General features: G+C 45.9%; 1 long non-coding RNA gene across 1 annotated transcript; it reads left to right on the forward strand.

The window, feature by feature from the left end:
- The first annotated feature begins 9,757 nt into the window (after nucleotides 1-9,757).
- LOC143768330 (uncharacterized) lies at nucleotides 9,758-30,667 on the forward strand. The gene is made up of 3 exons (XR_013213810.1): nucleotides 9,758-9,909; nucleotides 28,098-28,135; nucleotides 30,324-30,667. It is a non-coding gene; the product is annotated as an uncharacterized LOC143768330 (long non-coding RNA).
- Nucleotides 30,668-72,089: the final 41,422 nt, after the last annotated feature.

Genomic DNA, 72,089 nt, shown 5'->3' on the forward strand with positions numbered 1-72,089 from the left:
TACCAGTGTGCCAATGACATGTTGCGAGAAATGAAGGAGGCTGGGGTGGTGAGAGACAGTTGTAGCCCCTGGGCAGCTCCATTAGTCCTTGTTAAAAAGAAAGATGGCACCATGAGGATGTGCGTTGATTACAGGCAGTTGAATCGCATTACACATAAGGATGCATACCCACTGCCCAGGATAGAGGAGTCTCTGGCTGCTTTAAAATCCGCTAACTACTTCTCTACCTTAGATCTCACCAGTGGGTACTGGCAGGTTCCCGTGGCAGAGGCGGACAAAGAAAAGACGGCCTTCACGACGCTGATGGGGCTCTGCGAGTTCAACTACATGCCTTTCGGATTGTGTAATGCCCCGGGGACGTTGCAAAGGATGATGGAATGCTGTCTGGGGCACAAGAACTTTGAGACCGTACTGCTGTATTTGGATGATGTCATTGTCTTCTCTAAGACCTACGAAGACCATCTGAAGCACCTGGCTGAGGTGTTTGAAGCCCTGTCCAACTTTGGCTTAAAGGTGAAACCGTCCAAATGTCATCTGCTGAAACCCAAAGTGCAGTACCTGGGCCATGTGGTGAGCGCCGAAGGAGTGGCCCCAGATCCCGACAAGGTCACGGTGATCCAAGACTGGCCGAAGCCCAGCAACCTCCACGAAGTCCGGCAGTTCCTCGGACTGGTAGGCTACTACCGAAGGTTCATCAAGGACTTCACCAAGAAGGCCGCACCCTTGCAAGACCTGTTGGTGGGCCAATCAAAGAAGGCCAAGGGGAAGAACGCCCCATTTGACTGGAATGAGGGGCTGGAAGGATCCTTCACGTGTTTGAAGTCGGCACTGACGGGAGAAGAGGTACTGGCCTATCCTGAATACGACCAACCATTTGTGCTGTACACGGATGCCAGCAATGTGGGATTGGGAGCCGTGCTGTCCCAGGTCCAGAAAGGCAAGGAGAGGGTGATCGCTTACGCCAGCAGGAAGCTTCGTCCCACGGAAAGGAACCCTGACAACTATAGTTCCTTTAAACTGGAGTTCCTTGCCATCGTCTGGGCAGTGACAGAGAGGTTCAAACACTACCTGGCCTCAGCGAAATTCACCGTCTTCACGGATAACAATCCGCTAACGCATCTGGATACAGCCAAGCTCGGGGCCTTGGAGCAGCGGTGGATGGCCCGGCTGTCCAACTACAACTTCACCATCAAGTACCGGGCAGGACACAAGAATGCGAATGCCGATGCCTTGTCTCGGATGCCCAATTTGCCAGAAGCAGAGGAAGACCCGGAGGCACTTGAAGAGGTGGAGCTGCCCGCATTCCATCGCCCAAAAGCCACTCAGAATTCCAATCATGTGAGGAACAGGCATAAGAACCAACCAGATGCTACGCTGAACCCCCTGCCCCATCACGGGAGGGCAGAAACCCAGGATGGTGACCCCGCGGTCTGTTGGGTGAAAGAGCTCTTGACGCAGGAAGGGTTACATCCCGGCCCAGATGACCCACAGGAAATCCAACAGCTGTGGAAGGGGAGAAGCAAACTGTTTATCCATGATGGCAAGCTGTGCAGGAGAAGCATCGATCCACGTACTCATGAATTGGTGTGGCAGATAGTGGTGCCAAGGCGAGATGCGCCCATGGTTCTGGGAGCCTACCACGATGGAGCCGGACACTTCGGATGGAGGAAGCTAGAGAGGCTACTCCGAGGGAGGTTCTATTGGATTGGCATGAAGAGAGCCATTGAGAAGTGGTGTCGGGAGTGCGGTCCATGTAGCCTACGCAGGAAGGACCGTGGCAGCCAACGAGCTCCCCTGCGGCCTATCATCACCAAACGGCCGCTCGAACTGGTTGCACTGGATCATGTGAAGCTGACACCTAGCCGGTCAGGCTATATCTACGCTCTTACCATCGTAGACCACTACTCCAGATTTTTGGTGGTTGTGCCTGTCAAGGATCTAACGGCCAGGACTGCCGCCAAGGCCTTCCAGCAGTACTTTTGTAGGCCCCATGGCTACCCGGAGAAGGTACTGACCGATCAGGGACCAGCATTCGAAGCAGAAGTGTTCCAAGAATTCTGTCAACTGTACGGGTGTAAGAAGATCAGAAACACCCCGTACCATCCCCAAGCCAATGGGATGTGCGAAAAGATGAACCAAGTGGTGATCGACTTATTGAAGACCTTGCCCGTGGAGGAACGGAACCTGTGGCCGACAAAGTTGCCTGACTTGGTGGATATATACAACCACATCCCAGTAAATTCCACCAATTGCACTCCAGCGTACCTGATGCGAGGAAGGTCTAGCCAGTTACCCGTTGATCTAGACATGGGGGTCCTAGTCCCCGAAGATACCTCACCGGACGCAGAATGGGATACAGAAAGGCAGCGAAGGTACCGCCAAGTACAGGAGTGCGTGGAGAGAAGTCTCGCCCAGGCTAGGCAAAAACAAGAAAGGGACTACAACCAGCACGCTCCTGCGATTCCCCTGTCACCTGGTGAGCAAGTACTCAAACGAAAGAGGAGACTACACAAGCTCGATGACCAATGGGAAGCGGAACCGTATACCATCCTGCCATCTGATTTCGACAACACAAAGGTCTGTCTCATCAGCAAGGACGGAGGGGAGACCTCAGCAGCGATATCCAGGGATCACCTTAAGATCTGCCCTGATAAATTGAGAGAGAGGGAAACGGCTCCAGGAATCTCCCCGCCTGTGGAAGAGGAGAAGATGATCCATACTGTCCTTGGTGACTTTCCCCAGTCCTGGACTCAGATAAATTACGCCATCGTGGTACCTGTTCTAACATTCCAACAGCCGGACCCACCAGAAACAATGGTAGTACCAGACCATCCGGCCCTGCAACCTCAACAAGCCCTACCTGAAGATGCTGTGCCGATCGCTGATCTGGCAAATCCTCCCTCTGCTATCGGTGAGCCTGCCGTACCCACTGTTGCTAGCAACAGCCCTGAGAGCTCTAGCCTGCCAGTGCTACCCAGACTCACTAGAAGTGTAGCCCGAAGACAGTGCACTACACCAGCGGTAGCAAGCATAGCGGGTCCTGTTAGGTCAGTAGCGACCCCTGCGCTGCGAAGGTCCACACGCAGCACTCAGAATCAAACTCCCCTCCGTTACAAAACTTGGAGGTATTAATGAGGGCTGCTATTTAGTTGAAAAGTGTTTGTGTGCATATCTTCTGTTACAGGTTTTAAAAATGGACAACGGAGTAATGGACAGTGAATTGCTCCAAAAACTTCTAAAAGGGGACCCCTTTGTTTACACGGGGTCCCCGTTGTTTCAATCACTGAACTGAGAGTCATAAACTGTGCATGACCTAACTTTCACAACGTTCAAGAAGTCCTCACCTCCCATAAAGGGAAGCACTGTTATGTTTAATTGTTTATGATATTTCAAATTGTTGTGTGTTTCCTGTTAACATGTATTGTTGTTCTTGTTTTTTCCCAGTCCGGGAGTACTGGATTTAACCGGGGGGGAGTGCAGCGCCCCAGAGTCCTGGTCGTTGCAGTAATGTCGCTCTGCCGCTAAGGGGAGTGATGTTACGTCTGACTGCACTAAAGGAGTTCACCTGATCAGGTAACACTCACACTACACTTCACACTCCGGCCACCAGGGGGAGTGGTTCTATCTAGTAGGCCACTCCTCACACTCTGGTAAAACTGGGGGTTGGACAGGAAGACAGTGAGAAGTAACTGGGAAGAGCTAGTGAGAGGACCTGTCAGGGATGGGATCCTGGCAGACTTCTAAGAATAGCACAAACCAGTGAGCAACAGGGATACAGCAAAGAAGTGATAGAACCAGAAGGAGTCGTGCTGTAAGATCGAGGCAACATCCTTCTGAGGGGCAACAGTCGGTGGCCGGAACGCCGAGCAAGTAAGAGACTACAAGCATTACTTCAAACCACGGCCGGACAGCCAATTATAGGTTGGCTGTCTCACTAAAACACCTAAGCAGACAACGGAGGCAGCTGTGGGAGAGGGGCGACTCTAGAGTCCCGGAAGAACTCCAGGCCTACCCCGTCATACGGGTGCGTCCTAGCCATATCATCTGGGGGACGGAGAGAACGAGCATCAGAGACAGACAGAAGCAGTTGTGAGGACTATCCCGGGGTGCTCAGCAGGGAAGGACTACAACACATAGGCGCTAGAAGGTAGACGCTCATTCCCACCTGTGAAGGGGACTCCTGATGTGCCTTCGGACCGGCCGGTCTCAGACAGCCCTGTTAACAGTGCCCTGGATTGGACACCTGAAGCCTTCAGTAAAGAGGTAAAGAGACTGCAACCTGGTGTCCTCGTTATTAACTGCGACCGGCATTACACCGCACCACTACCACCATCCACATCTATTACTGTACGCCCCTCAGCAGGGTCACGGACCGGGTCTAGCCACCGTGACAACCCCAGAGCAGAGACTCAGAGGCCCGGTACTGGGTACCCCTCGGCCCTGCGGCAGTGGGGGCGCTACACATGTATCTAATGGAAGATGAGAAAATTGTTGAATATGGTCGCCATCATGTCTCGGATGACTTTTTCCAAAAACATTGATTCCAGGCGAACTGATTTCCTATAGTTTGCAAGTACTCTGATTGCTCTAAAAGAAGTGTATGACTCTGAGGTCTCCTAGGACTGTATCCAACTCATTTCATGTGCTTGAAAGCAAACTCTGCCTTAGTAATGTCAAAATGACCTTGACATATATGGCTATGGATAAGCGGACGGTATCTGTTCTTCACTGCTGCACTGTCACACACTATCTGTAATGTTTATTCAGTCTTTATGGTTTTCTCTCCCCATCTGTGTGGTTAAGCTCTGAGCTGTGACGTATTCTCACTATCCAGATTCACCACAAAATACCTGCTGCATTCCCTGCCTCTGCTTTTATACAGGCTAAGATATACCATGTGATCTGATATCTGCAAGACATTATGGGGAACTCCACCTGACCACGCTCGAGATCTGGTGTAAAATAATGACAGGCATGTTCTAATTCCTAAAAATTCATCATGAACACGATTTGCATTGCTCGGATTGTCTCATCTCTAGTAAATTTACCATTCATTGCCACTTACAATGTAACGCTGATGTTTTCTTATATGGCTCCAGGAGGACCCAGATGCAACCGATACCTCTGCACTCCCTATGCTACAGTCCTTCATTAATTGAAACCACCCATCATTAATGTATAGAGTTCACTGATGTTCCCTTGGGTTGTCACCTTCCTGAAATGCAGCGCCCTCTGGTCACACAATACATTTTAAGCTGTAGATATATCTGAACTTTACCAGTTGTTTTCTTACTTGCACGAGAGTATGAGTTTCATTATAAACTTCTGAGGTAGCCCAGAGATGTACTAGCTCAATAGAAAGACTATGAGTCTGTACACTGCTGTGTGCATGCTGGTACTGCTGATTTAAAGCTATAGCATTCTTTGATCTTACCATGAATGTGTTAGGAGTTCTGAGGACCACACTGGTTCCCCCGAAGACGAAGAAGCCAGCTGCTGCCTGGCAATTTAATGGAGGAGGACATCATCTTCAGCATGGGCATGAGACCTGAAGATGGAGGTGGAGCCAGCAATCATGTAATGGGGCCAATACACCCGGCACAGGGCGTCCTGACGATGCAGTGGAGGGGCCGTGTCTACCAGGCCAGTCGGATTTATTAGCAGTAGGCCTCTAACGAGCACCATGCCTCCTTGTTTGCCAGGCACAGTGGCCTGTAGTGGAGCTCAAATAATCTCCGAGCTGCAGCACTGGGAGCAACCATAAGGCCATGCATCACCTGCTATCAGTTTGATGGCCGGTCTCAAAGACCCCTTTAAGGACCCCCATTCTCCTGGGCTGGGTGAGAGATGCCGTATACTCTGCTCTTTGCTCAGGTTGAATTTTTGACTTCTTAAAGAATAAGAAAGTGATTGTTTAAGCCCAGACCCGGGGGACGGCGGAGGGCGGTATTCACAATCAATACAACACTTAAGATGTTGACAATACATTAATAATTGAAGAAAAGAGCAATAAAACCGCATGCACTCCGGGTCCGGACTTAATATATTAATGGTGAGCAGCCCAGAACACCACGGGAGAGTTATATCCTCCGAGCTGCAGAGACATCGAGAGTAATTTATAGACCAGAGGAGTCCATTACAGGCTGAAGAGAAAATCCGAAAATCTGCAAATCCATCTCAACGAGATCCCTGTGTAACGGATCAAACTGTGCTAAATGCAGTGTCCTCCAAGTCACACGCCGAGAACCGATGGAAGGAAGAAAGGATGAACACAACCCGAAGAAATGATTGATGTGTAGGGTCCCACATTGGCCACTCTTTACAGTTGTGCGGTTGATCTCTATTGTCTCATACTAGCTGCTCTGTACCATTGTGTGGTTGATCTCTTTGGTCTTATATTGACTGCTCTGTACAGTTGATCTCTATGGTTTCATATTGGCTCCTCTGTACAGTTGTGCCATTGATCTCTATGGTCTTATATTGGCCACTCTGTACAGTTGTGTGGTTGATCTCTACGGTCCCATATTGGCCGCTCTGTACAGTTGTGTGATTGATCTCTATGATCTCATATTGGCTGCTCTGTCCAGTTGTGTGGTTGATCTTTATGGTCCCATATTTGCCCCTCTATATAGTTGTGTGATTCATTGCTATGGTGTCATATTGGCCCCTCTGAATACTTGCTCTCTATGGTCTCATATTGGCTGATCTGTACAGTTGGGTGGTTTGTCTCTATGGTCCCATATTTGCCCCTCTGTATAGTTGATCTCTATGATCTCATATTGGCCGCTCTGTACAGTTGTGTGATTGATCTCTATGATCTCATATTGGCCGCTCTGTACAGTTGTGTGATTCATCTCTATGATCTCATATTGGCGCCTCTGTACAGTTGTGTGGTTGATCTTTATGGTCCCATATTTGCCCCTCTGTATAGTTGATCTCTACGGTCCCATATTGGCCTCTCTGTACAGTTGTGTGATTCATCTCTATGATCTCATATTGGCTGCTCTGTCCAGTTGTGTGGTTGATCTTTATGGTCCCATATTTGCCCCTCTGTATAGTTGATCTCTATGATCTCATATTGGCCGCTCTGTACAGTTGTGCGATTGATCTCTATGATCTCATATTGGCCCCTCTGAATACTTGCTCTCTATGGTCTCATATTGGCTGATCTGTCCAGTTGTGTGGTTGATCTTTATGGTCCCATATTTGCCCCTCTGTATAGTTGATCTCTATGATCTCATATTGGCCGCTCTGTACAGTTGTGCGATTGATTGCTATGGTCTCATATTGGCCCCTCTGAATACTTGCTCTCTATAGTCTCATATTGGCTGATCTGTACAGTTGGGTGGTTTGTCTCTATGGTCCCATATTGGCCACTCTTTACAGTTGTCTGGTGGATCTCTACGGTCTCGTCTCATATTGGCCTCTCTGTACCGTTGTGCAGTTGATCTCTATGGTCCCATACTAGCTGCTCTGTACCATTGTGTGGTTGTTCTCTATGGTCGTGTACTGGCCGCTCTGTACCATTGTGTGGTTGTTCTCCATGTTCCCATACTAGCCACTCTGTACAATTGTGAAGTTGATGTCGATGGTTGTGTATTGGCCGCTCTGCACAGTTGTGCAGTTCATCTCTGTGGTTGGTTGTGGCGTGTTTCTTTGTGCTTCTTGGCTTTGCTGATGCAGATAATTCTGAGTTCTGTATCTTTGGCCTTTGTCCTTATCTCCTGGCATCTTTTTGCATCTTTGCAGCTCTGACTGAACAACCACGGACACATTTTTCCCATATTCTCACGTTTTATCTCTCGGCCATGTTTGCAGCGCTATTTTCGGTAATCCCCAATATAAGTTTTTTCGTTTTTGTTTTCTTAGAACCTTAATCTGAAATTTATGATTTCTTCTTTCCTGGAAGATGGAAAATATATTAAACTTCTGAGAATTGTTCCAGTTTTTTTTAACATTTTGCTTTTCTCAGATATTACTGAGTCCTTGTGGTGCGACGTGGCGTTCTAATAAACAACAGATAACAAGGTGGGCACCACCAAAGGCATAGACCGAGATCAGCCTAATGGAAATACAAAGCATAACAGTGAAAACAGTAATGCGAAAACAGGGATCTCTCAAAGTTAATAGAAAATGTATAAATCACATTCAAAGAAAGAAAAAACATTTAAAAATCCCCAAGGCCATATGGTGAATACCAACTACCCAAAATAGAGTTGCGGTAACTGTATTTTGGGTTGCTTGGTCATCACCATATGGCCTTGGGACTTTTTAAGTGTATTTGAGAGCCCGCCATACCTGTTCTGACAATGATAGCTTTGGTAAAGAATGCAAAAGTCTATTCCAAAGATTTTCCACCAGAAGGTACTGTAAGAGGATCCTACATAGAGCGTGCAGTAGAGCTGAATCTATGAATAGGGATGTCCTGTTGGACCCTATCTAAAATGAAAGTGAAAATCAACTGGTGAGATTTATTGGCCAATCTTGAGTGCAGACCCAGATTTGATGGATATTATGGGTACTTTTCTATTGGAGACCTACTGGAGAGGCATTCATTTATGGGAAAAATTACACCTAGTCATTTATACCCAAAAAGCACCACGAACAACCAAGTTGGGGTCACCAATAGGGGCTTCCTCCCCCTGCAGATATTGCACCTTCTTCTAATATTTACCGGATATGAAAGAATTTGTGAACCCCTTTGACTATCGAAAGTTCGTTATAAAGGATAAAATAAATTGTAAAACGAAGGTGGCTCATAAGCAGCCATGGCCTAAATTATATATAGGGAAGACTATTCAAGGACTAAGAAGAAGAACCTCAACACATCTGAGTACAATAAATACGGGAGTGAATTCCCCACTCTCAGGGCACATGACAACTCATCATTCCACGAATCCCTAAATCTCCGGGTTTGGGGTATACGACATTTGACATTGAGTCCAAGGAGAGAAGATTTCAAGAAGCTTCTTCTGCAAGAAGAATCGAGATGGCTCCTCAGACTATATTCCCGCAGTCCAACTGGTCTGAATTAGGGCTTTTCTTAGGCAACATTTGTATGTGCATACGAGAACATTATTTAGGAATAATAAGTGCAATGATTTTTGTACCTACAACCTTAAGGGACTTTTTGATTGATACTGATAGGGGACATCATGTTAGAGACATCACCAATAACCCCAAAGAAACATTAAAATAACATCTATTAGGAAGAAAATGTGTGTAGTGATAGCAGCATCAATGTGCTCTCTGACTCCACAGTGCGGCCCGTGTAATAGCGGTAGCACAATCCATCCATGTATGAATGTAGTTAGCGATATACGCAGAAGCACCAGATGTTGGCAGGTCCTGTTAGGCTACTTAGCAGGCACCCATGTCCTTTTGTAAATTATTTAGCTCAGAAGGTCCCATCGTGATGTCAGTATTGGTCACATGACCTCGGAAGGTGATGTCAGTTCCGGTCACATGACCTCGGAAGGTGATGTCAGTTCCGGTCACATGACCTCAGAAAGTGATGTCGGTTCCGGTCACATGATCTGGGAAGGTGATGTCAGTTCCGGTCACATGATATCGGAAGGTGATGTCAGTTCCGGTCACATGATCTGGGAAGGTGATGTCAGTTCCGGTCACATGATCTGGGAAGATCCTGGTGCGATATTCCTGTGTGCCTCATACAGGTTCTTTTTTGTTACCACCCTAACTAGTGCATGCATCACTTCCTGTCATGTGACCTCGCAGGTCCTGTTAGGACATAACACACGCTCCTTTCTCTCCTATAATTTAAAGAGTTTAATGATTATTTGGATCGTTCTTCAGAGTGATGTTAATTGTTGAGTTACTGGCAATTGGAGCTTGAGAAAAATATTAACACGAGGTCCAAATGGATGAACCAGAAGGAATTTATGATTGGTAAGTTCTAGCATTATAAGGGCCTTTATTGGATGTATGGGATAATATGCTGTGGACACTGGCACCTATAGGAGTCCATGTTGTGTAGAGACCTGTGGACACTGGCACCTATGGGAGTCCATGTTGTGTAGAGACCTGTGGACACTGGCACCTATGGGAGTCCATGTTGTGTAGAGACCTGTGGACACTGGCACCTATGGGAGTCCATGTTGTGTAGAGACCTGTGGACACTGGCACCTATGGGAGTCCATGTTGTGTAGAGACCTGTGGACACTGGCACCTATGGGAGTCCATGTTGTGTAGAGACCTGTGGACACTGGCACCTATGGGAGTCCATGTTGTGTAGAGACCTGTGGACACTGGCACCTATGGGAGTCCATGTTGTGTAGAGACCTGTGGACACTGGCACCTATGGGAGTCCATGTTGTGTAGAGACCTGTGGACACTGGCACCTATGGGAGTCCATGTTGTGTAGAGACCTGTGGACACTGGCACCTATGGGAGTCCATGTTGTGTAGAGACCTGTGGACACTGGCACCTATGGGAGTCCATGTTGTGTAGAGACCTGTGGACACTGGCACCTATGGGAGTCCATGTTGTGTAGAGACCTGTGGACACTGGCACCTATGGGAGTCCATGTTGTGTAGAGACCTGTGGACACTGGCACCTATGGGAGTCCATGTTGTGTAGAGACCTATCAGTGCCTTTGGCTCATCTGATAACAACCTGTAGGATTGGGAGTTGTATAACATGCAGTGATTGGATGATCTTAGTGACATCACCACCAACCTTTTATAAGGTCACGTCCCGCTGCTGCCTCAGATGAGCCGTGTGTGACTCGGATTAGTCAGTTATTATCGTCTAATAGAGGGAACAGCAGAGGATTAGTCAGGTAGCAGCGGACCTGAGTGTTAATTTAGATAATTCCTGGGTTTAATAGCCCCCTACCTCCATAGAATAAAATATATTATTTATAGGGTTAGCGGCTCCTGCTATGTAACATTACATTCAGCTATATAATAATAGGTCTTATGTAAAGCACCGCAGCTCTGAAATAACCGAGTGTTGTGTGGAGCATAGAGCCCGAGGACACATATATCTTACACACACTACACATATTACACATACTACACACATCACACACATCACACATACTACACACATCACACATACTACACACATCACACATATTACACACACTACACGTCACACATACTACACCCCTCACACATACTACACATACTACACACTACACATCACATATACTACACACATCACACATATCACACATACTACACCCATCACACATATCACACATACTACACACCTCACACATATTACACATACTACACACTACACATCACATATACTACACACATCACACATACTACACATATCACACATACTACACACATCACACACCTCACACATACTACACATCACACATATTACACATACATCACATACTACACACATACCACACACCTCACACATCACACATACCACAGACATCACACACATCACACATATTACACATACTACACATATCACACATATCACACATCTCAGGCATCTCCACATCTCACATATCACACATATTACACATACTGCACATACCTCACATATTACAGATATCACACATATTACACATATCACACATACTACACATATTGTGCACCTCACACATACTACACATATCTCACATACTACACATATTACACACATCACACACACTGTATCACACATACTACACATATCTCACATATCACACATACTACACATGTACTGGCTGCAGATGTAGCAGAGCTGTGCGGTCAGTGAGCTGTGCGGTCAGTGAGCTGTGCGGTCAGTGTGCTGTGCAGTCAGTGAGCTGTGCGGTCAGTGAGCTGTGCGGTCAGTGTGCTGTGCGGTCAGTGAGCTGTGCGGTCAGTGTGCTGTGCAGTCAGTGAGCTGTGCGGTCAGTGAGCTGTGCGGTCAGTGTGCTGTGCGGTCAGTGAGCTGTGCGGTCAGTGAGCTGTGCGGTCAGTGTGCTGTGCGGTCAGTGAGCTGTGCGGTCAGTGTGCTGTGCGGTCAGTGTGCTGTGCGGTCAGTGAGCTGTGCGGTCAGTGAGCTGTGCGGTCAGTGTGCTGTGCAGTCAGTGAGCTGTGCGGTCAGTGAGCTGTGCGGTCAGTGAGCTGTGCGGTCAGTGTGCTGTGCGGTCAGTGAGCTGTGCGGTCAGTGTGCTGTGCGGTCAGTGTGCTGTGCGGTCAGTGAGCTGTGCGGTCAGTGAGCTGTGCGGTCAGTGTGCTGTGTGCATCGCTGCAATAACATAGATACAGCTGCTTCATGGCTCCAGAAGGGGCCCACTGCCCAGGATGGGGGAAATTATGCTAAGAAGGTGCCCCGGATTATGGAATTATACTAGAAAGGGCCCAGGATTTGGGGAAATACTCTAGGAAGGGGCACAGTATGGGGGGGGGGCATTGTTATATGATGGGGGACATTACTGGAAGGTACAGGATGGGACAGTATTATTGGAAGTTGACCAAGATGGAGGACATTCTTACAGGAAAGGGCCCAGTATAGGGGATATTATTAAACAAAATAATCCAAAACAGGGGATATTATTACATGATGGGGAACCTTTCCCAGGAAGGGGCCTAGGATGGGGGAACATTCATTATAGCATGGTGCCCAGGACAGGGGTCATTATTACTGGAGGAGGCCAGGCTGAGGGAGATTATTACAGGACCAAGCCAGAGGGACATTAATACATGGGAGAATACGCGCATGTCTTTATAGGATCTAGAACGGAGCAAGGGCCCATAGATCTGACCAACATGCAGGTGGAGGCCCATGTCCAAATCTTACACTGGGGCCCTCAGGTCTCTGGTTGTTTGGAGGTGATTTCCTTCGCAGCTCACACAGAATGATCACAATGAACTGAACCTCCAGCAAAAGTTAGTTAGCAGGACAGTGAAGAAAATGCACAAAGGGGAGGAGCTTTAGTGAGTAGGAGGAGCCTGCAGAGCGACTGATAAATTGTATCATTTCCAATGGCAGCGCCGTCCTTTGTGATCATTCACTGCCTTTTAAGGAATATAATAATGGGAATTGCTCAGTAATAGCAGCGACTATTCCAACAGATGGGAATATAGATCCTCGCAGATTCTGCACAGGTTGATCGAGAACAAAGAAAACAGAAGATGTTATTAAAGAAACGCTTATCTCCCGCTCAGTTACCAGGCAACACTGCCGGCGCCAAAGTCCGTCCAGAGCCGACAAGAACAATCGCACACAAACTGGGAGCGATCCCAGAGGAGGACCCCCGACTTCTCACCGCGCCACAAAGTAACTCGTGTGATAACGGATACAATAATACAGACAAGTGCGACGAACACCCCGGGCGGCCAGAAACTCCAGGACAGGCCATGTGTATAGACAGTGGTGCAACTGGAGCCTGAGGGGCCCCGGAGCAAGATTTGGTCCTGATATATATATATATATATATATATATATATATATATATATATATATATATATATATATATATATATACACACTGTGTTCCAAATGATTCTGCACAAAGAGTTTAGGAGTGATGAGGTTAGAATTTTTTTGTTTGTCATTTAAGCTCAGTGATGGTGATGTGTGTCAGGGCTCTTTATATCACTGAAAGCAATTGCAGAGACCTGTGCACATTAGTTTGGCCGGTGTGTCCAAATAAAGGCAAGACTACGTAAGAAGGCTGTTCCACATTATTAAGCAGCCTACATTTTTGGCCAAAATGGGAAAGAAAAAGGATGTGTCGGCTGCTGAGAAGCAACAAATTGTGGAGTATTTAGGTCAAGGCATGACTACAATCAACATTGCCAAGACACTTCATCGTGATCATCGCACAATCAAGAAGTATGTAGCTGATTCCCAGCACACACGTGTGCGTGCTGATAAGGAAAAATTGAGGACTCTTTCCAACAGGCAATTGCGTAAGGTTAAAAGAGCAGCTGTAAAAATGCCTCGTCATTCATTCAAGTTTTTGAAGATGCTGGTGCCTCCAACGTCCCCAGAACAACAAGATGCAGGGTCCTTCAGAGGTTTGCAGCTGTGCGTAAGCCATCCTGTCGACCACCTCTATCCACTGCACACAAGCAGAAGCGGCTCCAGTGGGCCAAACGATACATGAAGACTGACTTCCAAACTGTTGTGTTCACCGATGAGTGCCGTGCAACGCTCGATGGTCCAGATGGATGGAGTGGAGGATGGCTGGTTGATGGACACCCCATGAAAACACGGCTAAGGCGCCAACAAGGAGGAGGTGGAGTAATGTTTTGTGCTGTAATCATGGGGAGAGAGATTGTCGGCCCCTTTATGATCCCTGAAGGGGTAAAGATGAACTCCATAATCTATGTGGCGTTTCTAAAACAACACTTCCTGCCATGGTTCAAGAGGAAGAACTGTGCTTTCCGCAGCAAGAGCATTTTCATGCATGATAATGCACCGTCTCATGCTGCAAAAAACACATCTGCATCTCTGGCTGCTATGGGCATAAAAGAGGACAAACTTATGGTGTGGCCACCATCTTCCCCTGACCTCAACCCCAGTGAGAACCTCTGGAGCATCATCAAAAGGAGTGTCTATGATGGCGGGAGGCAGTTCACATCTAAGCAACAGCTCTGGGAGGGGATTCTGTCCACATGCAAAACAATTGGAGCAGAAACCATCCAAAGACTGACAAATTCAATGGACGAGAGAGTTCAGAAGCTTCTTTCCAACAAGGGGTCCTATGTGCAAATGTAACATCACCGAGAATAAAGTTTTCACTTGAAAACTGTTTGATTTCATTTTGTGATAAGCTGATAATGCTATAACTTCACAATTGACCATTTGTTTGTTCAAAATAAAAAAAAGGTTGAAAACTCTGCTGTGCATAATAATTTGGAACATGCATTTTGAGTGTTTATTTTTTTTTTAAAAAGATTCTGTTTTCATAGGCAGTTTGTTCCAAAACATTGCAATTATACTAGAATAGTAGATGACTGGAAAATAACAATGACTGCAATTCAGATAGGTAACTTAGAGAAAATAGGAGGAAATATTATTTGCATAATAATTTGGAACACAGTGCATATATATATATATATATATATATATATATATATATATATATATATATATATATATATTGTGATATATGTGATGGTGTAGTGACCCCTGTGGCAGCTAGGGGGCGCTCTGGGCGCTCTGCGTGATATGCATGGAGGCGTATCTGTTGTGGTGATATTTGTGGTGAACCTGTAATCGGCACTGTTGTGAATGGCCGATATGTGTCGCAGAGGGAGTCTGCGTAGTAAGTCTGATGTTTTGTGTTTATGCTGGTGGAGCGCCCCCACACCGCCGCAGGGCCGAGGGGTACCCGGAGCCGGGCCTCTAGGTCTCAGTCCTGGGGTTGTCACGGTGGCTAGACCCGGTCCGTGGCCCTGTCTGTCAGTGGGGGACGTCCGGTGCAATAAGTGATGTAGTAACGGTGTAGCGGTGCAGTTGTGGGGTGCAGGTCGCGGTAAATAACGAGGACACCAGGTTGCAGTCTCTTTACCTCTTTACTGAAGCTCTCTGGGTCCTCAGTCCAGAATACGGTTCACCAGGCTGCGCAAGTCCGGCCGGTCCAATGGCACTTCCAGAGCTCTCCTTGCAGGTGGAAATCGGTGCCTTCCTTCTAGCGCTATGTGTTGCAGTCCTTCCCTGCTGTGCTTACGGAAAGTACCCCACAACTGTTGTGTCTGTTTCTCGTGTTCCCTCACAACAACTTAATTCGCAATGATCTTCCTCGTCCCTCCAGATACTATGGTAGGAACGCACCCGTATGACGGGGAGGCTCGGAGATCTTCCGGGACTCTATCTGCGCCCCTCTCCTGTTGGTACCCCCCTTTGCCTTCCTGGGTGATGCGTGAGACAGTCCGCCTAAAGCTAACTGCCCTGCCGTAGGTCTGAGGTATGGCTTGAAACTCTTTACCTCCTCGGCGTTCCGGCCACCGGTACTGCGCCTCAGTAAGGTGCTGCCTCTTTCAGCACAACCCTCACTGGTATCTCCTTTCGCTTGACTTCGTTTCTCACTCAGCACAATCTATCTCGCTTCTAGTCCTTTCTTGAGTCCCGCCGCTTCCAGGAGCCTGCGCGGACCCGTTACGTTCTTTCAATGCCAAGCCTCTGCCAGGATCCCACCCCTGGCAGAGACCCTACAGTCTCTCCCTTCACAACACCCCCTGCCACAGGGTGTTGCTCCGTTCAATCCCGTCAGCGTTCTCTCTAACTTCCTGCCTGACCCCCAGTTTACCCACTATGGTGGGGAGTGGCCTAATGAATAGCACCCTTAGCTCCCCCCGGAGGCCCAGCTGTGAAATGTATTGGTGACTGTGATACCTGCTCAGAGAACTCCTTCCGTGCCATCGAACGCAGCATGGCCCCCCTTAGTGGCTGAACCATGCTACTGCAACGACCAGGACTCTGGGGCGCTGCACTCCCCCCTGGTTAAACACAGTACTCCGGGACTGGGAAGAAAAACAACAATACAGGTTAGCAAAAAGACATACAATTTTGTTGAGTGCAAATAACAATAAGTATACTTAAGTAGGCTTCCCTTTATGGGAGGTGAGGACACTTGTAACGTTACAAACATAATCAACATTATAAATTACAGAGCATAAATAACTTCTGTTACCCAACCGGGTATTCTACTTAGTGCAATTTTTAGAACAATAACTTAACATTGCCTTTAAGAAACTCACACTCTTAGTCTATCAAAGGCCTTCCTATAATCACATTATAAGGCATTTCAACTTTACATTCTCCTTCTTGTGAACCTGCAGGACCGCCTGTCCCTACGGCACCAGGCCTACTGCCTCTCCTTTCTTTTACAGGACCGCCCTGTTCAGCCAGGGCCTTCTGCCTTTCGCTACTATACACAGTATAGACATAACATTCCTTTCATTTAAAGAACTCTGAGCCCGCTCTACTCGGCTCCTTTAAGGACTCACTCTCTAACCTCTACGGGTTCACTCTCTGTCCTTAGTAACAAAGTAACTTTTCAATGGGGACGCGGGGTTTACCTTCTATCCTCACCTTCATTATTACTTCTTTTACTTTCAACTATGCAGGCTTCTACATCTACCCCTACGGGCTCTCTGCATCTTTCCTTTCTACAAAACATTATTCAGATTTCACATTTCAACAACTTCAACACATATAACTCGGCATGTAAAACAGTTACATTTCTTTTCATGGCATCATTATGGCATTACTGTTCTGCAACAGTATCTCTCTCAAGTTCAGTTTCTCACATCCCCTTTAAGAGGAGACCAAGTCTTTCTAAGGTAGCTCGTCTTCTCAGCCTACCAGCCCATGCAAAGGTTCCGGCATGGTATCTTCACAAAGTGTCTTTCAAACAACTAGGGCAAATATCTTCGCAAAGTGTCTTTAACTCAAACAAATAAGGCAAATATCTTCGCAAAGTGTCTTTGGCTAAAACCAGTAGGGAGCACCTTTAAGAAGGTGCAAACTATTTACAAAGGAAGTTCGAATCATGCACAGTCCATGATTTCTGCAGTTCTTTAAACTTGTGCAAAAATTTTGAGAACAACAATAGTGGCCCCGGGTCAACAAAGGGGTCACCTTTAACCCTAGACGGGTTTAGTAGCAAACAGGAACAGTTAAAGGAATGAACAGTTAACTATTTACATTTTTCCATGGTATCGAGGTTTATTCTTTTTCTGGTGGCTTGGGCTCCTGCCCCCCAGCCACCGTGGTGCCAGCGTCCGCGGTTCGAACGTGAAGATGAACTCGACTGGCCAACTCGGTGGCCGCAACCAGGCGCACCGTTGCGATGGTGACAAGATCGGGTGCTCCTGGGACCAGGTCCGAGGCGGTAAGGGTCGCGGCGCCAGACATACACCGCCGAACATTCCGTGCATACCACCCGAGCGGGTTCTGGTGGCGGCTGTAGGTCACCGAATCCCCCTTTTTCAATGGTTCTCCACTTCGGCCACAGCAGGGAGCCCTCACGTTACAATGCGCAACAAAAACGTCAGTATCCAATCCTGGCTCGTGTATGAGGCCCCACCCTCTTCTTGCATGGTAGGCCAACACAGTGCCCCGCCTTGTCGCATCTCTGTCATCCCATGCCGGAGGGGGTTGTTGTACTTTCGATGGGCCCATCGACTCGGCCTCTTTCCGGCCTTTCCACTGTAGAATCAAGCACTGTCTATATTGTTCCCATGTAAGCACCGCAAGAGTGGATCCGTTCTCCCGGGATCCGTCTGCTCTAAACCAGGGGGTGTCCCACCGAAGAACTACTCCATCTAAGCTCACATCCACAGGCTCCCCCACTCCAGTCGACAGCGGTGGCACCATCCTTCCCAGGTCATCGGGGGATAGCACCATTAGCCCTGCCGAGATAAGTCGCTCCCTACTGCGATAGAGGTGGGTCATGGAAGCGGGCTCGTGAAGGGGAGCAGGGGCGTCGGCCATACCTGCGTCTAATGTGGTTCCATCGGTGTCGCTCCGGTCCGTTAACAAGGATGCTGGAATCGGCTGCAGCCCGGACCGGGGCCCCGCCAATGGGATGCTCGGATTCCGCTCCGCCTGCAGTGGTTCCTCCTCCTCTAACTCCAAGGTCGGGATTGGTGGACATAGCTCCGCTGTCGGATCCGCAGGCTTCCGGTCCATCTCCGGTGAAGAAGGGCAGGCCTGAACCACTTCTTCCTCGCTCAGGCACTCGCCGTTCATCATCGCTGCCTGATAGTCGGTGGCAGTGCATGCACCCGACTCCGCCATTTCTCTGAGGTCGGGCTTCTCCATCACCCGCTTCCCGCCGTTGCATCTCAAAGGGTGTTTCTCTTCTGTTTTGGGGCAGGTCATCTCTTTGCAGCCAGAAGTGCAGGGGGTGGTAGCCATTTCTCGCGCCACACTGGGAGTCTCCGCCCATAACACACCCTCCTTCTCCTGGGGTGTAGCAATGGCGGCGCCTTTTGGCGGCCAATGGCGCAGCACAATCTTGCAATAAAGTACAGTTCAAGCACAGTAAATCACAGTCTCTAGGCACACATGACCTGATTCTTCAGGCTTAAGTAGATCCTGTTCGTGACGCCAAGTTGGAGCGCCCCCACACCGCCGCAGGGCCGAGGGGTACCCGGAGCCGGGCCTCTAGGTCTCAGTCCTGGGGTTGTCACGGTGGCTAGACCCGGTCCGTGGCCCTGTCTGTCAGTGGGGGACGTCCGGTGCAATAAGTGATGTAGTAACGGTGTAGCGGTGCAGTTGTGGGGTGCAGGTCGCGGTAAATAACGAGGACACCAGGTTGCAGTCTCTTTACCTCTTTACTGAAGCTCTCTGGGTCCTCAGTCCAGAATACGGTTCACCAGGCTGCGCAAGTCCGGCCGGTCCAATGGCACTTCCAGAGCTCTCCTTGCAGGTGGAAATCGGTGCCTTCCTTCTAGCGCTATGTGTTGCAGTCCTTCCCTGCTGTGCTTACGGAAAGTACCCCACAACTGTTGTGTCTGTTTCTCGTGTTCCCTCACAACAACTTAATTCGCAATGATCTTCCTCGTCCCTCCAGATACTATGGTAGGAACGCACCCGTATGACGGGGAGGCTCGGAGATCTTCCGGGACTCTATCTGCGCCCCTCTCCTGTTGGTACCCCCCTTTGCCTTCCTGGGTGATGCGTGAGACAGTCCGCCTAAAGCTAACTGCCCTGCCGTAGGTCTGAGGTATGGCTTGAAACTCTTTACCTCCTCGGCGTTCCGGCCACCGGTAGTGCGCCTCAGTAAGGTGCTGCCTCTTTCAGCACAACCCTCACTGGTATCTCCTTTCGCTTGACTTCGTTTCTCACTCAGCACAATCTATCTCGCTTCTAGTCCTTTCTTGAGTCCCGCCGCTTCCAGGAGCCTGCGCGGACCCGTTACGTTCTTTCAATGCCAAGCCTCTGCCAGGATCCCACCCCTGGCAGAGACCCTACAGTCTCTCCCTTCACAACACCCCCTGCCACAGGGTGTTGCTCCGTTCAATCCCGTCAGCGTTCTCTCTAACTTCCTGCCTGACCCCCAGTTTACCCACTATGGTGGGGAGTGGCCTAATGAATAGCACCCTTAGCTCCCCCCGGAGGCCCAGCTGTGAAATGTATTGGTTACTGTGATACCTGCTCAGAGAACTCCTTCCGTGCCATCGAACGCAGCATGGCCCCCCTTAGTGGCTGAACCATGCTACTGCAACGACCAGGACTCTGGGGCGCTGCACTGGGACCTGTAGTCCCTCAAGAGTTTCTGTAATGTGTATAGTTAAGTTTGGGTGACTTACTAGGCTAGTCATGAGAGACGGGAGGGTCAGACTAGCCACACATCCACACACACATCCAGGGGTGTGGTTTCAGGTATATAATGTGACCAGGATGTGGGTCACATGGGAGGTGTGTCCGGCAGGTCCTGTGTGGTTCCTGTGTGGAACCTGTGTATGGACCTGACCGATGAAGTTGCTGGATCGTCCTGGGAATGACTAGGGTCCTGCAAGCACCTGGGAACGGTGCGGGATTGTCCTGGGAATGACTAGGGTCCCGAATGGTGCTGGATTGGCCTAGGAATGACTAGGGTCCGGAGAGCACCTAAGACCGTGAGACTTCGGGACTGTCCTAGGAATGACTAGGGTCCCGAATGGTGCTGGATTGGCCTAGGAATGACTAGGGTCCGGAGAGCACCTGAGAACGTGGACTAGGCCACTGGCGTGATCCTGGTAACCTGAGGTAACGGGTGGAGGACGGGGTCCAGGACCTAAGCTGATAGGTGGAGGACGGGGTCCAGGACCTAAGCTGACAGGTGGAGGACGGGGTCCAGGACCTGTTGTGACAGGTGGAGGACGGGGTCCAGGACCTAAGCTGATAGGTGGAGGACGGGGTCCAGGACCTAAGCTGATAGGTGGAGGACGGGGTCCAGGACCTGTGGTAACGAGGTGACGACCAGGATCTGCGGAGCCAGTGTCCGTTACGGTGTGGGGAAGCTGCAGTCCTTCGGTGAGGTCCGGACTGACTACTGTGTGCCGGACAGGCAAGTTGGGGATCCCCGTTAGGCAGCTTACCCAGAAGAGTGTTAACAGAGTGTGGGGAAGCTGGAGTCCTTCGGTGAGATCTGGACTGACTACTGTGTATTGACCAGGCGAGTTGGTGATCCCCGTTAGGCAGCTTACCCAAAGGCTGTTGGAAGAGTCGGCAAGGTGGAGCAGGAGCTCCCGTCAGGTACCAAAGAGACTGTTGGTGCCTGTTGTATTCTATGTAATGAACTGTGCTTAACCCGGTTTATCTGGCTTAATAAACCGTATGGACTGCTTTCTTTTATAAACCCGTGCTGTGTGCTTAAATATCGCGGTCAAGCGAGTGTCCCCCAACACTCTCAGTAAGAGAAACCTTACAATATATATATATATATACTGTATATATAAAACCTCCATTTTGGTATTTATGTCCCTTATCCTTGCCCCATCCTACTATATACAGTGGAGAAAACATGTGTTACTTATTTTCCCCACTGTATATCCCCCATTCTGGTACATGTCCCTTCCTGGTATTTGTCCCCCATTCTGCTGCTGTTATTAAAGTATAGAAAAAAGTATAAAGTATAAAGTATAGAAAAAAAATAAACCATTTTACTCACCAGGGGTATACATAAAAGTCATGGAGCCCCATTGCAGAAGTATACTGCACTCCCCATAGTGCACCATATAGTATAATGCACCTAATAGTCCTCCTTACAGTATAATGCAGCCCCATATTCCTTCATAAATTATAATGCACCCCTAAAAGTCCTCCATATAGTATAATGCGCCCCCCATAGTCCTCCATATAGTATAATTCACCCCCATATTGCATCGTATATCATAAACCACCTCCACAGTTCTCTATATAGTATAATGCACCACATAATGCTTAATATAGTTTTATGCACCTCATAGTCCTCCATACAGTATAATGAACCCTCATATTGCTTCATATATTACGATGCACCCTTATAGCTCTCCATTTAGTATAATGGGCCCCCATAGTCCTTCATATGGTATAATGACCCCCGTAGTCTTCCATATTGCATAATGCACTCCATAGATCTCCATATAATATAATGCGCCTTCAGTAGTCCTCCATTTATAATGCACAGCCCATAGTCCTCCATATTAGTCTAATACACAGCTCATATCCTTAATATAATACACTGTGAAATCTCATATTCTTAATATAATACATTGCTCAAAAAAATAAAGGGAACACTAAAATTCAGCATTTTAGATATCACTGAATGAAATATCCCTTTATTCATTACATAGTGGAATGTGTTGAGAACATAAAACATAAAAATGATCAATGTAAATTAAAATTAATATCCCATGGAGGTCTGGATTTGGAATGATGCTCAAAATCAAAGTGGAAAATCAAATTACAGGCTGATCCTACTTCAATGGGAATTCCTCAAGACAAGGAAATGATGCTCAGTAGTGTATGTGGCCTCCACGTGCCTTTTTGACCTTCTTACAATGCCAGGACATGCTCCTGATGAGGCAGCAGATGTTCTCCTGATGGATCTCCTCCTAGACCTGGACTAAAGGATCACTGGTGGATGAAACGAGACATGAGGTCCCAGATGTGCTTGATTGGATTCAGGTTTGAGTGATGGGCCGGCCAGTCCATAGCATCAATGCCTTCATCATGCAGGAACTGCTGACACACTTCAGCCACCTGAGGTCTGGCATTGTCCTGCATTAGGAGGAACTTAGGGTCACCCACACCAGCATATGGTCTCACAAGGGGTCTGAGGGTCTCATCCTGGTATCTAATGGCACTTAGGGTACCTCTGACTAGCACATGGAGGGCTGTGTGGCCCTCCAAAGAAATGCCTTCCCACACCATTACTGATCCACTGCCAAAACAGTCAAGTTGAAGGATGTTTCAGGCAGTCACGCCTGTCACATGTGCTCAGTGTGAACCTGCTCTCATCCAGGAAGAGCAAAGGGAACCAATGTCAAATCTGTCAATCTTGGTGTTCTCTGGCGAATGCCGATCACACTGCATGGTGTTGGGCTGTAGACACAACACCCACTTGTGGACAACAGGCCCTCCTACCACCCTCATGGAGTCTGTTTTTGACAGTTTGAGCAGACGCATGGATATTAGTGGCCTGCTGGAGGTCAATTTGCAGGGTTCTGGCAGTGCTCCTGCTGTTACTCCTTGTACAAAGGAGAAGGTAGTGGTTCTGCTGCTGGGTTGTTGCCCTCCTATGGTCCCCTCCACGTCTCCTGGTGTACTGGCCTGTTTCCTGCTATCTTCTCCATGTTCTGGACACTATGCTGACAGATACAGCTAGCCTTCTTGTGACAGCTCACATTGATGTGCCATCCTGGATGAAATGCACTATCTGAGCCCAGGTACGGACTGGGGCTGAAGTTCAGCCCTGGCATTTGAAATCACACAGGCCCATGTTGTCCCCGTCCCCAAGCACTAGATGGGGTGCGCTACAAATTTTGTCCTGGATGGAGGAAAGGAAGATTTACTACAAGAACAATATTTCCAATGATACCCGTAGCCTGCTGGGGTAAGTGATGGAGTCAGCGACTTTGTGCTCCGACACAAGTTTTAACAGTGTGGGTGTCTTGAGTACACCGATTCTTTTAACAATGTTGCAGACAAGGCAGCCCACAACCAGACAGGCCCTTCTGGCATTTGTCAGAATTGCCAAATTGCCTGTCCGGCCCTGCCTCAGCCACTTCTATGGGTTGTAGACACCGCCTCATGATATGATACCGTACCTCTAGGTGTGAGAGCAATGACAAAATGCAAAAGTGACCAAAACAGCCAAAAAGGATGAAAACAGAGAAATGGTCTGTGGTCACCACTTGCAGAACTGCTCCTTTAAGGTGTTGTCTTGCTAATTGCCGATCATTTCTACCTTTTGTCTGTTCCATTTGCACAAAAGTAGGAGAAACTGATTCACAACTGGTGTTGCTTCATAACTGGACAGGATGATTTCACAGAAGTGATTGACTTGGAGTTACATTGTGTTTTTTAAGTATTCCCTTTATTTTTTGAGCAGTGTATAATGCACAGTCCATAATTATTCATGTCAGTTTTATAGTAGTTATATTCTTGTACATAGGAGCAGTGTTGTAGTAGTTATATTTTTGTACATAGGGGCAGTATTATAATAGTTATATTCTTGTACATAGGGGCAGTATTATAGTAGTTATATTCTTGTACATAGGGGCAGTATTATAGTAGTTATATTCTTGTACATAGGAGCAGTATTATAGTAGTTATATTCTTGTACATAATAGCAGTATTATAGTAGTTATATTCTTGTATATAGGAGCAGTATTATAGTAGTTATATTCTTGTATATAGGAGCAGTATTATAGTAGTTATATTCTTGTACATAGGAGCAGTATTATAGTAGTTATATTCTTGTACATAGGGGCAGGATTATAGTAGTTATATTCCTGTACATAGTAGCAGTATTATAGTAGTTATATTCTTGTACATAGGGGCAGTATTATAGTAGTTATATTCTTGTACATAGGAGCAGTATTATAGTAGTTATATTCTTGTACATAGGAGCAGTATTATAGTAGTTATATCCTTGTACATAGGAGCAGTATTATAGTAGTTATATTCTTGTATATAGGAGCAGTATTATAGTAGTTATATTCTTGTACATAGGAGCAGTATTATAGTAGTTATATTCTTGTACATAGGAGCAGTATTATAGTAGTTATATTCTTGTACATAGGAGCAGTATTATAGTAGTTATATTCTTGTACATAGGGGCAGTATTATAGTAGTTATATTCTTGTACATAGGGGCAGTATTATAGTACCGTAGTTATATTCTTGTACATAGGAGCAGTATTATAGTAGTTATATTCTTGTACATAGGAGCAGTATTATAGTAGTTATATTCTTGTACATAGGGGCAGTATTATAGTAGTTATATTCTTGTACAGAGGAGCAGTATTATAGCAGTTATATTCTTGTACATAGGAGCAGTATTATAGTAGTTATACTCTTGTACATAGGGGCAGTATTATAGCAGTTATATTCTTGTACATAGGGGCAGTATTATAGTACGGTAGTTATATTCTTGTACATAGGAGCAGTATTATAGTAGTTATATTCTTGTACATAGGAGCAGTATTATAGTAGTTATATTCTTGTACATAGGGGCAGTATTATAGTAGTTATATTCTTGTACAGAGGAGCAGTATTATAGCAGTTATATTCTTGTACATAGGAGCAGTATTATAGTAGTTATACTCTTGTACATAGGGGCAGTATTATAGCAGTTATATTCTTGTACATAAGAGCAGTATTATAGTAGTTATATTCTTGTACATAGGAGCAGTATTATAGTAGTTATATTCTTGTACATAGGAGCAGTATTATAGTAGTTATATTCTTGTACATAGGAGCAGTATTATAGTAGTTATACTCTTGTACATAGGGGCAGTATTATAGCAGTTATATTCTTGTACATAGGAGCAGTATTATAGTAGTTATATTCATGTACATAGGAGCAGTATTATAGTAGTTATATTCTTGTACATAGGAGCAGTATTATAGTAGTTATATTCTTGTACATAGGAGCAGTATTATAGTAGTTATATTCTTGTACATAGGAGCAGTATTGTAGTAGTTATATTCTTGTACATAGGAGCAGTATTGTAGTAGTTATATTCTTGTACATAGAAGCAGTATTATAGTAGTTATATTCTTGTACATAGGAGCAGTATTATAGTAGTTATATTCTTGTACATAGGGTGCAGTATTGTAGTAGTTATATTCTTGTACATAGGAGCAGTATTATAGTAGTTATATTCTTGTACATAGGAGCAGTATTATAGTAGTTATATTCTTGTACATAGGGTGCAGTATTGTAGTAGTTATATTCTTGTACATAGGAGCAGTATTATAGTAGTTATATTCTTGTACATAGGGTGCAGTATTGTAGTAGTTATATTCTTGTACATAGGAGCAGTATTATAGTAGTTATATTCTTGTACATAGGAGCAGTATTATAGTAGTTATATTCTTGTACATAGGGGCAGTATTATAGTAGTTATATTCTTGTACATAGGGGCAGTATTATAGTAGTTATATTCTTGTACATAGGAGCAGTATTATAGTAGTTATATTCTTGTACATAGGAGCAGTATTATAGTAGTTATATTCTTGTACATAGGGGCAGTATTATAGTAGTTATATTCTTGTACAGAGGAGCAGTATTATAGCAGTTATATTCTTGTACATAGGAGCAGTATTATAGTAGTTATACTCTTGTACATAGGGGCAGTATTATAGCAGTTATATTCTTGTACATAAGAGCAGTATTATAGTAGTTATATTCTTGTACATAGGGGCAGTATTATAGTAGTTATATTCTTGTACATAGGAGCAGTATTATAGTAGTTATATTCCTGTACATAGGAGCAGTATTATAGTAGTTATATTCTTGTACATAGGAGCAGTATTATAGTAGTTATATTCTTGTACATAGGAGCAGTATTATAGTAGTTATATTCTTGTACATAGGAGCAGTATTATAGTAGTTATACTCTTGTACATAGGGGCAGTATTATAGCAGTTATATTCTTGTACATAGGAGCAGTATTATAGTAGTTATATTCATGTACATAGGAGCAGTATTATAGTAGTTATATTCTTGTACATAGGAGCAGTATTATAGTAGTTATATTCTTGTACATAGGAGCAGTATTATAGTAGTTATATTCTTGTACATAGGGTGCAGTATTGTAGTAGTTATATTCTTGTACATAGGAGCAGTATTATAGTAGTTATATTCTTGTACATAGAAGCAGTATTATAGTAGTTATATTCTTGTACATAGGAGCAGTATTGTAGTAGTTATATTCTTGTACATAGGAGCAGTATTATAGTAGTTATATTCTTGTACATAGAAGCAGTATTATAGTAGTTATATTCTTGTACATAGGAGCAGTATTATAGTAGTTATATTCTTGTACATAGGGGCAGTATTATAGTAGTTATATTCTTGTACATAGGAGCAGTATTATAGTAGTTATATTTCTGTACATAGGAGCAGTATTATAGTAGTTATATTCTTGTACATAGGAGCAGTATTATAGTAGTTATATTCTTGTACATAGGAGCAGTATTATAGTAGTTATATTCTTGTACATAGGGGCAGTATTATGGATATTATATTTTTGTACATAGGGTCCAGTAATTACTAGTTAGTAGTTACACTATTGAGCCAAAGGGCTACAATATTTGGAACTTCTGACTTTCAAGCTCCATATCTCATGTGATATGAAAGTATTATTGGACAATAAATGACAGTCCATGGGATAAAAAACCCAATTTGTCAGTGTTTCTTATTTTTTCTTCCATTGATGCCATAATATAGAGGTTAATGGCGGCACAATGAGTTTCCACGATTCTGTAGTATGGAGCCATATACTGTATTTTCTGTGCGTCTGACCCTTCTGTGTCTTTGAGTCTTAAGTATCTGGCATTTCTTTTTGTCCATCGGACAGAATAATCTGCTATTATAGTGACTGAATGGAATCAATTAAGAGAGAAGAGGCTGCGCCGTGTTTGATCCTGGAGCTGAGAGATAAAGAAGTATTTCCAAGTACAATGTATCACATAAATCTATAATTACCAGCTCTTAAAGTGAACACATAATTGCCGCTGCCTACGTGCTGTTGTTTTGTTGTTTTATTTTTTTGGTTGATTTCTGTCTTTTTATCTTTTTCATACAAAATCTAAAGTTGTTTCAGGTCTTTACAGAAAACATTTTACCCACAAACGTTAGTTTAGAGAACTGCCCCCCCCTCCCGCTTTAATGTTTTCAATAAACCTCCCACATCTCGTCCAATAAAGCCATTATCTGCCATCGAAATCACATTTGCATAAAAAGTTTATGAAGCAAAACTCCAAAAACCCGAAAACTCGGGCTGGAAATAATTCTGCCTAAAGTTCTTTCATTTCAGATGAAGAATGATTGAATTTAATGTTTCATTATTTCCTTATAACTTTGCCGTCTAGGAGGTTTTTTTTTACATTTGGCCTCAGAGTCCTTTTCTGCCGCTCACAAATGAATATTTAATGGTCTTGACTTTCTGTGGCTCTGAAGTTTTTCTCCATTTGCCCCAGGTGAATACAAACGAGCAGTCAGCTTCAAGAAAGGAAAAGTAAGCAAAAAGTTTATTGGTTTTTATATTCCAGAGTGTTTTGATTAAATCTTTCCTTGATGCCCATTCCGCAGTAGTAGACGGGGTTAATAAAATGATGCAAAATAACACTATTTTGAAGATTTGGCCTATCTTAGCCTATTATACATACAGTGGATATAAAAATTCTATACACCTTTTAAAAAAAAATCCTACCAAGAAGAATCATTGCAGAACAAAAATGTCGCCCATAATCTGTACAAATTCATTGAGGAAAAAAACTGAAATCATTTTTCAGGTGGAAAATAAAAATAACAAGACTAAAATAATATGGCTGCATAAGTGTGAGCACCCTCCTATTATTGGGGTTGTGGTTGTGTCATGTTTTCCTCCATGTTTTGCAAAAAATGGATTAACCAAATACCCTGTGTTTTTCCATCCTTTTATTAGCACTTGCTGTTTACTGTTATTTTTTTGCAACAGAGTATTTTTTGGTTTTACTGTGCCTTTTTTTGTGTGGTTTCATGTTTTCCTCCATGTTACATAGTAGTCAGAGCTCAGCCGCCATCATTTTCAGCTATTCTGATGAACCCCATAGAAAGTGTCACTGTTCTAAGAGTATTTTCCTGACATTTTCTGGTCCGTAAACAGCTGACAACACAGCAAAGGATCTCACTATGGAAATTTGTCAGGGAAAGGGACAAAAACATTTCCTAGTCATTAGATCTACCATTGTCACTGTGAAGACATCCTCAAGAAGTGGTTGAAATTTGACTCAACGGTAATATTACCTAGAACTGGACGTCCCTCAAAAACTGATGGAAAAAAATAGAGGAAAATTGTCCCAGGGGGCTGCAAGAGGTCAACAGCAACATTAAAGGAGCTGCAGGAATTTCTGGCCAGTCCTGGTTGTGTTCTGCATGTGATAACAATCTCACAAATTCTTCATATGTCCGTCCTGTGGGGTTGGGTGGCAAGACGGAAACCTTTCCTTACCAAGAAAATCATCCAAGCTATGTGATACTTCCAAAACTTCCATCATGTCTGCCAGAAATAGGAAACATGCTCTATCTGATCAGACCGAGGGGAAACTTTTTGGTCATAATTAAAAAAGGTACATATCCAACACTGTGCATCACCAGAAAATCACCATCCCCACAGTGAGGCATGATGGAGGAATCATTGTGCTTTGGGATTGTTTTTCAGCAGTTGGAACTGAAGGTAGGGAGAATTATGAACAAAACAAATATCAGTCAATTGTACATAAGAACTTTCTGCTAAAAAAACTGAAGATAAGGAGGAATTTCACCTTTCAGCAGACAATGACCCTGAGCTACCTCCAAATCAGAACACATTCTCCAGAAGAAGATGTAAGTTCTGGAACGACCCAGCCCAAGCCCAGACCTGAACCCAAAGGACAACCTGTGGTGACCTGAAGAGGGCGCTGTACACAGAAGATGCCCCCGCAATCTGACAGATATGGAGCTGCTGCAAGGAGGAGCGGGCAAAGATCGCCAATTCTAGATGTGCCAGAAATTCAAAGAGGGCAGATTTATGCAACCACAGTATTTTACCACTTTTTTTCTTTTTCCATCTGAAATGGATTTGTGCAGATTATGGGCGACTTTAAAGGTGGGAAAAAGTTTTGAAATTATTCTTTATATTTGGATTTTTTACCATGACAAAAACCTGGCATTTTACCAGGGGCTTGTAGACTTTTTATATCAACTATGTATATATAATTTGCATGGCGAAATCCTGCATCTGATCTTTGGAACCCACGCAAAATCCAGTTATAATTGCGATCTTTTCATCCCTTAGAGTCGCCCCCGTTAAGGTGGCTGTTATCTCTGACCCCTCAATTTTCACTCATTGACCCTTTTTTATTCAGTTTTTGGAGCAGAAACTGAAAGTTTTTGTGGATATTTGAGGCTTGAAGGATGGATTTGAGAGTTTCTGCTTCAAAAACTCTTTGGAAAAAGTCTGTGTGCACAAAGTCTTACATATATTTATCGTGTTTCTCAATGATCAGAGGTCGGACGTCTTTACCGAGCTCCATATTCTGCTCCGTTATATAAAATAATGATCTCAGGTGATGGAAGGAGATGCGAGTCAGCGAGGAGCAGAGAAGTAACACCATCTAGAGCCACTAATGGGCGCACAGTAACGGGCCGATCTCTGCACATTACCTAATATTTCCACATTGCAGGTATTATATCATCAACAATGCGGTGGCCTTTATCCCGCTGGGATCTCAGCTCCGGAGAGGACACAATCGGCTTAATGACAAGTCCCTACTTCCCTCCCTGACACATCAGATTGTTACATGTCACAAAGGCTCAGCGGGAAGAAAATCAAAGCTCGCACCAGAGATGTCAGAAGGAAAGTTTGCCAAGTTTTTTTTTACTTAATGTAAATAAAAATGTCCTACTTTTGATACTTTTTCCTCTGAAGTTATAGACACATCTCATTCTCAACCCAAACCAATCTTTATAGAAAACTGGGGCAACTGGAGGCCGCGAGACGTTTTATTCCCCTATGTAACAAAATAAACGAAACACACAAAAATTAGGTACGAGTCATAACCTTTATTCATTCCTTCTTACTATTTTTTAACTTCTTTGTTGTCTCAGGCTTTTACTTTCTCTCCTCGCTGGGTATCGTAGAAAAATTAAAATGCATAAGAGATCTCCAGAGAAGGAAGAAAAGCTGATAATTCAAACTCCTTTTGGAAGTAGGACCTCACATCGAACATATGGGGAAGAGAGAAAACTACTTATAGCTAGGGAGAGAACTAATTAAAACAACATTTCAAACAGTATCCCCCAAGTAATTAAGCAGGAGATTTGTGCTGAGAAGTCGACAGCAAGATTGGCATTTGTTTATGCATAGGGAAGGGACATCTTGGGTTCAAAGGGAGTGTTCCAGGTTTTGTGTCTCCCCTGTACAGATATAAGTGTTGGGGTTTGTATTGATTCGATATTTATGGGATACAGATTTTCAGCGTTGTGTCGAAGGGACGGATCTGACACACTCACTCATATCACTGTAGGGCCACTAGAACTCCTCCAACTCAATAACGGTCTAATTAGATGATGCTATACCTGTCATATTTGGTTTCTATGTAAAGGTAAAAACATGATAATAATAATAATAACATTTATATATATAGCTCCAACATATTCCGCAACACTTTACAGTTTAACAGTTTCAAACACAACAGTCATAAGTAACAACGTTAACAATACAATAATAAAGCACAATAAGCCGCCTCTGCTTGTGAGAGCTTACAATCTACAATGAGGTGGGGGAGATACAAAGACAGGTGTGTATTTACAGTGATGTATTTACAATGATGGTCCAGCCATCTTCAGGGGGTGGGGGATAGATGCAAGTAGTAAATGGGCTACACACGCGCCTTTATGACTTTTATTAGGGAACGTGGTAGGCCGCTCTGAACAAATGTGTTTTGAGCGAGAGCCTAAAACTATGCAAGTTGTGGATGGTCCTAATATCTTGGGGTAGAGCATTCCAGAGGATTGGTGCAGCACGGGAGAAGTCTTGGAGTCGGCAGTGGGAAGTACGGATTAGTGCAGAGGTTAGTCGAAAGTCGTTTGCAGAGCGCAGCGGTCGGTTAGGCCGATAGACAGAAATGAGGGAGGAGATGTAAGGGGGTGCCACACTGTGGAGAGCTTTGTGGGTGAGAACAAGTACTTTGAATTGTATCCTGTAATGAATTGGCAGCCAGTGTAACGACTGGCAAAAAGCGGACGCGTTTGAGTAACGATTAGCCAGATGGACGACCCTGGCTGCCGCATTAAGGATAGACTGGAGAGGGGAAAGTCGGGTGAGGGGAAGGCCAATTAGTAGAGCATTACAGTAGTCCAGACTGGAGTGGATTAGGGCGACAGTGAGGGTTTTTGTTGTTTCCATGGTGAGAAAAGGGCGGATTCTAGAGATGTTCTTTAGGTGTAAGTGGCACGAGCGGGCAAGAGATTGTATATGGGATGTGAAGGAGAGATCGGAGTCAGACATAACACCTAGACAGCGCGGCTGCTGCCGGGGTGTTATTATGGTGCCACCCACAGAGAGGGAAATGTCAGATTTAGGGAGGTTAGTAGAAGGCGGGAGCAGAAGAAGGTCAGTTTTGGAGAGGTTAAGTTTCAAATAGAGAGCGGACATGATGTCGGAGACTGCAGACAGACAGTCAGTGGCGTTCTGTAGTACAGCGGGGGTAAGGTCAGGGGATGACATGTATAGTTGTGTGTCATCGGCATAAAGATGATAAAAATATTATGTCAACATCTAATGCCTGGGACCTTCAGAAGCAAAAATATTCTGTAAGTCGGGGATCTCATAAAATTCTAACAGACCCAGCACCTTCTGCAATCCACGCACACATGAGGTCATCAAGGGGAGGTGTGTGGGTGTAACTTAGGAGCTAATAAAAGGCAGAATCTGGGTTTGGGTGTTTTGTCATTCTGGCAAGACATAGTTCGCTTTGTGAATCCATTTTCCAAATCTGGAGTGCTTCGCTCCACTAAGCTCTGATACATTTTTGTGGCCGTGTTTAGTAAGTTTCTCTTGTTATCTCTTTCTGTAATTGTATGTACAGTTTCAACTAGAAGTTTCCATCCACTATATAAAAAGACACATCTGCAGGTTTTTCTCAATATCTGTCATGAAATCAGAATAAACCTTTCCCGTTTTAGGTCAATTGGGATTACCATAATTATTAATATTTACCAAATGCCGGAATAATGAGAGAGAGAGAATGTTTTAAGGCATTTTTATTACTGCAAAGTGAAAAGTTTCCATACACTAAGATTTTTATGCCTTTAAACAATTCTGGACTGCAAATATGATGATGTCATGTGTTTGGAAGCTTCTAGAAGATTTTTTAGCAACATCTGAATTAGAGACACACCTGTTGATGTATTTTAATGCACACCTGAAACACACTGCTTCTTTGTGCAGCATCATGGGAAAGTCTTAAGAAATCAGCCAAGATATCAGGAAGAGAATTGTGGACTTGCACAAGTCTGGCTCATCCTTGGGTACAATTTCAAGATACCTGAAGGTGCCTCGTTCATCTGTACAAACAATTATACTCACGTACAAATAAGATGGGAATGTTCCGCCATCATACTCCTCAGGAAGGAGATGGGTTCTGTGTCCCAGAGATGAACGTGCTTTGGTCCGACATGTGCATATCAAGTCAAGGACAACAGCAAAAGACCTTGTGAAGATGATGGCAGAAGCTGGTAAAATTGTGTCAATATCCACAGTGAAACGACTACTGTATCAACATGGGCTGAAAGGTCACTCTGCCAGAACGAAGCCATTACTCCAAAAGAAACATAAAAAAGACAGATTAATGTTTGCAAATGCACACAGGTACAAAGACTTTCATTTTTGGAGACATGTCCTGTGGTCTGATGAAACTAAAATGGAACTTTTTGGGCATAATGATCATTGCTAGCACAGCAGCACGGTGGCTCAGTGGTTAGCACTGCAGCCTTGCAGCGCTGGAGTCCTGGGTTCAAATCCCACCAAGGACAACATCTGCAAAGAGTTTGCTTGTTCTCTCTGTGTTTGCGTGGGTTTCCTCCTGGTTCTCCGGTTTCCTCCCACATTCCAAAGACATACTGATAGGGAATTTAGATTGTGAGCCTCATTGGGGACAGCAATGATAATGTGTGAAAAGTGCTGCAGAATATGTTAGCGCTATATAAAAATAAAGATTATTATTGCTACATTTTGGAGGAAAAAGGGAGAAGCTTGGAAGCCTAAGAACACCATCTCAATTGTGAAACATGGTGGTGGCAGCATCATGTTGTTGGGTTGCTTTGCTGCAGGACGGACTGGTGTGTAGCGCCCCCACTGCCGCAGGGCCGAGGGGTACCCGGTACCGGGCCTCTGAATCTCTGCTCTGGGGTTGTCACGGTGGCTAGACCCGGTCCATGACCCTGCTGAGGGGCGTACAGTAATAGATGTAGATGATGGTAGTGGTGGTGGTGGTGCGGTGCAGTAAATAACGAGGACACCAGGTTGCAGTCTCTTTACCTCTTTACTGAAGGTCTCTGGGTCCTCAGTCCGGAATACGGTTCACCAGGCTGCGCAAGTCCGGCCGGTCCAATGGCACCTCCAGAGTTCTCTTTGCAGGTGGAAATCTATGCCTTCCTGCTAGCGCTATGTGTTGTGGTCCTCCCCTGCTGTGCTTACGGGATAGTCCCCACAACTGTTGTGTCTGTTTCTCGTGTTCCCTCACAACTCGATTAGATGATGTTCTGCTAATCCTCCGTCCCTCCCGGTGTTATGGTTGGGACGCACCCGTATGACGGGTAGGCTCGGAGCTCTTCCGGGACCCTAGAGTCGCCCCTCTCCACAGGTTGCCCTTTATGTCTTCTTAGGTGATTTAGGTGAGACAGCCCGCCTATGACTGACTGTCCTGCCGTTGGTTTGAAGTATTGCCTGAAGCTATTTGTATAGAAATACTTCCTCGGCGTTCCGGCCGCCGGCTTTGCGCCTCAGTAGGATGTTGCCTCGATCTTACAGCACGACTCCTACTGGTATTCTCCTTCTTGCTTTGATCTCGTTTCTCACTCAGCACAATAAATCTCGCTTCTTGTCCTTTCTTAGGGCACCGCCGCTATGCTGAGCAGGCACGGTCCCGTAGCTTTCTCTCTGTTTGCCAGGCCTCTGTTAGGATCCCACCCCTGACAGGGACCCTACCGAATCTTCCCCTACAACACCCTCTGCCACAGGGTGTTGCCTGGTTCCAACCCAGTCAGCATTCTCCCTCATTTCCTGCCTGACCCCCAGTTTTACCAGTATGTGAGGAGTGGCCTAATGAATAGTACCCTTAGCTCCCCCTGGAGGCCCGGCTGTGAAATGTATTGGTGTCTGTGATACCTGGTCAGATGAACTCCTTCAGTGCCATCAGACGTACCATAGCCCCCCTTAGTGGCGGAGCCATAGTACTGCAACGACCAGGACTCTGGGGCGCTGCAGGTGCACTTCACAAAATAGATGGCATTATGAGGAAAGAAGATTATGTGGCAATACGGAAGCAACATCTCAAGACATCGGCCAGGAAGATAAAGCTTGGGCGAAAATGGGTCTTCCAAATGGACAAGGACCGGAAGCATACTGCCAAAATGGTAACAAAATGGCTTCAGGATAACAAAGTCAATGTTGTGGAGCGGCCATCACAAAGCCCACATCTCAATCTTATTGATAATGTATGGGCAAAGCTGAAAAGGCCGGTGCGAGCAAGGGAGCTACAGACCTGGATCAGTTACACCAGTGCTGTCAGGAGGAATGGGCCCAAATTCTAACCAACTATTGTGAGAAGCTTGTGGAAGGAGATCCCAAACGTCTGACCCAAGTCATTCAGTGTAAGGGCAATGGCACCAAATACTAATGAAATGGATGGAAACTTCTGACTTTGCAGTAAGTAATAAAAATGCTTTAAAACCTTCTCTCATTATTCTGGCATTTGGCAAATATTAATAATTATGGTAATCCTAATTGTCCTAAACCGGGAAAGGTTTATTCTGATTTCATGTCAGATATTGAGAAAAACCTGCAGATGTGACTTTATATGTAGTTAATGGAAATGTCTGGTTTCAAAAGTATCATATTCTTTTGACAGCACTTGCAATTTTTTCCCCCTTTTTGAGTGAACGTTATGATAAAACCAATGTGTCGTTCAAAAGCACAACTCGTCCCGCAAAAAACAAGCCCTCACATGGCCATATTGACGGAAAAGTAAAAAAGGTATGGCTCTGGGAGGAAGGGGAGCGAAAAACAGAAACATAAAAACGAAAAAGAGCTCTGACTTCAAGGGGTTAATAGCTGTTCCTCTTGCTCTGTAAACCACACCCTGAAGCCATATGCTACCTGTAACGGGTGTCCAACCAGACTGTACAAACGATTGTTAGTGGCAGCGAGTAGTCCTTTTTTGTTATTGTGAGATTGGGAGTGATCAAATCAGAGTATATTTATATTGCATAATTGTCAGGACAACTGGTGGCTGGATGATCTCTTCAATGCAATCTGTGACAAAGTAGTAACAGCAATGGGTTTTTCATGACCCCTTGTATATGTATCATTGACACTGTGGTTTACACTGCAGCTCTTCTCCATTAGTGTGTTATTTGATAAGTAACTCCAGTGGAGAGGCCACAATCCAAGCTGCTGGAGGTCTAGTGTGAAGTCTCCACAATCAGTGATGGTTGGGGAGCCATGTCATCTGCTGGTGTAGGTCCACTGTGTTTTATCAAGACCAAAGTCAGAGCAGCCGTCTACCAGGAAATGTTAGAGCACTTCATGCTTCCCTCTGCCGACAAGCTTTATGGAGATGGAAATGTCATTCTCCAGCAGGACTTGGCCCCTGTCCACACGGCCAAAAGTACCAATACCTGGTGTAAAAACAACAGTATCACTGGGCTTGATTGGCAGCAAACTCACCTGACCTTAACCCCATAGAGAATCTATAGAGTATTGTCAAGAGGAAGATGAGAGACATCAGACCCAACAATGTAGACGAGCTGAAGGCTGCTATCAAAGCAACCTGGGCGTCTATAACCCCTCAGCAGTGCCACAGGCTGATCGCCTCCATGCCACGCCGCATTGATGCAGTAATTGATAAAAAAGGAACAAAAACCAAGTACTGAGTGCATTTACTGAACATACATTTCAGTAGGGAACATTTCAGATTTTAAAATAATTTTTCAAGCTGGTGTTATAAAGTATTCTAATTTACTGAGATAATGACTTTTGTGTTTTCACTTGCTGTAAGCCATAATCATCAACATTAACAGAAATAAACATGTGAAATAGATCACTCTGTGTGTAATGACTCTATAGAATATAGGAGATTCACTTTTTGATGATTCTAATTTAGTGAGAAGCACTTGTACATTGTTTGCTTTTCCCCAAGAACAGCGCCACACTAGTCTAGAGGTTGTATGTGGTATTGCAGCTCAGTTAAATTCACTTTAATGGGGTTGATCTGCAACATCAGATGCACGCTATGATCATATGTGGCTGTACTTCTGTAAGAAATCAGCCACACTTTACAAATTCTGTACACCCCTTTAAACCTTCTTTTGCCTAATAAAAAAAATTACCCTTTTAAGGGTCTGAAATTTGAATATTTGCTGTTGTTGGATTTGTGTTTTTGTTTGCTATAATGAAGCAATTATATTATATTTTCCGGCATCTTAAACCTTCATGTTGTCACAGAAATGCCGGACCTCGAAGATGAAATGCAAAATTAAAGGAATTGTGGAGTGTAGTATTCCGCAGGCGACATCGGTCCCCGCAGTGCTGTGCTTATTACACTCTGATGTGCGGACATCGCTGGTGGCCACTTTATAACATGTTTTATTATACCAGCGCTCTGCTTTGTTTCATTTACTTTCTTTGTGTCATTTATTGTTACAGCTAAACGCCATTATTTTATATTGTGCTCCAAATCTCATTGTCAGACGCAGTCCTTGATCCGTAATTTTATTTTTCAACAAGCAGCATTTTATATATGTATATATATTTTTTTAGCTGGGAAACATTTCAGCTTCCAAAAGGTACAAAAATAATAGATAAAATAGAAAATATATAAATGTAAATCGTAAAAGTACAAAATAGTCTATAAAATAGGCAAATACTAACATAAAAGGTTTAGAAAAGAAATAATTTAAAATATAAACTTAACAATAAAGGAGAATAAAATTATGCATCATGAAATCAGTGCCGACGTGTCGATTGTATTTGGCCTTGACAAATGCGCTATTGTGGTTATTAAGAAAAGAACAATCACAGGAAAGGCAGTAAAATGCTAAATGTCCAAAAAGATCAATGACGGAGAAGCCTATCAATAGCTGAGATTTCTGCAGTTGATCAGATGAGTCAGGGCAAGTAAAGCCATAAAGAACACACGAAAAGAGTGCGAAGAATACTAAAGAGGAAATTAAGTGACTGCAACATCATCAAATCCACAAACGCCTGGACTCGAACTCTTGTGGACAATTTCAACTGAAAAAGAGATTGCATGGATAATTTTTGGACACGATCAAGGGAAGAGTTCAACAGGAAAATTCATGGCTGTGGCTTCCATATGCAACCATGAAGAAAGAAACTGAAGGGTTAATGAGAGCTGCACAATAACGGGCAATTTGATTGATCAATCTTCTGACTAAGCAAGGAATCAGACGTAACTCAAGACTGCGCTCAGTTTGTGTAAAAAAAATCTTTACGACTGAATAAGAAATGATTCACTTGAACATTTGCAAACATTACCATCTGCCCAATACAAAGATCTGGTGAGAGCACAGTGGGGAAAAGTGGTATAAAATGGGCGCCTGGAGATAGCAGCAAAAAAAATGTTTCCATTCAAGACCTGAAAATCGACCCCTGGTGACGCTGAAGGAAGTAAAGTTACTGCCAGGCTTCCCCACCGGTGATCCCAGCAGGTGGACACTTTGTGATCATCTCCTGGTTAATGGTCTCTTGTAGACAGCAGAGATTGTCCAACACTTTTAGGTTTTTGCTTTCTGTCATCCATCAGCCACAGGTGGTCCAGTGTCTCAAGTGTTCAAGTGTCTGCATCTCAGGAGACCTCACGGGTCAGTGCACTGAGGCTCATACAAAAACCACAATATATTCTACCATCTGGTGCATTATTCATTGAGGTCATGTTCTCATGATGAATTTTGGTGATTTATTTTAATGACGCATCTTTTGGCTGCACAAAAAATACACCATGTCACAGTTCCAGCAAAGATTGACATTTCTAGAAATCTCATGCACACTGTGCCTTATTTATCACTGTGTAAACTGATCTGCGATGGGTGCTTTACCTAATAGGTGGAGAAAAAATGCATCAAAAACTCACTGAATCCTCATCATGGGAACCTAGCCTATATAGCGGTGCATTATTCATTGAGGTCATGTTCCCATGATGAGTTTTGGTGATTTTTTTTGAATGATGTATTTTTTCACAGTTCCAGCAAAAATTGACATTTATAGGAATCTCATGCACACTGTGCCTTATTTATCGCTGTGTAAACTGATCTGCGGTGCGTGCTTTAGCTAATAGATGCAGAAAAAATGCATCAAAAACTCACTGAATCCTCATCGAACCCAGCCTATATGTGAGATATCGTTATAAAAGAGTCCAATGTTTATAGAATGACAAGGATCTGGCTCTGCTCACATTCACATTATGTGCCATGGTTGTAATGTCAGGATTCAGCAGCTAGCAAACCACCTCCAAGGTGCTCACCAAGAACCAGTACAAACTGATACAAAATGAAGGAAGAGTGAGACATTTACCGCTTCATGCTGAAATGTAGCTTTATTGTGGTTCCAACATAGAGATTGTGGAGACACAAATTGTCTGACCGACGTTTCGCGCGAGAATAATGCTTCTTCAGAAGCTCAGAGGAATAATGACTCTCACTCAAAATGGCCGTCAGCCAATTTATGTCTCCACAATCTCTGTAATAAGCGCCCCACTCTTTCTTTATTTTGGATTCTTAGAAGAGCGTTGCAAGGTATTGATTTCATCTACAGCCGTGTAATGATCTCTTTCCCCTATGGTGGTGCATCAGGGAAGTGAAACACTTGGACTAATGACTGTTGATCGCAGCAGCGAGGCATCCATGATCATCCAGCATCTAAGAATGGATCATCCAAAGAAGTCAACGCTGTTAAGAAGAAATCACATTGACTTCTATCTGCAGCAATCACTGCGCGGCACAAGCTCCGATGATGAACACTTGGAAGGTGCTGAGGCTTATTAGTCATAGCCATATAATAAGAACTAAAGTAGAAATCTGGTGATTTTTTTATTATTACTTTATTACTATTTTTATTATTTATACCCTAGCTATATGTATGATGTATGCAGTATATGTGCACATATATGTATCGATCACCATCTTCTCCTGATCTCAGCACCATTCCAGTAGACTTTCATCGAAAAAGTGACTTCCGGTCCACATAGAGCAGGAAACAACCAGAACGGGACTGGGATCTAGGAAAAATATTGCTTGGTACTGTCAGTATTTACAGACCTGCACTGGGCACATAGGTTATGCAGTTTCCCGCAGTGGGCTGGAGGTAAAATGAACTGCAAGAAGACCACTATATTGACTATAGCAAGAATTAAGAGATGACGAGTAAGGCCGGGCAGCAGGGACCTAGTGTAACTGATGTAGCCGGAGGCAGAGGGTCCCCACTGATCAGCACGGGGTCCGTCTGGGTCCCGTCATGTCTGTTTTTTAGAACAGAAGCGAAGGTCCTGCATGCTGCGCTCTCACTTCTGTTCTAACAGCAGACACATAATGTGACCCTGACGGACCCCAGGATAATTCCATTTACATCAGTTTTGCAGCTTATCCATTTTTTTTAAATCATCTTTCTTTGTCTCTTCCTAAGAATGGAGCAATCTGAGTGTGAGAACGCTGGTGTGAATATTCCTCAATAAGGAAGGTAACAATATGTAACCTGCGAGTCACCACGCTGCCGTCCACAGCGTCACACAGTCCGCAGCACATCAGTGCGCAGAACTCGAGGCCGTGAAATAAAAGCTTTGCTTTGGCGGTGACGAGAGCAGAGAACGTTCTGCACATAATGTTCTAGAGAGAGATGTTCTAACGTTGTTTCTTTATTTCCCAGCAGTAGATTGACAATGTAACAAAGGTGAATACCGATCAGCCGGAGGAGCGAGGACGCGCTGCGATCAGCTCCGGAGGACGCCGCTTCTGCTGTCACCTATTGATGGACTGTGTCATCATCTCTGGATCCCACCACTGCTGACTGTCACCGCTGGGAAGGTCCATCAATGAGATAACGCTAGCACTCACACCTCATGATAACGCGACCCACGGGCGCTGATTTCTTCTAGTAAAACTGTCTGTATATCTGGCAAGCAAAGGTGTGCCAACAGATGGAAATGACACCCTCGGGACTGTACAGTGCCTTGAAAAAGTATTCATACCCCATTAATTTTTCCACATTTTTTCATGTTACACCCACAAACTTAAATGTATTTTATTGTGATTTTATGTGATAAACCAACACAAAGTAGCAAGTATCTGTGAAGTGTAAAGGAAATGATACATGATATTTTTAAAATAATTAGAAACCCTTATATTATTTCCTTCACATTTTAGAAAATACTCGCAACTTGTGTTTGTATCACGTAGATTCCCAATAAAATACATTTAAAGGGAATCTGTCACCCTCCGGGACGTATATGACCTATTAAGATGGGCATACAGGTAATATAAATGTTACACCGGTCCTACCTGTATGCCTCATATGAATGTCTTGTTGCTGAGAAATGTTATATTCTTTCTTTATGTTAATGATTCCTTCCAAGCTCTGGGGCGTGGGGTGCTAGTGTGAATAGGTGCATACTAGGAGCAACTACCTCCATATACAGTGTACAAAAAAAGTTGCACACTATAGTGCTAAAGCTTGTCAATATGAAACATATGAAATATGAATAGCAGTACTGCTTCTGAATGCTCGGCTCATATTTTCCTAGTATTCAGAAGCAGTATTGCTATTCATATTTCATACTTTAGCACGATAGAGTGCAACTATTTTTGTATAGTCTATAATATATATATATATACTGTATATATATATATATATATATATATATATATATATATATGCAGTCTAATGATGTCGCTTACACTACAGACTTCGCACTTTCCTTCTCCAGTATATGACGGACGTCTCTGCTAGGAATAAATGAGCCTCAGCCCAAAAACTATTCTTTAATCTCCATGAATTTGCATATTCTTCCTATTGTGGAATGATACATTTACAGAGAAAAAAGTATTATTGCTATGAAAATAGATAAGTAAATATTCAATAAAAAGCGTCTCTATAATTAACCCCGCGTTCTTAGCCGGAGACAGACAACGTGTTCTCCTGCTTCTCTGAGCTCCATCTGCAAAGTGAAATAAGTAGAAACAAAGCCAATAAACTGCCAGAAAGTCATAATATTAGTAACCCGGGCTACATCTATTAGATGACAAGGAGGCAATGTGGCGGCGGGACCCCGAGGTCGGCCATTGGAGCTGGGAGGACCTCGCTAGTCGGTGCAAGACATGGACAGTTTAAAGGATACAATGTATTTCTTCAATAGAGGCTGCACTAGGGACTAGGGGGTCCCTGCTTCAAAACTCCCCATCAGGGAAACTGCCACTAAACCACAGAAGTCTTCACACCAGTATAATTTCTCCAGCGCACAGGTGATTATTATCCCATTGGTGGTGGTTAGGACAATCTAGATGAAAGAAGACCCCCCCCCCCCCAATCCAGTGTTACTGCTCCTATGAACGGTCAAAGTTTGTAGAAATGTTTCCAGCAATGACCAGAAATACATGGAGCGCAGTCCAGGCAGGTCTATAGGGGGAAGGAGCAACTCGCCTGTTCCCATATCTCCCATACAGTGTGCTGATGTGCGCTGCAGGCAAATCTTCCCCATCCCAGCTGCATAGAACATGAATACAGGATGGATGTCCTTTATAATGGATGCTCTCAACTTGCTAAATTAATAAAATTGCAAAAAAACAAAGCAACTTTGCAACTTATTTAACAAAAAGTCCTCTCAATTATCATGAGCGCAGGGATTTCTCATTCTTTAGTTTATCGTTCGGAGCCTATGTTACCAGCTACCTCTGCAGTCTATCAGCGGTGTCTGGTGTCCTACGCAAGGAAGGAGGAGAAGCACTTACAAGCTCTTTAGCTGTAGAGTTTGTAACAGTGGATCGCTGAATTTGGCCACCAATAATGCCCCTGCGCTTCTCTGCTGCTGCCTCTACTTGCAGAGTGGTAGAGCACACAGTTTGGGCCAACACTGCAATCATGGCATTAGTCCGAACCGTCAGTCCATCAGGAGTATATTGCCCTGCTGGCAGGCAAGGAGGCAGGAAACAGAGGGGCGCTCCTGAACATGACACAGTCCCTTTAATTGTAGAGATTGGTAATAAATTCTTTATTGATGAAGGTCCATCTAAGAGCGCTCCCCCTGGTCTACATCTATCACATATCTATTGCACTGGTAATAAACACTGAGTCCATAAAACAGTTTCTAATTGCTGCACATTGTGGGGATGTAAGATGTCATCTGTATCTGTATTATTTACACAGTAAACAGTAATGGTGACAGATTACATTGTATCAATAGCATTATTCCTTGTAACTCTAATTAGTGCAATGAGCGGTTTCCACAATGTCAGATTAATGGCCAAAATTATTAACTCCTCAAAGCCTCACATATAATACAGGATGTAACTCACGGTCAGTACAGGATCAGAAATGGTATTCTGCTACAGATGGATCTGGATAAGTTGGAAACTTGGGCTGAAAGGTGGCAGATGAGGTTTAACAATGATAAATGTAAGGTTATATGCAGCGCCCCAGAGTCCTGGTCGTTGCAGTACTGTGGCTCCGCCACTATGGGGAGCTATGGTGCGTTCGATGGCACTGAAGGAGTTCATCTGACCAGGTATCACAGACACCAATACATTTCACAGCAGGGCCTCCGGGGGGAGCTAAGGGTGCTATTCATTAGGCCACTCCCCACCATAGTGGGTAAACCGGGGGTCAGGCAGGAAGTTAGATCAGAAAGCTGACTGGATTGGACGAAGCAACACTCAGTGGCAGAGGGTGTTGTGGAGGAAGAGACAGTAGGGTCTCTGCCAGGGGTGGGATCCTGGCAGAGGCTTGGCATTGGAAAGAACGTAACGGGACCGTGCCTGCTCAGAATAGCGGCGGTGCCCTAAGAAAGGACTAGAAGCGAGATAGATTGTGCTGAGTGAGAAACGAGATCAAGCAATAGGAGAATTCCAGTAGGGGTCGTGCTGTAAGACCGAAGCAACACCCTACTGAGGCGCACTACCGGTGGCCGGAACGCCGAGGGAGTATTATAACATTCAGCTTCAAGCAATACTCTAAACAGCGGCAGGACAGTCAGTTTAAGGCGGGCTGTCTAACACATATCACCTATGAAGTCTTGGGAGGCAATTGCGGGAGAGGGGCGTCTCTAGGGTCCCGGAAGAACTCCAGGCCTACCCGACAAACGGGTGCCGTTCTAACCGTAACATCAGGGAGGGACGGACGATTAGAAGAACATCATTTAATCGAGTTGTGAGGGAACTTAAGAAACAGACACAACAGTTGTGGGGTACTTTCCGTAAGCACAGCAGGGGAGGACTACAACACATAGCGCTAAGAAGGAAGGCACCGATTTCCACCTGTGAAGAGAACTCTGGAAGTGCCATTGGACCGGCCGGACTTGCGCAGCCTGGTGAACCGTATTCCGGACTGAGGACCCAGTGATCTTCAGTAAAGAGGTAAAGAGACTGCAACCTGGTGTCCTCGTTATTTACCACGACCTGCACCCCACAACTGCACCGTTACAACACCACTTATTGCACCGGACGTCCCCCACTGACAGACAGGGCCACGGACCGGGTCTAGCCACCGTGACAACCCCAGGACTGAGACCCAGAGGCCTGGCTCCGGGTACCCCTCGGCCCTGCGGCAGGTGTGGGGGCGCTCCACATTATACACATGGGAAGAAGGAATCAATATCACCATTACACACTGAACGGGAAACCACTGGGTAAATCTGACAGGGAGAAGGACTTGGGGATCCTAGTTCATGATAAACTTACCTGAAGCAGCCAGTGCCAGGCAGCAGCTGCCAAGGCAAACAGGATCATGGGGTGCATTAAAAGAGGTCTGGATACACATGATGAGAGCATTATACTGCCTCTGTACAAATCCCTAGTTAGACCGCACATGGAGTACTGTGTCCAGTTTTGGGCACCGGTGCTCAGGAAGGATATAATGGAACTAGAGAGAGTACAAAGGAGGGCAACAAAGTTAATAAAGGGGATGGGAGAACTACAATACCCAGATAGATTAGCGAAATTAGGATTATTTAGTCTAGAAAAAAGACGACTGAGGGGCGATCTAATAACCATGTATAAGTATATAAGGGGACAATACAAATATCTCGCTGAGGATCTGTTTATACCAAGGAAGGTGACGGGCACAAGGGGGCATTCTTTGCGTCTGGAGGAGGGAAGGTTTTTCCACCAACATAGAAGAGGATTCTTTACTGTTAGGGCAGTGAGAATCTGGAATTGCTTGCCTGAGAAGGTGGTGATGGCGAACTCAGTCGAGGGGTTCAAGAGAGGCCTGGATGTCTTCCTGGAGCAGAACAATATTGTATCATACAATTATTAGGTTCTGTAGAAGGATGTATGTTGTGAATTTGGATTCTGGGCTCCCCCGGTGGCTACTGGTGGAATTGATCTGGTGTTTTCATCTTCTCTGTTCACCTGTTTCCATCAAGATGTGGGAGTCGCTATATAACCTTGCTGCTCTGTTAGTTGCTTGCCGGTCAACAATGTTATCAGAAGCCTCTCTGTGCTTGTTCCTGCTCCTAGACAACTACTAGATAAGTTGGACTCTTGTCCATGTTTGTTTTTGCATTTTTGTTCCAGTTCACAGCTGTAGTTTCGTTACTGTGTCTGGAAAGCTCTTGTGAACAGGAATTGCCACTCTGGTGTTATGAGTTAATGCCAGAGTTTTAAAGTAATTTCTGGATGGTGTTTTGATAGGGTTTTCAGCTGACCATGAAAGTGCCCTTTCTGTCTTCTGCTATGTAGTAAGTGGACCTCAAATTTGCTAAACCTATTTTCATACTACGTTTGTTATTTCATCTTGATTCACCGCCAATACATGTGGGGGGCCTCTGTCTCCTTTCGGGGTATTTCTCTAGAGGTGAGCTAGGACTAATATTTCCCTCTGCTAGCATTATTTAGTCCTCCGGCTGGTGCTGGGCATCTAGAATCAACGTAGGCATGCTACCCGGCCACTGCTAGTTGTGTGTTAGGTTTAGTTCATGGTCAGCTCAGTTCCCATCTTCCAAGAGCTAGTTCCTATATATGCTGATGCTATGTTCTCTTGCCATTGAGAACATGACAGTTTGACCGGCCCACTAAAGGGTTAAAATCCTTGGCTGAGAAAGGAGAGAAATAAGAAGTCTGCTGAGAATTTTTTTTTTTTTTTTCCTCTCCTGCTAATCTTTGAATGGCTCTGTGTTCACCTGTTTGTAATGGATCTTCAGAGTGTAACTGCAGGTTTGAATAATCTCGCCACGAAGGTACAAAATTTGCAAGACTTTGTTTGTCATGCACCTATATCTGAGCCGAGAATTCCTTTGCCGGAATTTTTCTCGGGGAATAGATCTGGGTTTCAGAATTTTCGAAATAATTGCAAATTATTTTTGTCCCTGAAATTTCGCTCTGCCGGAGACCCTGCACAGCAGGTCAGGATTGTGATTTCCTTGCTCCGGGGCGACCCTCAAGACTGGGCTTTTTCATTGACACCAGGGGATCCTGCGTTGCTCAATGTGGATGCGTTTTTTCTGGCCTTGGGGTTGCTTTATGACGAACCTCATTTGGAGCTTCAGGCAGAAAAAACCTTGATGTCCCTATCTCAGGGGCAAGATGAAGCGGAAATTTACTGTCAAAGATTCCGTAAATGGTCTGTGCTTACTCAGTGGAATGAGTGCGCCCTGGCGGCGACTTTCAGAGAGGGTCTCTCTGATGCCATTAAGGATGTTATGGTGGGGTTCCCTGTGCCTGCGGGTCTGAATGAGTCCATGACAATGGCTATTCAGATCGATAGGCGTTTGCGGGAGCGCAAACCAGTGCACCATCTGGCGGTGTCCACTGAGAAGTCGCCAGAGAGTATGCAGTGTGATAGAATTCTGTCCCGAAGCGAGCGGCAGAATTTTAGACGGAAAAATGGGTTGTGTTTCTATTGTGGTGATTCTACTCATGTTATATCAGCATGCTCTAAGCGCACTAAAAAGCTTGATAAATCTGTTTCCATTTGCACCTTACCGTCTAAGTTTATTCTATCTGTGACCCTGATTTGCTCTTTGTCATCTATTACCACGGACCCCTATGTCGACTCTGGCGCCGCTTTTAGTCTTATGGATTGGTCCTTTGCCAAACGCTGTGGGTATGATTTAGAGCCTTTGGAGACTCTTATTCCTCTGAAGGGGATTGACTCCACCCCATTGGCTAATAATAAACCACAATACTGGACACAAGTAACTATGCGTATTAATCCGGATCACCAGGAGATTATTCGCTTTCTGGTGCTGTATAATCTACATGATGATTTGGTGCTAGGATTGCCTTGGCTGCAATCTCACAACCCAGTCCTCGACTGGAGAGCTATGTCTGTGCAGAGCTGGGGATGTAAGGGGGCTCATGGGGATGTACCTGTGGTTTCCATTTCATCATCTATTCCCTCTGAAATTCCTGAGTTCCTGTCTGACTATCGTGACGTCTTTGAAGAATCCAAGCTTGGTTCATTACCTCCGCACCGAGAGTGCGATTGTGCCATAGATTTAATCCCGGGTAGTAAATACCCAAAGGGTCGTTTATTTAATCTGTCTGTGCCTGAACATGCTGCGATGCGAGAATATATAAAGGAGTCCTTGGAAAAGGGACATATTCGTCCATCGTCATCTCCCTTAGGAGCCGGTTTTTTCTTTGTGTCAAAAAAAAGACGGCTCTTTGAGACCATGTATCGATTATCGGCTTTTGAATAAAATCACTGTAAAATATCAATACCCATTGCCGTTGCTGACTGATTTGTTTGCTCGCATAAAGGGGGCCAAGTGGTTCTCTAAGATTGACCTTCGTGGGGCGTATAATTTGGTGCGAATCAGGCAGGGGGATGAGTGGAAAACCGCATTTAATACGCCCGAGGGCCACTTTGAGTATTTAGTGATGCCTTTTGGTCTTTCAAATGCTCCGTCAGTTTTCCAGTCCTTTATGCATGATGTTTTTCGCGATTATTTGGATAAATTTATGATTGTGTATCTGGATGATATTCTGATTTTTTCGGATGACTGGGACTCTCATGTCCAGCAAGTCAGGAGGGTTTTCCAGGTTTTGCGGTCTAATTCTTTGTGTGTGAAGGGTTCTAAGTGTGTTTTTGGGGTACAGAGGATTTCCTTTTTGGGATATATTTTTTCTCCCTCTTCCATTGAAATGGATCCTGTCAAGGTTCAAGCTATTTGTGATTGGACGCAGCCCTCTTCTCTTAAGAGTCTTCAGAAATTTTTGGGCTTTGCTAACTTTTATCGTCGATTTATTGCTGGTTTTTCGGATATTGCTAAGCCATTGACCGATTTGACTAAGAAGGGTGCTGATGTTGCTGATTGGTCCCCTGACGCTGTGGAGGCCTTTCGGGAGCTTAAGCGCCGTTTTTCCTCTGCCCCTGTGTTGCGTCAGCCTGATGTTGCTCTACCTTTTCAGGTTGAGGTCGACGCTTCTGAGATCGGAGCTGGGGCAGTGTTGTCGCAGAAAAGTTCTGACTGCTCCGTGATGAGGCCTTGTGCCTTCTTTTCCCGTAAATTTTCGCCCGCTGAGCGGAATTATGATGTTGGGAATCGGGAGCTTTTGGCCATGAAGTGGGCTTTTGAGGAGTGGCGCCATTGGCTTGAGGGGGCCAGACATCAGGTGGTGGTATTGACTGACCACAAAAACTTGATTTATCTTGAGACCGCCAGGCGCCTGAATCCTAGACAGGCGCGCTGGTCATTATTTTTCTCTCGGTTTAATTTTGTGGTGTCATACCTACCGGGTTCTAAGAATGTTAAGGCGGATGCCCTTTCTAGGAGTTTTGAGCCTGACTCGCCTGGTAACTCTGAGCCCACAGGTATCCTTAAGGATGGAGTGGTATTGTCAGCCGTTTCTCCAGACCTGCGGCGGGCCTTGCAGGAGTTTCATGTAAAGTAACTTGGCACACACGTGATCAGATGCTATTGTGATTTAATAAAGAGAGTACATACAAACGTTTCGGTCTTAGACCTTCTTCAATGTACCTCTCTCAGAGATAATGTCTGACATTATCTCTGAGAGAGGTACATTGAAGAAGGTCTAAGACCGAAACGTTTGTATGTACTCTCTTTATTAAATCACAATAGCATCTGATCACGTGTGTGCCAAGTTACTTTACAAGATTATACGGTTTGGGCACCTACTTGTGCACCACTCACAATAGTAGTGCCTACGGTTACCTCTCATAGATTGCAGGAGTTTCAGGCAGATAGACCGGATCGTTGCCCACCTGATAAACTGTTTGTTCCTGATGATTGGACCAGTAGAGTCATCTCTGAGGTTCATTCTTCTGCGTTGGCAGGTCATCCTGGCATTTTTGGTACCAGGGATTTGGTGGCAAGGTCCTTCTGGTGGCCTTCCCTGTCACGAGATGTGCGAGGCTTTGTGCAGTCTTGTGACGTTTGTGCTCGGGCCAAGCCTTGTTGCTCTCGGGCTAGTGGATTATTGTTGCCCTTGCCTATTCCTAAGAGGCCTTGGATGCACATCTCGATGGATTTTATTTCAGATCTGCCTGTTTCTCAGAAGATGTCTGTCATCTGGGTGGTGTGTGACCGTTTCTCTAAGATGGTCCATTTGGTTCCTCTGCCCAAGTTGCCTTCTTCTTCCGAGTTGGTTCCTCTGTTTTTTCAAAATGTTGTTCGTTTGCATGGTATTCCTGAGAATATCATTTCTGACAGAGGGACCCAATTCGTGTCTAGATTTTGGCGGGCATTCTGTGCTAGGATGGGCATAGATTTGTCTTTTTCGTCCGCTTTCCATCCTCAGACGAATGGCCAGACCGAGCGGACTAATCAGACCCTGGAGACATATCTGAGGTGTTTTGTGTCTGCTGACCAGGATGATTGGGTTGCTTTTTTGCCATTGGCAGAGTTCGCTCTCAATAATCGGGCCAGCTCTGCCACTTTGGTGTCCCCGTTTTTCTGTAATTCGGGGTTTCATCCTCGATTTTCCTCTGGTCAGGTGGAATCTTCGGATTGTCCTGGAGTGGATGCTGTGGTGGAGAGATTGCATCAGATCTGGGGGCAGGTGGTGGACAATTTGAGGTTGTCCCAGGAGAAGACTCAGCTTTTTGCCAACCGCCACCGTCGTGTTGGTCCTCGGCTTTGTGTTGGGGATTTGGTGTGGTTGTCTTCTCGTTTTGTCCCTATGAGGGTCTCTTCTCCTAAGTTTAAGCCTCGGTTCATCAGCCCGTATAAGATATTGGAGATTCTTAACCCTGTTTCCTTCCGTTTGGACCTCCCTGCATCCTTTTCTATTCATAACGTTTTTCATCGGTCATTATTGCGCAGGTATGAGGTACCGGTTGTGCCTTCCGTTGAGCCTCCTGCTCCGGTGTTGGTTGAGGGTGAGTTGGAGTACGTTGTGGAGAAAATCTTAGACTCTCGTGTTTCCAGACGGAGACTCCAGTATCTGGTCAAGTGGAAGGGATACGGCCAGGAGGATAATTCTTGGGTTAATGCATCTGATGTTCATGCCTCTGATCTGGTTCGTGCCTTTCATAGGGCCCATCCTGATCGCCCTGGTGGTTCTGGTGAGGGTTCGGTGCCCCCTCCTTGAGGGGGGGGGTACTGTTGTGAATTTGGATTCTGGGCTCCCCCGGTGGCTACTGGTGGAATTGATCTGGTGTTTTCATCTTCTCTGTTCACCTGTTTCCATCAAGATGTGGGAGTCGCTATATAACCTTGCTGCTCTGTTAGTTGCTTGCCGGTCAACAATGTTATCAGAAGCCTCTCTGTGCTTGTTCCTGCTCCTAGACAACTACTAGATAAGTTGGACTCTTGTCCATGTTTGTTTTTGCATTTTTGTTGCAGTTCACAGCTGTAGTTTCGTTACTGTGTCTGGAAAGCTCTTGTGAACAGGAATTGCCACTCTGGTGTTATGAGTTAATGCCAGAGTTTTAAAGTAATTTCTGGATGGTGTTTTGATAGGGTTTTCAGCTGACCATGAAAGTGCCCTTTCTGTCTTCTGCTATGTAGTAAGTGGACCTCAAATTTGCTAAACCTATTTTCATACTACGTTTGTTATTTCATCTTGATTCACCGCCAATACATGTGGGGGGCCTCTGTCTCCTTTCGGGGTATTTCTCTAGAGGTGAGCTAGGACTAATATTTCCCTCTGCTAGCATTATTTAGTCCTCCGGCTGGTGCTGGGCATCTAGAATCAACGTAGGCATGCTACCCGGCCACTGCTAGTTGTGTGTTAGGTTTAGTTCATGGTCAGCTCAGTTCCCATCTTCCAAGAGCTAGTTCCTATATATGCTGATGCTATGTTCTCTTGCCATTGAGAACATGACAGATGTAGATCTGGGGATTTATTATGATGGAATATAGGAATATAGGCTGAACTGGATGGACAAATGTCTTTTTTCGGCCTTACTAACTACACTCACCGGCCACTTTATTAGGTACACCATGCTAGTAACGGGTTGGACCCCCTTTTGCCTTCAGAACTGCCTCAATTCTTCGTGGCATAGATTCAACAAGGTGCTGGAAGCATTCCTCAGAGATTTTGGTCCATATTGACATGATGGCATCACACAGTTGCCGCAGATTTGTCGGCTGCACATCCCAAAGATGCTCCATACAAGGCAGGATGGATCCATGCTTTCATGTTGTTTACGCCAAATTCTGACCCTACCATCCGAATGTCGCAGCAGAAATCGAGACTCATCAGACCAAGCAACGTTTTTCCAATCTTCTACTGTCCAATTTCGATGAGCTTGTACAAATTGTAGCCTCAGTTTCCTGTTCTTAGCTGAAAGGAGTGGTACCCGGTGTGGTCTTCTGCTGCTGTAGCCCATCTGCCTCAAAGTTCGACGCACTGTGCGTTCAGAGATGCTCTTAGGCCTACCTTGGTTGTAACGGGTGGCGATTTGAGTCACTGTTGCCTTTCTATCAGCTCGAACCAGTCTGCCCATTCTCCTCTGACCTCTGGCATCAACAAGGCATTTCCGCCCACAGAACTGCCGCTCACTGGATTTTTTTTCTTTTTCGGACCATTCTCTGTAAACCCTAGAGATGGTTGTGCGTGAAAATCCCAGTAGATCAGCAGTTTCTGAAATACTCAGACCAGCCCTTCTGGCACCAACAACCATGCCACGTTCAAAGGCACTCAAATCACCTTTCTTCCCCATACTGATGCTCGGTTTGAACTGCAGGAGATTGTCTTGACCATGTCTACATGCCTAAATGCACTGAGTTGCCGCCATGTGATTGGCTGATTAGAAATTAAGTGTTAACAAGAAGTTGGACAGGTGTACCTAATAAAGTGGCCGGTGAGTGTATGTTACTATGTTACTATGTAATGTATGTACACAGTGACTGCACCAGCAGAATAGTGAGTGCAGCTCTGGGGTATAATACAGGATGTAACTCAGGATCAGTAATGTAATGTATGTACACAGTGACTGCACCAGCAGAATAGTGAGTGCAGCTCTGGAGTATAATACAGGATGTAACTCAGGATCAGTAATGTAATGTATGTACACAGTGACTGCACCAGCAGAATAGCGAGTGCAGCTCTGGGGTATAATACAGGATGTAACTCAGGATCAGTAATGTAATGTATGTGCACAGTGACTGCACCAGCAGAATAGTGAGTGCAGCTCTGGGGTATAATACAGGATGTAACTCAGGATCAGTCATGTAATGTATGTACACAGTGACTGTACCAGCAGAATAGTGAGTGCAGCTCTGGGGTATAATACGGTATGTAAATCAGGATCAGTCATGTAATGTATGTACACAGTGACTGCACCAGCAGAATAGTGAGTGCAGCTCTGGAGTATAATACAGGATGTAACTCAGGATCAATAATGTAATGTATGTACACAGTGACTGCACCAGCAGAATAGTGAGTGCAGCTCTGGGGTATAATACAGGAGGTAACTCAGGATCAGTAATGTAATGTATGTACACAGTGACTGCACCAGCAGAATAGTGAGTGCAGCTCTGGGGTATAATACAGGATGTAACTCAGGATCAGTAATGTAATGTATGTACACAGTGACTGCACCAGCAGAATAGTGAGTGCAGCTCTGGAGTATAATACAGGATGCAACTCAGGATCAGTAATGTAATGTATGTACACAGTGACTGCACCAGCAGAATAGTGAGTGCAGCTCTGGGGTATAATACAGGTTGTAACTCAGGCTCAGTAATGTAATGTATGTACACAGTGACTGCACCAGCAGAATAGTGAGTGCAGCTCTGGGGTATAATACAGGATGTAACTCAGGATCAGTAATGTAATGTATGTACACAGTGACTGCACCAGCAGAATAGTGAGTGCAGCTCTGGAGTATAATACAGGATGCAACTCAGGATCAGTAATGTAATGTATGTACACAGTGACTGCACCAGCAGAATAGTGAGTGCAGCTCTGGGGTATAATACAGGTTGCAACTCAGGCTCAGTAATGTAATGTATGTACACAGTGACTGCACCAGCAGAATAGTGAGTGCAGCTCTGGAGTATAATACAGGATGTAACTCAGGATCAGTAATGTAATGTATGTACACAGTGACTGCACCAGCAGAATAGTGAGTGCAGCTCTGGGGTATAATACAGGATGTAACTCAGGATCAGTAATGTATGTACACAGTGACTGCACCAGCAGAATAGTGAGTGCAGCTCTGGGGCATAATACAGGATGTAACTCAGGATCAGTAATGTATGTACACAGTGACTGCACCAGCAGGATAGTGGGTGCAGCTCTGCTCAGCTGCTACTCACTGTGCTGATTGTGGGTGCGGTCGCTGCTGAACCTGCAGTGTGCTCCTGAGCTCCTGAGAACCACCACCTCTCCACCCGGGGACCTGCTCTCTCTCTTACCCAGGGAGGGAGTGGGTTTCCTGGGATGAGTGAAGGAGCCAAGTCCCAGGCTTCTGCTTCCCGGACCAGGCTGGCGGGGGGCAGAAGGAACCAGCAACCAGCCTGCACATCAGAGGATTCGGGGGTGAGACGCTCCACCAGGAGTCGCAGCAATGTGGCTCCTACTCCCCCCAGGTCTGCAGAGACCCAGAGAAGCCGCAAGGCTTCCATGGAGGAGAAGCCTGCTAGTGTGCAAGATGGCGGTCCTTCTGGAGGAAAGCTGAGTGCTCACGGAGGTGAAGCCGACCTCACTGAAGAGGGTTGGGCGCTGCAGAGACCCCGGGAGTCTGTGTCCACCTATGCCTCCCGGGTCATGAGCCACCTCCGTGAGTATGAAGACGCAAGCAAGACCATCACGAGGCTCCGAGAGGAGCTGCGCTGCACAAGCAACAAAGCTGCAGGTTCCTCCAAACCGAGGAAGAATCAGCTCCAGGCGGAGGTAAGGAGACTGAAGGATGACATCAATGAGCTTGAAGTCAGAAAAGCTTTCATCAGAGAAAAAAGTGGACCATTTAAGGAAAAACTTATTAATGAAGATCGATTCAGAGAAATGGCTGATAACAGAGAGCAAAGGCAGATGGGGCTGCAGCCTGAGTGCCAGGTGGATGATGATGATGAGGAGGAGGATGATGACCAGCAGAAAGCCCCACCTGGCAGCCTGCTTAGTCACTCACAGGCCACGTGCAGCGAGCTCCCTGCTGGACAGGCGACAATGACATCTCGTCGCAGTTCTGCTGGCTCTGGGGAGGACAATGACATCAGCCAGGGAGGGGCACTAATGGCAGAGATCAAGCTCCTGGAGTCCCCAGTGTGCCTTCAGAACTTCCATCTTGGTGATGATTTGCCAGAGGAGGCACCTGGAGGCCGGAAAAAAAAGGTGAAGAAGATCAAACCCAAGCTGCAGGAAGCGGTAAGCTATGTGTATGCCCCCCTCCCTGTACCCCCTGAGTCGGCTGCAGGGTCAGCTCGCTGTATAAGCCCCGTTGCCCAGCCCAGCCTGGGTTCTGCTGTGGATCCAGTGCAAAGGCGCGGGGAGACTACAAAGCAATGTAGTGAGGCGCAGAGCTCCGTTTCTGCTTGTAGTAGCAGGGACGTAGCAGCAGGTGCATCAGCCGAGAGGCTGGACAGTGAGGGCGGCCCGGCGACGGGCGAAAAATCAGGCCACGATACTGTGGTGCGCTCCCCAGTGGGAGGGGGGAGCAGCCCGGTGTCAGGGGCAGCTCCGGTAGCCTCGGTACCCCTGAATGCTGTTGCCGCTGATCACTTAGTTGAGAAGCGGCGGCAGTGTGAGGGGGTTACCGGGGCTGGGCGTTCCGGTCCTCCCTCCAAAGTCCTGTTCTGTGTTGGCGCCGCTGGTCAACAAGATCCTGATGCTAAGGATCAGCGGTGCCTCACAGCAGCGAAAGATCAGCGGCGCCTGGTAGCAACCATGAAGCAGCGGAAAATATCAACTGATGATGCGGAGGGCACACATAAAACCAGGGGTGAGGTCACCTCCAGTTCTGTGGAGGAGACTCAGCCCCTTGTGCCTGATGATGCGGAGGCCAAAATGTCACCCCCTGTTGTCACTGGTCCAGCAGGAGTGAATGTGGTGGTGGGTATGGATGAGGAAAACTCTTTGTCTAGTGGTGTGGTTGCTGGTTTGGTGGAGGGTGAGGAGGTTATGGAGGTGGGTAATGGTGATACTGTTGGTGTGGATGTGGTCACTGGTCCGGTTGCCCCCCCGGTGGTGGCAGCACCTGTCAGGAGTTATGCCGCTGTCACCTCCGGGGGAAATAGGGCGTCCTCCTCGTCTCTGGGCTCTGGGGACGGCATGTTGCAACGGCGTCTCCTGAAGGCTCTAAAGAGGGGAGAGAGATCACTAATGGTAGAGGGTCGAGAGGTTGATCTATCCTTCTGGATAGAGAGGCATGGCCTCGGGGCCTTCCGAGAGCAAAGAGGGGGGGATACAGTGTGGTCCCTCCCAACAGCCGGGCCGGGTAGTGTGCGTAGGAATGTGGTCCGTCTTCGGTGGAGGGGCAGCGATGCGTGTCCTCCAAGGTCGAAGGTTGTGGAGCTCCTGCTGAGGATGGGCTTCAAGGCGATTGACATCTACGCCTTGATACATCCCTATTCCACACCTGAGTTTGATGTCAGCTTTGTTCGGCCGGAGGGGCTTGAACTTTTCTGGTCGAACTATGAGTTGGCAAAAAATGAGCCCGGCTGGCGAGACTTTGCCGTTCAGGCGGTGTCTCGCCAAAATCAAGTCAAGAAAGTGACCGTGATGACATGTAACGAGTCGCTTTCTTGTTATGACATCATGACGTGGCTTGGCCGGTATGGAGAGGTAGTGGAGATGCCAAAGAAAAACCGTGACGAGTTTGGTATCTGGTCAGGGGCCTGGACGTTTATGGTAAAACTTAAGCGTTCAGGTGGTACGGTTGCCCACATACCATCATCTGCCTTCCTGGGTAGGGATCGTATCCTGGTCTTCTACCAGGGGCAACCGAAGCTCTGTCACAGGTGCGGCGACCCCACACACTTCAGCGCAAACTGCACTGTGCAGAAGTGTGCATTGTGTGGGGATGTCGGCCATCTTGCTGCATCTTGTGTGGAGATTAGGTGCCACCTGTGTGGTGAGTTAGGTCACCCATTCAGCCGTTGTCCTCGCTCCTTCGCTAACGCAGTCGTGACCCCAGTGGGAGAAAGCCGTGAGGCTGATTCTGCTGGGGAAGGGACTAGCAAGGGTGAGGGAGCTGAGGGGCCAAGGAAGAAAAGCAATAAAAAGACGCCTGCCCAGCTAAGGCGTCTAGACAAACGCAGACAGGATAGGGAGCTGGGCGAGCCTCGGGCTACTGGGGCGGCCCCTGTCCTGGATGCCAGTCTTGCTGCTGAGGCCCCAAGGGATGATGAGTTGGATGAGGAGGTCAGGAGGATCCACAGGGAGGAGAGTGCCACTGCCTCAGAGTCCTCCCATTATGAAAGTATGGATGAGGATAATAGGCAGTGGCTAGAGGACAAGCGTAAGCTCGGCACCAAAAAGAAGAGAAAGAAGGGAGATAAAAAATCTTCTCTCACTCTGACCAAGGTACCTAAGGAAGGAAAAACCGACTCCCCTCTGGTTGGTCTTTCTAACCGGTTCCAAGCCCTTGAAAACATCTCTTCCTCTGAGGAGGAAGCTGAGGGTGAGGTTCTGGCTTCGGCGGGGCTCACAGGGGGCGCCGAGTCTCCTCCTTCTGGGAACGTAAGATCCTTGGAGGGAGGGACTGGCCCAGAGTCCGGAGACGAGGACGAAAAAAATAAAAAACGCGTGGAAATGGATACCTCCATGTCATTAAAGAGGGGGAAGGATTCCTCCTCTGAGGCAGAGGATAAGGGGAGTGGGAAAAAGAAAGCCATCTAACTCAATCACCAATGATGGCGGAACCCACTCCGTTGACGCTGGCGTCCATTAATGTCGCCAGCATAAAGTCAAATACAGCTAGATTTGCGGCCTTTGATTTTCTCAGCCGGGTTGAAGCTGACATTTTCTTTTTGCAAGAGACCAGGCTGCCAAACATGGCAGATGTGTTTAAAGCTAAGAGGGATTGGAGACTCGGGCCCTCCTATTGGTCTCTTGCGGCCGAGCCGTATAGCGGAGTGGCGGTCCTTTTTACCGCACCGGTGGAATGCCGACGGGTTATTGAGTTAGAAATGGGGAGGTGCCTGATCTTAGATGTCCTCATGAAGGGACAAGAGCTCCGGCTCATTAACATCTATGGTCCCCAATCTAAGTGGGACCGGAAGTGTCTCTTTATGAGGATCAAGCCCTACCTTTTTACAAGTCGGCAGGTTGTCTTTGGAGGGGACTTCAATGCTGTCACGAGGCCCCGAGATAGAGGAGGTTCCAGAGACAAGCTGACTTATGATAGCGTCGCCCTTAATAGTATAGCTAGTGAGGCTCGCCTGGTGGATGTCCACATTCGGCACACCCCAGGCCACGAGGGGTTCACCTATCATAGAGGTAACTGTAGGTCCAGAATAGATAGGTTTTATTTAAATGAGGAAGCTGTCTCTTCAGCAGTGTCTGTTGTTGAGGTGGAGTTCTCCGACCACTGTTTAATTTTGTTTTCTCTGAATGTTACAGAGACCCTCCGGATGGGAAGAGGCTTTTGGAGGCTCAATTCGTCTCTCTTGGAAGAAGCGGAGATAAGACAGTCCTTTGAGGATTTTCTTCAGAGCCAGGTACCCTTACTGGATCTTTGTAGTAGTAGGTCAGAGTGGTGGGAGATGTTCAAGGAAAGGGTGGCGAGATTCTTCCGCCAGCTCTCGAGCCTCAGGAGTCTGAGCAGGTACCGCCTGTATCAGGGTCTGAGGAGGAAACTCGAGCATCTTGTCTCAACTGGAGGTAGCCGCGAGGAGATCTCCAGAGTGAAATCTTTGCTTATGAGGTGTCAGTACGATAGACACGCATCTTTGGTTTTTGAGAGGGATTACGGGAAGTACCGCTCGCCCGACCCTTACAGAAACTGCAAGATGTCAGTGAATAGTAAAGTGGTTACAGGACTGGTCGACACTACGGGGTCCCTGAGGCGATCCAGATCAGGGATCCTGGAGGTTGTCAGATCCTTCTACTCGCACCTCTTGGGGAAGAGGGATCTTGATTGGGATGAGATGTCGGCTTTCCTGGCAGAAGCTGTCCCCGAACCAGGGGTAGACCCCTCTCTTGACGTTTTGACAGAAATGATCAGGGAAGAGGAAGTTCAGTTGGCGATTGAAGGGCTTGCTCCCAAAAAATCGCCTGGTCCAGATGGCTTAACATCTGAATTCTATAAGACCTTTAAGGACGTTTTGGTTCCCCTCTTGACTGAGGTATTCAATGAGTGTCTTTCCTCGGGCACTCTGCCGAAGTCAATGAGGAGGTCTGCTCTGATCATCTTGTCAAAGGGTAAGGACCCGTCTTGCATTGAGAATTGGCGTCCCATAGCGCTTCTCAATGCAGACAGGAAGGTTCTAGCAAAGGTGCTGTTTAATCGGCTGGTGAAATTTGCACCCCGACTCCTTTCGGGGGCCCAGCATTGCTCTGTTCCAGGCCGCAGCACATTTAGTGCTGTGCTCTGTGTCCGAGAGGCAGTGGAGCAGGGTAGGGCTGGTCACTGGAAGGGGTACATGCTGTCACTGGACCAGGCAAAAGCGTTTGATCGGGTTAATCATGAGTACCTCTGGTCCGTCCTTCTGAGATATGGCCTGCCGGGGGGGTTTGTTGATTGGCTTAAGACCTTGTACAGTGGGGCAGAGAGTTTCCCGCTTGTGAATGGTTGGATTGGTAGCTCTTTTGAGGTTGGGTCCGGTGTTCGCCAGGGTTGTCCCTTGAGCCCGCTGCTGTACGTGTTTGCGATTGACCCTCTTCTTAGGAGGGTGGAGCGTGGACCGTTGGCCGGGATCGGGATGGATCAGGCAGCACCGGAAGCCACTCTGAGGGTGGTGGCGTATGCCGATGATGTCACTGTGTTTGCTTCCTCTCACGAGGAGGCAGGGTGGCTGATGTCAGAGGTAGATCGCTACTCGGAGGCATCCGGGTCCAAGATCAACCGGGATAAGTGTGAGAGTCTCTGGCTGGGAGGAGGAGATCCTGGTTTTGATCTCCCGGACACCCTTCCAGGACCCAAAGTCTCTGCAAAAGTCCTTGGCATCGAATTTGGCCAGGGGGATTACCCCAAACAAAATTGGGACAGCAGGCTAGAGATCGCCACTCAGAAGGTGAACCAATGGAAGGGTTGGTCTTTGACCCTAAGGGAAAGGGTAAACCTGAGCAAAACTTACCTGCTCCCTTTACTGATTTATCTGGGCAGTGTGTGCATCTTGCCGGAATCTCTCTGGACTCGGGTCTACAGTTTGTTCTTCCAACTGTTATGGGGGAATAGACTGAACCTGGTCAAGAGGGAGGTTACTTACCGTACGAGGAGACTAGGAGGGTTGGGTATGGTCAACCCTGTGGTATTCCTTGTGGATACCTTCATTAAGATCAATATCGCAAACCTCTGGAAAGAGAGGGCTCCTCCGTGGGTATTCTCCTGTAGGGGATGGTTTCAGCCTTTCTTCCAGGAATGGGAGACAGGAGGGCAAGTGAAGGATCTTCGCACACCGCATGGACATCTTCCGGCTTACGCTACCTTGGTTCTGAAGGTAATTCGTCGGTGGGGTCTGGGAATGTGGGAGATCAGGACTCTGCCAAGGAAACTACTTGACAGTAGGGTTCTGTTGACCCATTTCCAGAGGCCTCTGGCGCTCAGGGACTGCCCAAGTCGGGATCTTGGGGTGGGTTTGCATCTTTTGAATTCTATCAGGATCCCCTCGAAGTTTTGGGACTTGGCTTGGCGCTGCTTCCATGGGAAACTGTGTGTGAGGGACAATCTGAAGTGTAGGAGCTCTGAGGACAGGAATTGTCCTCGGGAGCATTGTGGTACCTTGCTGGAAAGCATGGACCACTTCCTGCTTCATTGTCCCTTCAACACAGAGGTGTACAACAGGGTGGGCGCCTTCATTGGCTGGTCTCGGCTGGCCGGTCTCTCCTATGCGGAATGGGCCTATGGAGCATTCGGAGACCTGGGTGGTCGGGACCGCTGCACCTTATTTCTAGTTAGCGCAGTGGTTAGGTATCACACGTGGAACGCACGGTGCTTAGTATCGACGCAACGAAAAATCCTCCCAGTGGACGATGTGTTTAGGACCATACTCGGTGACCTGGTGAAGGTGCGCTCTCTGGAGTATGGGAGACTGGGCGCATAGAGGGCCGCGCTCCTCTGGAGGGGCTTTTCTTTTAGTGTGCCCTAGTCTGGTCATCTCCTTTCCTGGTGGTGGGCTGCTGCTGACACTGTAGATTTTTGTTTTGTTTGATCATTATACAGTGATGTAGGGCTGCAGGCGCCGAACTTGGGCTTCGTGTTTTGTAATTATTGTGGTGTGTGCTGCTGTATATAATGTATATATTGTATATAGGGATATAGAATTGGGTGTAGGTGTTAGGTTGGGTGGTGGGAAAAGGGGGGAGGTGGGATTATCTTGTGGGACTATGGGACACCGGGTTGTTTGGGGGAAAAACTGGCACTGCCTGATCTGGCCTATGGACGTTGGACATGGACTGAGGCATGAGACGCAGGACCAGCTCTCAGGTCAGTGCGGGGGGTTGGGAATGGAGGATAGCTTGTAGTATTGTATATATTTGTTTAATTTGTAGTTATTTTATTTATAACTAAAAAAAAAAAAAAAAAAGTTCATGTATTAGGGTTGAACAATTAATATAAATGTTCAATTCTCTAGTTGTCTACTCCTGGCCTAATGGATATATTGATCATGTGCACTAAAGAAATACACCAGACACAGTCAGCTGTAACTCTCCTTGATCAATGTGTGGCTCAGCTCCAAGAAGGGCTTTTATTAGTGAAAACACAATGTTATATATCTCCTGTAAGGGGGCTCGGTTAGCTCTAAAATGGGAGTGATCGGATGTATTCCATTGGTTAGTGGGTTGGGCATGAGCAAGTCCATGGGCGGATCCATGAGGTCATCAAGGTGGGTTGGTCCGTGAGGTCATCAGAGTGGGCGTCGCTGTGGGTGGATCCGTGAGGTCATCAGTGTGGGCGTCGTCTTGGATACCAGACCACACGGTCTGGTGAAACAGGAAATGGTAGCCATCTTAAGTGTCTTACTTTGTCTGAGGAAAACTTATGTAAGGTTAAACAATACATGTTATAGGTTGCTTCCCTCAATTACCTTATGTGTTGAGGTTAATTAAGTATTTGATCTTATGGCTCTCCTCAACAGTCCCCCCTAAATACTTTATTAACCTTTTCTTTTATCTTGATCCCACCGTGGTTCCCTAACCCACCGATGTTAAGTGTTATTATGACATCAGAGGCTTCATGACAATATGGATGCTATAGACACCAGAGAATGTGTGACTAATTATGGGTATACTGAGGAGGTATATCGGAGCGTGTTACCAGTGTCCTCGGGACTTCCCAACCTGCTGGATCTATTACTCTCCAATCTCCCATCACCATGGTTACATAAAATACACATGTGACTAACCCTGATGTACACATCCTAGATCTGACCGTCTTGCCCGGGAGGGGGAATTGGAGTTTTCACCAGTTTGAGACAAGTTTTCCCTTGTGGAAAACCTCCCTTTGTAGCTGGACTTTGACAAGCAGGTCAGATCCTACTCTGTCCCTAACTGTCTAACAAGTTTATAATGTGAGAGATGGATCCAGGAGGCGCTCAGCAACCCTGACTGAAGTAGGAGTAGTCAGGAGCACTTAGTAGGGACCCTTAAATCTCGACTCCAGGAATGTCTTTCTGATGAACGTCTTTACCAGCATGTAGTCACCAGGTTAGAAAGTATGGGTACCGTCACTGGAATCTGGACCTGGAATGGATGATAAAACTTGTACATGTGTTATTGACAGTTCTTTAGTAACAACAATTGCATAATTTACAAGAGTATCACTTCCTAAGGCTAGCTGTTGTGGAAAATATTGACCCAATCTTGGAGGCCCCCCAAAAAGAATCTCGTATGGTGTGAGTTTAGTGGGACCCCTTGGAGTGTTTCTGACTGAGTATAAGGCAACGTGCAAAATGTCTGTCCAAGTCTGACCTCCTAACTGGCTTTCAGTATTTTATTTTTGAAGGTGCCATTCAGTGTTTCTACTTTCCCACTGCTGTGTAGGTGATATGGAGTATGTAAACCCAAATCCGCTCCCACCAATGTCCATAGTTCCTTAGTCAGTGCTGCAGTAAACGCAGGTCCTTGGTCACTCTCAATTACCTCTGGGACCCCATATCTGCATACTACTTCAGTCACCAGTCTCTTAACAGTCACTCTGGCAGTCATGTTTGTTACTGGATAGGCTTCGGGCCATCCTGAGAACATGTCAGTCACTTCCAGTACATACTCGCACTTCCCTACTTTTGGCATTTGAATACGATCGATCTGAACTCTCTGAAAGGGATAGTGGTTTAGCCAAATGTTTCTGAGGCGGTGCTGGATTGCATGTTGCACACACAAGGCAGGACTTGCAATATTTTTGGGTGACAGTAGAAATCCCAGGTGCCATGTAAGTCTTCCAAATCAGGTCATTCATCCGATTCTTGCCTCTGTGGGTGATACCGTGTGCCCATTCTGTCACTGAAGGGTACAGATTGCGGGGTAGACCTTTGTGTTCACCCTCCAGACTCCATCTTCATCCTTTTTTAGCTCCTCCTTTCTGCCATGAGTTCTTTTCATCATCTGATGTCTTGTCTTGATGTAGATGGATAATCCTCATAAGAGAGCCTTTAGTCCCTTCTTCAGTGTCTTGTGACACGTACACCGCTGCTTTCTCTTTCCTAAATGGATCCACAGCATAGGTTTTTGCTGTTTTGTCAGCAAAGAAGTTCCCCCTTGCTTCTGGAGAATCCAGTCTCCCGTGAGCTTTGATCTCGATCACTGCAACCTCTGAAGGTAGATTCAGAGCGACCACAAGTTCTTGCATGGTAGCAGCATGTTTTACAGGAGTTCCACTGGACGTTAGGTATCCTCTGGCTGCCCAGATACTGCCGAAGTCATGAGCCACTTGAAAAGCGTATCTTGAATCCGTGTAGATGTTGACCACCTTCTCCGTCGCTTCCTGACAAGCCAGCGTCAAAGCTTTAAGTTCCGCTTCTTGTGCAGACATGTGCGGTGGTAGCGATCCAGCTGAGATGACCTGGTCATGTGTAACCACGGCATACCCCGTATGGAATCTTCCAGTTTCATCTGCAAATCTGGAACCATCAGTGAAGAACGTCACGTCAGCATGTGGGAGTGGGTCTTCAGACACGTTTTTCTGGGAGGCTACTTCTTCATGCATTTGTTCAAGACAGTCATGATCCTCTGAGTGTGTAGAGGCATCTTCTCCGAGAGCATCAGTATCATCCACATCCCCCCTGGAAAGAGGAAGCAGCGTGGACGGGTTTGAAGATGCTGCAGCGGACAAGAGTGACATTGTCCGGAACCAAGAGCAAACATTGGAGTCTCATATGATGCTGCACCAACAGATGTTTAGGTTCCAACAATAGCAATTATGTCATGTGGAGCCATTAAGAGAACTGGATGTCCTCAGATGATATCAGGATTTGGGATTCAAAAAGCTGGTGCAGACTGTATGGCCTGTTTCGGAGCGTAGAAAGCTTCCACAGATTCAGTACATAGTGGAAACGCTGACGTCTTGAGGTCATCGTACAATGGCTGCATCAGCTTTGAGGCATCTGGAAACCTTTGGCAACAATAATAATTGATAGGTCAGCCAACTCATCCGAGGCCCTTGTCTTAGGTTCTTGGCAGAACTCAACACCAGAGTCCCATGTCTCGTCATGCTCCTGTAGAAAGGCATTGGCTGTTTTTCTGGATCTAGAACTTGGTTCAACAGAGTAGCAGCTTGCTGGGGTGTAAACTTGACATAGATGGTGGGCTCCTCAGACATGAGCATTGGCACTGTTGGCGGTGGCACCTGAGGCGGGAGTAGAGAGGGCACCAGGAGTGCAGATGTAGTCCCTTGTGTATGAGGAGCCAGAGGAGGTAACAGTCTTGGAATGAGGGGCTCTATTTGGGCAGCTCCAGTATCATGGTGTGGGCTCCAGGTGACGCAGGCGGTCTTAAAAGCTTTAACAGTCCTGTCCTCATTAATGCGAGTTATTGCTGCATGAAGTTGCTGAGCACTAACGTCTGGATGAATAGGGTCATAAGTAGGGGTCACAGTGTGTATGATCATTCTACACAGGAGATTGCCAGCTTTAGTCACCGCTATGTCCCCAACAGCTATCTGACCACGTGACTCAACAATGATTCGACTGTCAGCTTGAATAGTCGCCCCTCCTGCTTCCACTATAGCTCTAGCTACACCTCCATTGTGCTCTAACCGAGAATTGGCAGCATTAACAATAGCGTCTGTCTCCATTGTTGTTATGTCACCCTTTCCCACCACTAACAAGGGTCCCTCAGGAAGTTCTTTTTCAAAAATAGGTTGCCAACATTCCCTCCCCTTTGTGCTTCCTGTGCTATTGGTATCCCCCTCCCACATTGAGCCCCCCCTTGATACAGTCGCCACCGTCCCATACAGGTGTGCGCTTGGCTGCGAGACAGCCTGTGAGGTACTGGGCATAGGGTTATGTAGGCTGCGTGAGAGTGCTGTCGTGGAAGCATTGGGAGGAGAGGCCGCTGCTTGGAGCATCTCATGTGGGTGTGCGGCTAAATTGGCAGTGGAAGTGACAGTAGAAAGGGTAGGTGCTGGGGACGATCCAGGTGGGAGGACTGCTGGATTCACAACAGGAGTGATAGGGGAAAGGGTTGGTGCCCCATTGGAAACACTGAGATAGGAAACATGGGTAAAGCCTTTTTATTTCCTGAAGGAATATAGTATTGGCCATCAGTGGTCATTACTGGGTAACAAGGATTTAGCGAAGTGGTGTGTAGCCTTAGTCTGAGATGTTCACCACCAGAACCAGCACATTCGCCATCCACAACATGGCCGCCATCAGAATTATATTTACCACCAACAAGATGGCCGCCATTATTATATTTAGCACATGGCTCTGGGCCACCATTTTGGCTGCTATCACATTTAACACATTCGCCATTAACAAAATGGCCGCCATTACATTTACCACATGGCTCTGGGCCACCATTTTGGCTGCTATCACATTTAACACATTCGCCATTAACAAAATGGTTTTGTAATACACAACTCAAAACTCTATTCTTTCTATTCCTTTTCTCTTGTACCCAATTTCCAATTTTTATTTATTTATTTATTTATTTATTTTTTTAATATACAGACTTTCAGAGACTCTTTCTCCTGCCCTAGCAATAGACAACAATCCATTATCTTGTAGGATACCTTTTCTTTCTTTCTTTTTTTTTTTTTTTTTTTTTTTTTTAAGACAATCTTCCACTCCAGGGGCTGTAACCATCCCCCCTTCTGGCATTCCACACAATTTCCACTAATGTGCATGAGTCTAACTTGCCATCTGAATTTGGCTTAGTGCCCATATGGCAGAACTGCATTAATTTCTCCATCTTTCTATAGATATACAGTATATATATCTATCTATCAAGATAACAAACACCAAACAAACAATAAGACGGGGGAGATGACTCAAACCTGAGATTCTAAAGGGAACTGAGTCTGCAGTACCCAGTTCCTATTGCTTCTTGTCACGTGGTCCCTGTCTGACTTCCGTGCTCCGTACTTTACAAACCAATTATTCCCTACTTTGTCAAATTGCTCCCTAACTTACCGGTCCCCGTGCAGAGTCAATTACTCGATGTCACGGGGCAAAAAAAAAAAAAGAAAAACTATAAATTTAATTGGCCCAAACTGAGCCAATTGCTCCAAGTTTCAATGAGCCGCTACACAATTTATTATGCCCGAACTGAGCCAATTGCTCCAAGATTTACCGGGCCCCCCTAGGCCGAGTCAATTACTCCAGGTCCTAGTCTCTCTTGTACAGAACTGAAAATCTTATCACAGGCGACAACCGTATACCACAGACAAAAATTATTTTTCTACACTTGCTTGCTTTCCTTCCCTATAAAAAAAACACCTGCTTATCCCGTTCTACCACATGCTTTTCTTTCTGTAAACACTTGCTTATTCTTTCTTTCCTAGAAACCTGCTTTTCCTGCTCCAAACACAATGATTTTCCTAACTACCAGCCATCTCCTTCTGTAAAAAACCTGTTTTATCACTTGCCTATAGCCCTCTGTAGAGAAAAAAAACTTGCATCTTTTTAACTTTTAAGTCATCTCCCCTCTTCACAACATGTAACAGGCAGTAGGCAACTAAAACGTGACGGTTCTTGCAATTAAATGACCAGCAGCGGAGATACCCTTTCTGCCATCTTACAGATACCAAGAAAACCGGACACGGTCAGGCAATCTGCACAGGATACCCCGAAGGACACAGGTAAAGACTACAGATTATAAAAATCAGCAGACTTACCGTGTTCTGTTAAGGAGGTGATCAGTCTCCAGGCTCGGGGTACTCAGTGCATCCAGCCGTTCCACCCGCCGGTTTTCAGGGTTCAGGGCTCTCCTCTGCTGGCCCCAGGTTGGGCGGCCAAATATTAGGGTTGAACAATTAATATAAATGTTCAATTCTCTAGTTGTCTACTCCTGGCCTAATGGATATATTGATCATGTGCACTAAAGAAATACACCAGACACAGTCAGCTGTAACTCTCCTTGATCAATGTGTGGCTCAGCTCCAAGAAGGGCTTTTATTAGTGAAAACACAATGTTATATATCTCCTGTAAGGGGGCTCGGTTAGCTCTAAAATGGGAGTGATCGGATGTATTCCATTGGTTAGTGGGTTGGGCATGAGCAAGTCCATGGGCGGATCCATGAGGTCATCAAGGTGGGTTGGTCCGTGAGGTCATCAGAGTGGGCGTCGCTGTGGGTGGATCCGTGAGGTCATCAGTGTGGGCGTCGTCTTGGATACCAGACCACACGGTCTGGTGAAACAGGAAATGGTAGCCATCTTAAGTGTCTTACTTTGTCTGAGGAAAACTTATGTAAGGTTAAACAATACATGTTATAGGTTGCTTCCCTCAATTACCTTATGTGTTGAGGTTAATTAAGTATTTGATCTTATGGCTCTCCTCAACAGATGTATATAGTCTTTGTTTTCCATTGTTTATTTTATTTGTTATTATTATTTTGTTTGGTGACCGGACCTGAAGTTATTGTTCTGTATATACTGTATAATATGTGTGAGAGGAGAGAATGAGCGGCTGGACCAGTGTTCAGTATACTGATTATTTTCTGGCTAATATTTTTGTTATGTTTTCTGCTATTATTGTTGTTATGTTTTTCATTTTTATAATAAAAGTTCTACAGGATGTAACTCAGGATCAGTAATGTATGTACACAGTGACTGCACCAGCAGAATAGTGAGAGCAGCTCTGGGGTATAATACAGGAGGTAACTCAGGATCAGTAATGTGGTGTATGTACACAGTGACTGCACCAGCAGAATAGTGAGAGCAGCTCTGGGGTATAATACAGGATGTAACTCAGGATCAGTAATGTAATGTATGTACACAGTGACTGCACCAGCAGAATAGTGAGTGCAGCTCTGGAGTATAATACATGATGTAACTCAGGATCAGTAATGTAATGTATGTACACAGTGACTGCACCAGCAGAATAGTGAGTGCAGCTCTGGAGTATAAGACAGGATATAACTCAGGATCAGTAATGTAATGTATGTACACAGTGACTGCACCAGCAGAATAGTGAGAGCAGCTCTGGGGTATAATACAGGATGTAACTCAGGATCAGTAATGTGGTGTATGTACACAGTGACTGCACCAGCAGAATAGTGAGTGCAGTTCTGGAGTATAATACAGCATGTAACTCAGGAGCAGTAATGTATGTACACAGTGACTGCACCAGCAGAATAGTGAGTGCAGCTCTTTGGTATAATACAGGAGGTAACTCAGGTGGTGGGGTGGCCCTACGGCAAGGCAAGCTCACACACTTGCCTTGCATGGCTCACGTCCTCAACCTGGTGGTACAGCATTTTCTCCACCACTATCCTGACCTGGGTGAGCTGCTCCAGAAATCACGGAAGCTGTGTGTTCATTTCCACCATTCGCTCCCCTCAGTTCATCGACTTGCATCGATATAGAGGTCTTTGTCCATGCCAGTTAATGGGTGGATATGCGATGTGCCAACATGGTGGAATTCCGCTCTGCACATGTTGCAGCGACTGTGGCAGCAGCAATGAGCCCTGACATAGTATGTCATTTTGTATAGCCTGGGCCAACGTAGTACGGATGTGGCGCATATCACATTTACAGAGTGGGCACAGATTAAGGACCTCTGCACCCTTCTGCACAGCTTCAAAATGGCTACTAAGATGGTTAGTGCTGATGATGCCATCATCAGCATCACTATTCTGGTAATCTACATGCTGGAGCAGACTTTGAATAACCTGCGGGAGGAGATGGTGGTCCCAGAAGAAGAGGAGGAAGCAGAGTAGACTGCAGAAGGGCTAACATTGTCTATAAGTTCCAGACTGTCATCACACAGGTGGGTACCAAGGGAAGGTGGATTACTGTGATTGAGGGGGGCTCGTGATAAGAGACAAACTGCTATCAATGGTGCAAGATCCGAGGAACAAATGGAAGAAGAAGAGGTGATGGGTGAGCAACTGTCAGATGAAGAGGATAATCCTCTCCTGTCTATTGTTCGTGGTTGGTGTGTAGGAGGACGGTGCTGTTATGGACAGTAAGGAACACGCTGTTACTTTAAGAGACTGCACCCCCTTGTCTGGTGTGATGGAATGTTCTGCTTCTCCCCTGCAATAGACTGTGTGAATGAACTGGACTGTGCAGATAGCAGGGGTGGAGCCTGTTTAAGGTATGTGAGCAGAGGCTGCTGCAGAGAGAACTTTGTGCTGATAGCTGCAGAGAGGAGAACTGTGTCCTGATATAGCTGCAAGAGAGGACCCCCAGCCTGTAACAGAGCGGACTTGTGAGATTTGGCAGACTTTTCTGGGTGCAGCGAGGGTGGCTGTCCTGTGTTAGTTTGAGGAGCCATGAAGATACAGAGAAAGGGATTTACAGTTTCCAGGAGCACCTCCAGGACCCAGAAGCAAGGAGAAGACCACGAGCTGACAGAAAGCCGTGCGCACCACCGTACTAGACTGTTGGGGCCCCCCGGGACTGGATCTGAGTCCCCAACATCTCTGTGAGTTTGTTCCTGTTTTGTGCACATGTCAGGGTCTAGTGTAGGCTTCAATAGTCAGAACACGGGAGCCATGTGGCCTGCTTAGTAAAGGCCAGGGAGGTTATACGTAGAGTAGCATCATTCTTTATTTATTGTTTGCATTTACTTGTGTGACATATATTGAGTCTGTAACAGTTGGAGAACTGTGCTATTTTACGGACAGGCTAAAAAATATAACTCCTGTAAATTATCTTTTGCCATTGTACACCCCTGTTTGCATCTTCCTCAACCACTTCATTCCTTGCCTTCCAATAAATCTACCCTTTGTTGTTTGCACCTCATCTTGTGTACAGTAGTCTTCCTGCACCGTAGTGGTCCCTCGGCCATCGCTTCAGGTGGAAGGGGACTGAGGAAACTCATTGTTACCCAGCCACCAGCACAGCATGAGCTTGGACATCCGTATAGAGGCCGACATATGAGTGCCTTCTTGCTGCACTATCTGAAACATGATGCCCGTACAGTTATGATTAGGAATACTGCTGACTACTGGGTTGCCACGCTGCTAGATACATGTTGCAAAACCAAATTTTGCCAGATGCTTCCCACCCTGAAAAGGGACCCGAGAATGCTGAAGTATCGAATCACGCTTTTATACAACCTTAAGAGAGCTTTTCCCCAAGATAGCAGTGAAGCACACAGTTCGCATCACAGCTCTAGACTTCCAACCTCCGGCATGACAATTTATCAACAAGAAAATATTAGCAGCAGCACCAGTGGTGGAAGTGGTAGAAGCAATTTCTGTGAGTCCTTTGACAATTTTTTTAAACCAACTCATGCACCAGCACAACAGAGTTCAAGTCTTACATGTGGTGAACGACTGGAGAGGATGGTGCAGGAGTATCTATCACTACCATCAGGGAGGGTTTGACCCTTTCACATTTTGGTCTTCCAAAATGGATGAGTGGCCTGAGCTCGCCTCACCCGCCTTGGAGGGTTTATCGTGCCTGGCAGTCAGCGTTCTCTCAGAAGGTGTCTTCAGCGCTGCTGATGGTCTCCTCCTGAAGGAAAAGCGCAGCTGGCTGTCCCCTGAAAGTGTAGACCACCTAACTTTCATCAAGATGAACAAGTCATGGATCTCCAAGGACTTTTGCACTCCAATCGCAGATTGTACAGACTATGTGATATTGCATATTTTAGTGTGATGCATTAATGTCACGTGACTGCACTCTGTGATATCTTTAGTGTGCCTGCTGTGGCTGCTGCTGATTAGTGTTGAGCATTCCGATACCGCAAGTATCGGGTATCGGCCGATACTTGCGGTATCGGAATTCCGATACCGAGATCCGATACTTTTGTGGTATCGGGAATCGGTATCGGGATTAATATCAATGTGTAAAAGAAAAAATTAAAATAAAAAATAGGGATATACTCACCTCTCCGGCGGCCCCTGGACTTTACCGCCGTAACCGGGAGCCGTTGTACCTAAGAATGCGTGCTTGAAGGGCCTTAGATGATGTCATGGCGCTCTGATTGGTCCGTAGCGGTCGCGTGACCACTACGCGACCAATCACAAAGCCGTGACGTCACCTAAGGCCTTTCAAGCGCTTGAAAGACCTTAGGTGACGTCACGGCTTTGTGATTGGTCGCGTAGCGGTCACGCGACCGCTACGCGACCAATCAGAAGCTGCGGACATCTTCTAAGGTATTTCAAGTACTTGAAAGACCTTAGGTGAAGTCACGGCTTTGTGATTGGTCGCGTAGTGGTCACGCAACCGCTATGGACCAATCAGAGCGCCGTGACGTCATCTAAGGCCCTTCAAGCGCGCATTCTTAGGTACAACGGCTCCCGGTTACGGCGGTAAAGTCCAGGGCGCGTCAGAGGGTGAGTATATCCCTATTTTTTATTTTAATTCTTTCTTTTACACATTGATATGGATCCCAGGGCCTGAAGGAGAGTTTCCTCTCCTTCAGACCCTGGGAACCATACAGGATACCGTCCGATACTTGGTGTCCCATTGACTTGTATTGGTATCGGGTATCGGTATCGGATTAGATCCGATACTTTGCCGGTATCGGCCGATACTTTCCGATACCGATACTTTCAAGTATCGGACGGTATCGCTCAACACTACTGCTGATGTTAACATGAATTTGTGCAAGTGTGAACAGTCATGGTTGGTCTACATCTGCTGGGTTAGCTGTAGTGGAAGACGTTTCGGTCCCAATTATACTATTTCTATTCTGGTGAAATTGATGCCACTTTGTTGTTGTCTGCCATTAATTTTTGGAAATATGTAGACTCATTGTTGGGTCTCCTTCATGTGTGATGCCTGTAGCAGTAGGCCTCCGAGACCGTCAGGCCTCTACTTCCTTGGACTCAACTACCCGTGTTACTATCGCTAGATTTTTCTGACAATGGTAGTCTA

The sequence above is a fragment of the Ranitomeya variabilis genome, chromosome 4 (genome assembly GCF_051348905.1).
Source record: "Ranitomeya variabilis isolate aRanVar5 chromosome 4, aRanVar5.hap1, whole genome shotgun sequence".
Taxonomy (NCBI): domain Eukaryota; kingdom Metazoa; phylum Chordata; class Amphibia; order Anura; family Dendrobatidae; genus Ranitomeya; species Ranitomeya variabilis.